General features: G+C 44.4%; 1 protein-coding gene across 2 annotated transcripts; it reads left to right on the forward strand.

Moving 5' to 3' along the window:
- Positions 1-376: 376 nt before the first annotated feature.
- Positions 377-59,035, forward strand: TSPAN2 (tetraspanin 2). Of its 2 annotated transcripts, none has more exons than XM_007066214.4 (8): positions 377-957; positions 11,161-11,263; positions 46,880-46,977; positions 47,597-47,671; positions 48,303-48,401; positions 50,507-50,578; positions 51,595-51,678; positions 53,952-59,035. In XM_007066214.4, exons 1-8 carry the CDS (start codon positions 454-456, stop codon positions 54,015-54,017), a joined length of 1,101 nt encoding a protein of 366 aa, XP_007066276.2. In that variant the 5' UTR covers positions 377-453; the 3' UTR covers positions 54,018-59,035. The 2 variants fall into 2 exon arrangements, with proteins under 2 accessions (XP_007066276.2, XP_043389304.1); XM_043533369.1 differs by having other exon boundaries at positions 733-1,335.
- Positions 59,036-60,151: the final 1,116 nt, after the last annotated feature.

The following is a 60,151-nucleotide window of genomic DNA, read 5'->3' on the forward strand; positions in this document are numbered from 1 at the left end:
AGGGGCGGTCCGGAATGTATTCTGGGAGGGCATAAGACGCTTTAGGGGTAAAAACCTTATTCTCCCTTTTTATCTACAGCAATGAGTAGCAAAGTGGATTCCTCTGGATGTATCAGGTCCTCAGAAAGCGCTGTGCATTTTCATGCAAATCCCAGAAAGCACAAATCTGAGCAGCTAGGATTAGGAAAGTATCTTTAACATTTTCCCTTTTAGAAATGTTCTGTCCTTGAGTTTCATGGAGTGAACTCCCCCAGCAACAAGGCACTACCACCATCCCTGCTCCACGTGCGGGGCACACTTCTCTGCATGCCCTCTCTGCTATAAACAGAGCAGTGTATGTATCAAAAGCAAAACACCCTCCCTCCCTAATCACAATCTGGGGCGCACACGCTGCTCCCCGGATGTCAGACGGCATTAAGGACATGAACAAACTCCGGCAACCTCCAGGAACGTATGCCAGGGAGGTGCTGGGATCCTCCAGGAGGGAGGGAGGAGCAGAAGCCTAGAGAGAACAGGAGAGAAGTAAGGGGGCTGCTCAGGAGCATTCCCCAGCTGCCCGCCAGGGCAGGCCAGTGGCTGAGAGGAGGCAGGTGGGAACCTGGAGCCTTTTCTTTGCAATCCATCCCAAGGGCTGCCGAGGAGCCCTGCCCGGGCGGCCCAGGGCGCCTGTCCGGTGCTTGGCCCCGGCTGCGGGCCAGGCTGGCTGCAGCCGCGCACCGGCAGGGGGGAGTCGCTGCAAAGCCCTCACCAGCCCCAGCGCCGCCGCCGGCTGCCCGGCACCAGGGGCGGGCTCTGCTCCTGCCCGCCCCCGCCGGGCCATGCCCCATCCTCTCCCTGCACCTGCCTCCCCCCGCGCCCCGGGAGCTGCCGGCGAGTCGGGGCGCGGAGCCGGAGCCCGCCATGGGCCGCCTGCGCTGCATCAAGTTCCTGCTCTTCGCCTTCAACTTCGTCTTCTGGGTCAGTGGGGCCGGGCCGGGCCGGGCCGGGCCGGGGCGCCCGGGAGCCGCGCTGCGGGCAAGGGGCTGCTCCGCGCGCCCCGGATGGCCACAGCAGGCTGGGACCGGGGGGAGCTGGGGGACCGGGGTCTCTGTGGGGCGGGAGCTGGGAGGAGTCTGCAGGGCTCGCTTGTCATGCTGCTGTGCCACCCTCACCCTGCGGGCAGGACTGGCACCCACATCTGCTTCTCACAATCCCCCTGAGCCGCGGAACCCCTTTCCGAGCTGCTCCCCGCCCCCCAGCACCCACTTCTCCAGGGACACCCACAAGCCATCGGCCAGGCGGGGAGGGGAGCACTGGGGGGCGCCCTCCGGAGCCTGCTGGATCGCTGACCTCCAGGTAGTTAATCAGAATGAAAAGGAAATGTACATTTGACTGTGATATTTTCTACTTGGTTTGGGGGATGCCTTTACTGCACCCTTCACATGTTTTTCTCTTTGGGCTCGTGAGGTCTTCATGCCAACAGCTGTTTCTGTCTGTGCGGCATGTCAGTGCTATGCAAATGATAAACAGCGCCCCAGTCCCCTGGGGCAGACGCCAAGCTCGGCACCCACTGAGACACATTTCAGCCTGGCCTTACCCTGGATTTTGGTTTGGTACTTGCAAAGGAGTCAGACTAGATGATCATAATGGTCCCTTCTGACCTTAATATCTATGAATCTTAATATTATCTATGAATTTTGCAGGCACAAATAATTATGGACGCTGTTTACATCACTTAGACACAACCAGGTATTTAGGCATCTACAGATCAGAAGGAAATCTTGCCCATTCTATTTAAAGCATGCAGCTGCAAAGTAATAATATTTGTAGGTATGTTCATTGGGGGTGCTAAAAATACTGTCTTTTAGAATGCAGTCTTCCTTCATAGAAACAACCCTTAATTTCAGCATCCCCTCAATCACAGTGCTGAGGGAGTAGTCACCGAGCCCTAGGTGCAGTTTTGGGTACACAAGTTGACTAATAGGCTTGCATAGTGTCTTTGGCAGTTTGGCTTAAGCTTTTCAAACTCTGCTCTTGATCTTGTAAACATTCTGTTCTGTGATGCTCATTAGCAAGAATATTTTGCTTTTGACATAAAACACACACACTCTTCTCCCCCAGTTCTAAATACCTACCAGTGTTACCAGCAGCTAGAACAAAATAGCTAGTGATCTGTAGTGAAAGAGTATATGTGGGGTTTTGCCCAACCATACAGCAATAGAAATAAAGAACTTCATCTGTACATATTGGTTTAACAAAAATCATAGCTGTTTATTCCTTGGCATTGTTCTGGAAATTGGTATTTTCCCAGTACTGTGCTGGTATCTTGGCTTGGGCAGTGCTGATAATCATGAATCAAAAGGTAAGCAAAACCATCCATTGTTGGAAACCACGGCTCTAAATATGAAAATATTACTACAATTATGTAAAATTGCTTATTTGGATGTTTTGTCCAGTGTAGTTCTCATGTGGAGCTTTATTAAGCCTCCATGTTAGAATGTGAGAGCGTAGACCTTTGGTCTTCCAGCGGACACACCTTGTCTTGGTGATGTGGTAATAGGAGATGTTCTTGTTTTACACATAACCAACACAGGAAAGAAGGATAAGTATCTCACCCAGTTGCAACGGTCACAGGATATGTTTGTTTCAGCACTGTGACTTTGCTCTAACATTGTGGGAAGCAAATTTCTGGGCAGTGCACATATACATCAAAAGAAAGCTATATTATTTATGTATTACTTCAGATTTAACTTTTAAAACATGCCTATCCAGTGCTCTGGGCTTCTTCTTTTTTGTTGTTGTTTTATTGTTTATAAACCTTAGGAAATGCCTCATCACGGAACAAAATATTCTTGATACAAAGAGAGGCAAAACTCAGCTGAGACAGCATCTTTCTTTAAAAATATAAAATGAACATAGTTAACTTTCAGAGGTGCCCAGTTCCCCACCAGTCAAACAGTAAATCTACAAGCCAAGACATCACACACATGCCAGCACCAAGCTCTTGTGACCTGAGCCTATGAATCTGTCATCTGCTGCTTTTACAAGTTCACTTTATGAGACAAATGCTTTCCATCACAGTGTGGTCAGTTCATTGAACAGCATCCTGATATGGTGATGAAACATCATTCCATTGCCGCACCATGCTGATATGGGATGATGTTGCACCAACCCTCAAAACTTGAGGGCCCCTAATGGCCACTGGAGGGAAAGTGTAGCACAGTCTCTGTTCTAAGGGGCAGCTCAAAATTAGGAGGCCCAGCTATGAGCAGGCTCCTTCAGTATACAGATATGTGTACACACCTACCATTTTTGATCACTAGGGGTGACTAGACATTCAGGGAACTATCTACATGCACACAGAAACACGTTCCGTGTATTATCAATGAGGGTAACTGGGTTTCCCACACATACATTCCATTTCATCTCGGTACTTTTTAGTGCCCTCATTACCATAGTATATGAGTGCCTTCCAGTAGTGCATTAGATGGTGAGAGTAGTATTTGTCATCTGCGCTCCATTTCATCTCCCCATCACACAGCACAAAGAATAAATAATAATAATGTGTCAGGGCAGTGCCCAGGAGCCCCCGCGTGGACCAGGACCCCATTGAGCTAGACGCTGTACAAACACAGAACAAAAAAAAGGTCCCTGCCCCAAGGAGCTTACTGTCTAAGTAAAAGACAAGAGACAACAGGTGGATATGGACAGATGTGAATAAAAGGAAACAATGAGACAGTATTGGTCAGTGTGACAGGCAGTGGTCTCAGCACATCTGCACAAGAGCAACCTGATGCTCTTCAGATGCACACCCAGTTCACACCATATGTTGCCAGTTGAGTTTTGGTCATAAGAACATAAGAACGGCCATACTGGGTCAGACCAAAGGTCCATCCAGCCCAGTATCCTGTATTCCAACAGTGGACAATGCCAGGTGCCCCAGAGGGAGTGAACCTAACAGGTAATGATCTAGTGACCTCTCTCCTGCATCCATCTCCACCCTCTGACAGGCAGAGGCTAGGGACACCATTCCTTACCTATCCTGTCTAATAGCCATTAATGGACTTAACCTCCATGAATTTATCCAGTTCTCTTTTAAACCCTGTTTTAGTCCTAGCCTTCACAACCTCCTCAGGCAAGGAGTTCCACAGGTTGACTGTGCGCTGAGTGAAGAACTTCCTTTTATTTGTTTTAAACCTGCTACCCATTAATTTCATTTGGTGGCCCCTAGTTCTTATTTTATGGGAACAAGTAAATAACTTTTCCTTATTCACTTTCTCCACACCACTCTATATACCTCTATCATATCCCCCCTTAGTCTCCTCTTTCCAAGCTGAAAAGTCCTAGCCTCTTTAATCTCTCCTCATATGGGACCCATTCCAAACCCCTAATCATTTTAGTTACCCTTCTCTGAACCTTTTCTAATGCCAGTATATCTTTTTTGAGATGAGGGGACCAATCTGTACGCAGTATTCAAGATCTGGGGGTACCATGGATTTATATAAGGGCAATAAGATATTCTCAGTCTTATTCTCTATCCCTTTTTTAATGATTCCTAACATCCCGTTTGTTCTTTTGACTGCCGCTGCACACTGCGTGGACATCTTCAGAGAACTATCCACGATGACTCCAAGATCTTTCCGATAGTAATCAAAACATCAGATGGCTCATCTAAAGTTATAGAAGATAAACATGTTTCCTTAGCACTTGTGTGTACTTTAAATGTCACTGGCTTTTTAAGTCCTTTATTCAGTGGCTTGTAAGTTTCTAGCAAAATTATCTTTTGGGCTGCATTTTCCCATTTTTCTTTTCAGTGGTGCTTTAAAAATTATTATGCAGGTATTTTGGAATGGAGTGAGGGGGATTTCTGCTCTTTAAAAATAAAATCTTACTCATGACTTTCTCTGCCTGGATAACTCAAAGCCAGTTTGGATAAAAGTTGCCATCTGTCATCCTGTGCACCCACATGGCGCAGGTGCAGATGTTCTAGAGATGCAATAGATACATAGATTAGATAGAGGTGTGGGTTTGCTATGTCTGCAAAAAAACAAAAATAGTTTCCAAGATGAAGAAGTTACAAACAGGTGAAAACTGCATCCCGCACATACCAGTGTGTGGTATGTCATTTGCCTACCAGAAAAGGCAGGGCAGTTTTCCACATTCAGTCAAACATTGCAAGACACTTAAAGTACCCCAAAGTACTGCCAAACATACTAATAAAATTCTGCTCCCCCTGTATTACTAAGACCTTCTGTTTAGGAACAGATTGTTGTCAGTCACTGGAGTGGTCTTTTCAGACTGGGTATGTGCAGGGTCCTCGAGAGACTTTGCATACACCAAACGTGGCAAGAGTCCCCCTGCCTTTGAGTTGGCAGTGTAAGGAGCACGGTTGTGTTTGGAGTCTTTCTGGATGTCATTGCTCTAGAGGTCGTGGAGTGGGACTCCGAAGCAAATGTGCCGTGTAACAATGCATGTTAGGGCTTGCTGTTAGTGCAGCTTCCAAGGCTGAGGTTTTATTTGCACAGAAGTCAGGAATACAAGGTACTTTAGCTGCAGGGGGGCTTAGTTGTTGTTGCTGTGGGAACCATCACTTTGAATCCCTGCCTTTAGTGTGTTTAATGTCTTACCCTTATTGCATCAGCCTAGCTTTTGCCTTTAATATAGTTTTCTTTGCAGGAGTTTGTGCAGGGTGCCAGTGCACAATTTAAGACACACAGTGAAGTATCTATCGTAGTTTTAACAACAGGGCCAGTTCTCATGATGTCTAGTTGAATACAAGCTAAAGGAAGCTCTGCAATAATACAGCCGTTAGGGATAGTCTTAGGCTAAAAGGCCCTTGCCCAGGGCACCCCTTCACATTTTCACTCTCTTTGACCTCTCAGCTGGAATCACACCTGTTGCTCATTGCCCCAGTGTCCAATAGTCCAGGGGCCACACCTCACTCACTCACTCCCCAGGTCCTGTCCAGCTTGGGGGCTGCACCTCTCACTGATCCCAGGCACATCCTGACCTGTAGGCTGTGCAGGGAGCCAGTAGCCCATTTTCTTTCTCTGTGCTTTCTCGTTGGAGTTGCCACTTGGGCAGAAGGAGGTTATAATGTTGGTTAGCGCTGTGATTGCTTTGATATCTACAAACACAAGATGGCTTAGATTTTCTACCGCTGGAAAGCAGGGAGAGGACTCAAAGTCTGCTAACCAACACCATGGCTTGACAACTCCTGACAGCCTCTGGAGAAGTTTGCTATACACACAGGACCTCAGCTCCCATAATTGCAGAACAATACAGCAGGGTTTAATGGTATTGTTATTAGGGATATAAATACCGTTGAAGAAGTTAATCGTTTAAATGATTAAAAATATTTTGTTTAAACGGTTAACCAATTAAAGCGCGAGCGGCTGGGGCTGATCCGGCTGGCATGGCTGGGGCAGCTCCAGGTGGTGCTGCTTCGGCTGGCGCGGGGCTGCTGGGTCCAGCCAGCCGGCTCAGGGGTTAACAATTAAGGCACGTTAACCAGTAAGACTAATGTTAACATTTTATATCCCTCGTTGTTATCAACAGTGTAGTTACAGCTCTTTGCCAGATATCCAAGCTCTCAGGGAGAGCTGCTCTGGATAAAATTGCCTGGGGTATTTCTTATCTTCCAGTTTGATTTGTGATAATATAAAAGGATTTCTTTGCCATCAGCAATTTCTGTCTGTTGTAGGCAGGTGATTTCCTAGAATTATACCATTAGCATGACCTGCATGTTGTAAAAGTGTTCAGTACTACAGCGCAGGGCTCTCACTTTTTCCACAGTATGGGCCCCATCGTAATAGGTTGTCTTTCAGACACTTCTCTTCCCATTCAGGTTCAAGTACCAGCCTCTGGCAGATACAGCCATTGGTTACCTAGAGAAGTGATTTTAGGAAGCCTTTGCATATTTGTAGCTTTTAGTGTGAGAAGGTGTTTGTCCATTTTAAAAAAAAATAGTTACTCACAGAGGCTGCTCCAGCTTTGCATTTCATCTCCCCTCACATCCACGCTGTTTCTCAGCTGGAAACAAGGAGGAAAACCAGCACCGGGTCACCAGGCAGCTCTTTGTGGACCCAAGTTTGGGAACCTCAGACACAGGACACTTCAATCGCACTTTAAATAATTTAACCAAAGTTACATTCTCAGCAGAAAGTATGTGATACTGTAACACTGACCCTATATAAAACCCATTCACAGCTCCCTGCCTCTGTACACTGGGGGAGAGGATGCTAAATAGGACAACATTCTCTGTCTTCTTTCCTACTGTTAACTCTCCAAGTCTGCAGAGCTTTCTTGTGACTGAAGTTCTATCCAGTATGAAACATGCCATTGTCCGTACAGAAAATATTTGATCTCATTCAAACAGCCTTCTGCCTGTTTAGCAGTTCAGTGGGGCTTGCCCAGAGCTACCTCCATCAGTATCTAGTAGAAAATGTATTCTGAATCCAAAGTATTGTACATACTTGTAATTTTCCCCATGAACTAATGTTGCAAATAACCTCTCCTAGGTTATTCTGACAGAAGGGCTGTAACCTGTTAGTCAGCTGATTGGTATGTATCCTTGTACCTTCTCCTCTGGTACTACTTAAAAGCCTTCTAGAAACACAGACTTGCTCTGATCGCTGCTTTGTATCCTGAGCAGGGAGATTCAGACTAAATATGGTGCAGACTATGGAACCCAAGCTTGTTAAACAACTAAAGGATAATAAAGGCATTTTCTTTCATGGTATCACTTTTGGGGGGGCAGTCTTGCTATCACTGTATTTACGTCTCTCACCTAACAGTCCCCCTTCTGTAAGGTTTCCCATAAAGGAAGGAAAGAAGAAATCTGTTGTGACTGATGGAGCCACACTGGCAACTAAATGATACAGCTTTGGGTAGCAGGCACACTTAAAGGGAATATTTGTGTTTGCCTATAGTAGCTCTCCTATTGAAATTGCTTATCAGTTAAGAGCCTTTACAGTCGCACTCAATGAAAGACATGCAACCCACTCTGACTGGATGCATGTTTCCTAGGCAAGTCTGGGGTCCCTTCAGCCAGCTGTGGATAATTTAGGAAAAGTTGATTCCATAGAGACATTTCTACCATGTATGCCATTTGCAATTTCATACTCTGCAGTTTTCCTGAAGTGTGGTTAACTACTGAAAGTCTAGCGGGCCCAATTCATGGCATAAATGACACAGAAAACACACATTTCCAGGGCAGTACATTAGCATCTTAATAGAATTATTTAAAAGGACACACATACTTTTTAAATAGCTTTTCACTCTTTCCCCTTTCTTTTCCATACTCTGTCAGAAGCTGCAAAATAGACCTTCTACCTTACAGTTTCAGCCTTTTCTTTTAGGCAAATATAGGTGGGGTATTTTCCCTTTTACCTTGTAGGTTTTGAATAAGGTTAAATTGAACACAGCTCCTTTTTTGTTTAAGTGCCACAGTTCCAATGTATACAGTGCCAGCGTGCACAGTGCACTGGGAGTTCTGTTACTCAGCTGCAGCTGTGAATCCAACGGGACCAGTACAAAGCTTTGTGTTATGTGATTTCATGAAAATAACGGCTATTGTGTCTTGTTTAATGTATTGAGAAAGAAGATAGGTTTCAGTCTCTCTGTTCTTGATTGGCTGGGAAGTTGCTTTACATGTACACAACTCTGACACTATCAGTCAGAAAACTTGGCTGAAACTGGAAGGGCACATGTAGCCCAAGTAAACCTGATTTTCCCAATAACTCCTACTGGTAACCCTAATAATCCTAAGGCTAGCCCATGAGTCTGGCTCAGGAGTCTCTAGCAGTATGATCAGGGCACTTGGGGACGCTTGGCTTGTGTACAATGATGACGTTCACTCCAGTCCATTTGCCTAGGGAAAGCTATGTCTCTGTGTAGGTAGAGTTAAGCCAGGCCTCAGAGTCAGTCCAACAGTTTGCCTTCTTGTCCTGTTGCTCATTTTCAGACCATCCTCTCAAGTGCTGCGTCCAGTCTGTGCTGAATTCACTTGCACCAGTATTGAACAGGTGCACAGTAGGGTGAGAGAGACCCAGACAGACCCATCTTTGGCATCTACTGTCAGTTAGATGCCAAAGATGTGATGAAGCAGTGGGCTCCCCCACTCTCCTCCAGGTTAGGCAGTGGCTGCAGATGTTGGCTCTGGACTCTGTCAGCAGTGTTTGTTCTGTTCTGTGTTGGCTTCATCTTTACCCAATTAGCTTTGTGAGCTGAAATCTGTTGGTATTGGCCCTGAGCTCTGGTTTGCAGGGTCATTCTGAAGCCTCCTGTCCCCACATTGGTGGAGCCCTGGCAGAATTGCCCTTAACAGCCAGGCTGATGTCTGTTGTTCTCATGGTCCTCTTTGAAGCATCTGGATTTGATCCATGCTGATGTGATCTGGATTTGATCCATGCTCAGCCGGATAACAGAGAAGGTATTTTTGCTGTTATCTACCATAGGAGTGTCCTCTGCGGAGCACCAGGAAATCGGCCATTTCTCCATTGACAGTGCACTTGAATGCTCTGCACTCGATTCCTCTTGGGGAGCGTTGGGTCTGATCCTGCAAAGTGCTGAACACTTCAACCCAATAACATTAGTGGGAGCTGGGGACTCCTCAGCTCCCAGAAGAGGCTTAGCACTTTGCAGAACTGGGCCCATCATCTAAACATTTCTCCGGAGCTGACATCCCATTGCACTGGGTTTGTATTTGTATCAAATGGGATTCTTCTTGATGTTTGAAAAAACTGATACCTTCTTTGCTAGACACGCGTATGGTCAGAGTGTCCCTCATTGGGACAGTGCCCCTAACTCCCTGCTGGGGCTCTGGGTTCAGTAGGGAAGACTGTCCTGTACTAAAATGCCATTGTTACTCCCTGTAGCACTAGGGTTGTCATAGAATCATAGAATCATAGAATATCAGGGTTGGAAGGGACCCCAGAAGGTCATCTAGTCCAACCCCCTGCTCGAAGCAGGACCAATTCCCAGTTAAATCATCCCAGCCAGGGCTTTGTCAAGCCTGACCTTAAAAACCTCTAAGGAAGGAGATTGGTGGCCTCCCCTCCAAGGGCTGATCAGACCTAGCCCTGCTTAACTTCAGCACATTCCCCCCAGTGAAGTAGGATCCTTTTTCGGAATCTTTTCTTCCTGGTTTGAACGTGCCCCTAATCAGAATCTGGCTTGTCTCGTGTGGACAGTGCCATTTGGCACTTGGAGCTCCTGAAACAGAGAGACGGTCGTTTATAACCGGGGGGGGGGAGGAGTGTGTGCCCTGCCTTCATCTTCCTCAGAGTTTCAAAGCAGCCACAGGCTGGGCCCATTGCATCTGCGCTCCTCCTGACCATGCAGCAGGGCTAGTGACCCACTGGCAGGGGACTCGCCCGGCTCTAATGTCTGTTTATTCAGCTTCACAACAGCCACAAGATTTTGGCTGAAAAACAGTCAGGGAAGTTACTCCTCTCCCAGTAGCTCTGTCTGTGCCAAGCAAGCGTGGGCCGGCAGCACCATCTCAGCTCCTGGGGATGCACCAATTCCATAGACCTCAGACTTATGTTCTGGGCTTAGAGTAGGCTTGGTTGACCTGCCTTCAAATTACTCCAGTTGGGTATCTGTGGTGGTAAGGAGCGGAATGGGGAGTGGTTGTGGGGCTAGGAGGGAATGAAGAGAGAAGAGGAAAATGAGCTTTTCTCATCAGGGAACTTTCCATTCGGTGTTTTTACACCACCAGGATACACCCAAGTAAGTAACAGCACATTGAGCGAATTCTCCAAATTCTGCCTGTTTGGACTTGCGGGAACTAGCTGTGGCAGCCTGAGCACTGGCTCTCTTCCCCTACGCCTCTGTTTGGGCCCTATCATTTTCTGTGGCACTCAGAACCTACAAGGCTGTTTGGGGCCATTTTGATGAAGGTCTGAGGTTGGTTCTTTGTAATGTTTGAAAGTCATTAATGGGTTAAAAAGCACCGTGGTGTTAAAGAGCCAGAGGAGAGGATAAGGCAAGTTGTTCTGTAACAGAAATTCATTGGTATCCAATATTGGGAGGGGCCTGCTGAGTTCTGTGACTTTGTAATCCTGCAGTTTTGGAGTTTCCGGGAAGCACAAGGAGTCACCCGTTGTAGCTCTTTGGCATGCTCCAGCTCTTTCTGGCCCTTTGCAGTTGTTATTAACTGGTCTGTTTGCTTTCCAGCTGGCAGGGTTGGCTGTCATTGCCTTTGGACTATGGCTGCGATTTGGTGGGGTCCTGAGAGACTTAACTTCAGAGGAAAAATCCCCAGAGTACTTCTACATGGGTAAGTTAAGGCACTTAGACTTTGGCTGTATCTCCAACCTCAGTTTCACCAGCAGGTATGATCCCAAACACTACTCTACACTACACATACAAAAATGGTGTTTAAAAGCTCTGACAGGTGAATGGCACTAACCTTGTCTCCTGCCCTTCTCATGGCACATTCAGTGACAGCCTCTCTCAATTCTCTCCTTGGCAACAACTTTTGCAGACTTGAATTAATTCCTAAATATGATTTCATAGTTGAATTTTTCTGTAATGCTGATGCTTATGAAACAGAAACTGGGAAGGATTGTGCACTTATTCAGGTCTGCCTACCACAGCACCCTTTGAGGCCTTTCCTTTCCCATGCTAGCCAGCAGCATGGTGAAATTGGAGTGATCCATATCCTGCCGCATTAGAAGCAGTGGCAAGAACATGTTTCCATGAGATTGCAACAGGATCATTTCTGCATATTTCAGGTACAGCTCCAAACACAATGGGAGGACTTACTGCTCATCGCTTCTTCTTGCCCCTGCACACACAGGCCCTCAGTGTTGCCTCCGTGGAATTGGAACAAATCCTCTCATGGTTGAAAAGTAGAAGTGCACTGTCATCACCTCCAGAATTGTTCCCACAACCTGAGCAGTGACTAGCCCAGCTCCTCAGCCCTAGGGCGCTTTACTTCGTCTTATGTAAATTTAAAGATGTAATTTTTCCAAAGCTCCAGATGTGCTTTTCAAGCACTGTTGGGGTGTTCTGGGGGCTCCAGATGTTACATGTATATTATGTGCCTAACTGGTTATTGTGCATTGGTTGCCTGTGGTTTCATACTTCCCATTTCTTCATCCATCCATTTCCAATTGTGAGACACCTCCCATGCCCTTGATTTGTTTCCCCTTTCCTCTCTGATCACGTTAGGAGAAGTCAGATTCAGTCTATTTTAAGCTTTAAGCAGGTTCACTCAATGCAATCTGATTATCACACTCATTTCATCCTTCTCCAATGCCAAGTGCAGAGCAGCAGCTGGGGATCTCCAGAGAGAGAGAGAAAATCCTGGCTGCTCGTGTAAGAGTATTAAATATGAATCACTGGAGGAGCTGAATGCCTGCCAGAAGTGAAAGCTGATCCAGCGGCAGTGCACGGCACCAGTCATTTCTACCCTGGAGTCTTAGTCCAAGTTTAACCTTCTCTCCAGTTACCTTTAAATGACCATTGTACAGTTAAGAATTGACCCAAACCCCAGTCTCTTGGTGGGTCAAACCCACTTCTTCAGATGCATGGAGTGAAAATTACAGACACAGGCATAAATATATATTGACACATGAAGAGAAGGGAGTTACCTTACAAGTGCAGAACCAATGCTGAAGGGCAATTTAGTCAGGGTGGATGTGGTCCACTCCCAATAATTGATGAGGAGGTGTCAATACTAAGAGAGGGAAAATTGCTTTTGTAGTGAGACAGCCACACCCAGTCCCTATTCAAGCCCAAATTGATGGTGTTAAGTTTGCAAATGAATTGTAGCTCTGCAGTTTCTCTTTGAAGTCTGGCCATCATGTACAGCCCCTAGCTAAAACCTCTCCAGGCAAACTGGACAGTTTCTATGTAAAAGGATACATGGACACAAATCAAACATCAGGAATGGTAACATACAAAAGCCAGTAGGAGAACACTTCAATCTCCCTGGACACTCAATAACAGATCTAAAAGTAGCCATTCTTCAACAAAAAAACTTCAAAAACAGACTTCAAAGAGAAACCGTAGAGCTACAATTCATTTGCGAACTTAACACCATCAATTTTCCCTCTCTGGGTATTGACACTTCCTCATCAATTACTGGGAGTGGACCACATCCACCCTGACTGAATTGGCCTTCAGCATTGGTTCTCCACTTGTAAGGTAACTCCCTTCTCTTCATGTGCCAAAATAAACCTCTTAATGTAGATTCCATCATCCTTGCTATGCAAAAAGTAGTTTCCTCTGGTGAATGCATAGTGGCATTTCTGAAAAGTTTAAGCTGCTGCTGTAGCCTTAAATGGAAATTCCAAGTGTTATTTAGATTTTGGTCATTTGAGCAGAGGCTTTGAGAATGTCCTTGTAAAAGTTCAGCTGTATCTCCTGATCCAAAACTGGATTTAATTTCTGCCACGCTAATTTTCTTTGGCTGGATATTTGTAGAACCCCTACACTGCAGTACCTATCTGCTAAGAGGGAAAGTTGAGGAACAGGACAGAAATGTACTGGGAAGTCCTTTGAACTTACACTGTTGCCTGCCCCGTGTCCAGTCAAATCCCAGCTGAATAGTACTGTGGCCTTTGGGCAATCTGGCAGGGCTGTGCTATTAGCAAAGATTTTAGCACCCTCTACATCATGAAGAGCTAGGAAGAAAGTCAGTGTTTCTCTGTGCAGCAGGTTGTTCTGTTTAGGTGCTTGAACCTCACCCATTGCTGAGGTGCCCCAAGCACTTGACTCTCATTGTAACTTTCAGTTATGAATCACCCCTCCCATTTTGTCCACTGGGGCCTATTCAGAGAGATTCCAGGAGTCTCATTTTTCCAGGGGGTGCACAGGAGCTGTGTATGTATCTTCTGTTCCAGACAAACTGGCCCCTTCATGCTGACAGCCAGGATTTTGCAGCACTGAGTCCTAGTGCAGAGCGTGTTTGTGCTATGGAAGGGGCTGCTGCTCAAGGGCACTGCTGTCATCAGTGTGACAGGGAGATATAAATATGTTTGGTTATATTAAAAATCTTTCCTCCAGCCTATTTATAATAGCAGCTCTGCAGCCACTTTCTCCAAGCCTGAGGATCCAGATCTTCACCTGTAATCATATCAGCTCAGAGGCAGTACTGGGGCCTGCATTAGAGCTGCTTTCAGAGTCTGCTTTGTAGCTATGTTAGAGGTAGCTTTTGCACCATTCTGTCCTTTTGGCATGCGCCACGTGGCAGGGAAAGGTGAGCAGTAAGGAACGGCTTAGCAATATGCACACTTGACATAGGGGAGACTCTAGAGAACCAGGAAGAGAAAAAATCTACTCTACTGAAAATGATAAGAAGACCGAGAGGAAAGCATTAGAGCAGTGAGTATAACATCTGCTGTGGGACATCCTGGGAGAGCTCCTGGGGACCCCAGTCTGATCAGCATAGGACTGTTCTACACTCCATTTTTGTACCACTAGAACTATATCAGTTTAGAAAGAGAGATGGCTAAAGCGGTGCAACTCTCTAATGTGGACAGTCCTACTGGCATAAAGGTGCTTCAACATGAACTATACTGATATAAGGACCTTTACACTTGTATAACTGCATCCACACTAGGTAGCTACACCGCTTTAAACCATTTCCAAACCAGTTTATAGAAGTACAAAAATGGGGTGTAGACCAGCTCATAAACTCGGTCATGGGATTCATGCTGAACTTGGCTGCGTGAGGCTTGTTCTCTGAGGAGATAACTGCTGCAGAAGAGAAGAGTTGTGCAGGGGGAGTGTTACGCTTAGTTTTAGGGCACTGGCTGTAATCTCCTTCTGAAAGACTGTGGATTGAAGGACGTAGTTAAAACTAGGCAGATGGAATGTAGTTAACAGGCCAAATGGACTATGCCTGTGGTGGGTTCTAAGGCTGTTCAGACTAGCTCCCGGGGAAGACACATTCTGTTCATATGGTACCTGGTTTGAACTGGTTTCCCTCTCACACTTATTTATGGTGGGGGATTTTCCTGCATCTGAAATACTTTAACATGATTGATAATTATACCCCTGTATTTTCCATTTGGCTGGCATGAACCACCCCAATAACCTTGTCCCTCACCAGCAATCCGGCATCTTCTTTGCCCCCTGGATTTAGTTCTGGCCACACTTGCCAAGCAATCCAGCCAACTTTTCAAGCCACTGAAATACTCCTCTTGGTTGGAGACCGACTGGCAATTTTGACATAGGTAGATTTCTGTGTCAGAGGCTCAGGGCCATCTCTGGTTTGGCTTTTTGTCGGTGCTTCAGGTTCCTCATCACAGTTCACAAGAGCAGGATTGGCAGGAAGGGTATATTTTAGCACTATAGTAATCAAATCTTTTGACTCCTGCAGTCTCTCACCCCATATCAGTGGGCACGACACGTCTGTTTATGAATGAATACAGCAGAGCAAGAGGAGGCAGCCGTCCTAGGCCTTAGCGAACTGCACGCACTGCCTAGACTGCTTGAGGGTTTTCACACCTGATAGCAGACATGCCAGTGCCTCTATGTTTTACACCATTTCACAGCATGTGTTTTATGTCTCTGCTGTAAGCAGTGAGATATAATGGCAGCATTTTGCTCCAGCTGTGATTATGCTCCCAAACAGTGATTTTTTTCCATTAGATTTCATGATGAATCTTCAAAGTCTCTTTCCTTTAATTATCTTCTTTCTGGGATATGGTTACAGTGCCGGGCTGCTACTATGCAGACACATCTCGTTTGTGTTGTCTGCACTGGTTGGAAGAACAAAGATCTGCAGGAAGAGGGAACTCCTTTTGATTATTTCCTGAGACCATCAGGCCAAGAAATCTGAAATTAAGGGGCTTGCTTTCTTTGGGAAGAAAAATGAGCCAGGTTCACGTGACGCCCTCTAAAGGGGATAATGGCCGCGGGCTGAACCCAAGATTTTAGTTGAGTGCATTTCAAAGTGTCTCTGTTCGGTAATTTCCCATTCCTAAGTGAACTTCTCATGCTGGTAGGGATGTTACCTGTGGGGCTGCTGCTTTTAAATTTAAAATGTTAAAACCCAAAATGAAGACAATATGATCCCGTCAAACAGGATGTTAAGTTTGTGACGTGAGAGCTTCTATAGCAGGGAGTTAAAGCAACAATACGGGACACTCCAGCACAAGGGCTCCCAGACCAGCCCTCTCAGCCGCCCACAGAGTCAAGTTAGAATTCCCTGTGTGACGCTCTGAGGAATCTCTCTTCCCTGTGGCAGTTGGGATGTTCAGCCTCATGGGTCCTAGACTTCCCCAGGTAGGGGCTGGGAACAGAGCCTTCTCCTAGGCTCTGGAGGTCACTTCTCCACTTGTCTGTTAGAACATGAGTCTGTTGATGTTTATGGGACAGTTCGAGACCCAGCCCTTTCCTCCAGATTGGCTGGGCAGAAGGGGAAGGTCTGTGTTCTGGCCCCCCAGAGCAGGCTGACGGACACTCACTGTATATCTCCTAGCAAGTAAAATATTAAACCATAGCATTGTCAGTTACAGTAAGGTATAAACTGAATATAGCCAGTCCATATAGCCTTGAAATGTACTAGGAAAACTGATCTGTGTGAATGAATCAGGCTGGATGATAGCTCCCTGCAGCACATTCGGCTCAGAAGCGCAGCACTCCCTTCACATTACACGTTCTTCACCACTTTATTACATTGTACTTTCTCCACCCCAGTTATATAATCTGATCATTTGTGGGGGCTAGAGTGGCTGTGGTTGGAAATACAATGAAGGCTGGGGCTCTCCTTTCAGATCACTGAGGAGACTGAATGATCCTGCTAGCTTTGAGTGGCTGTAATGAGACAGTGCATGCTTTAGGATATGAAGTCATGTCTGCAGCAGACGGATATTAGCAGCTTTTCTCCATAGTGGTGGGTGCCCACGCAAACAGGAGCAGCCCAGCAGCATGACACCGTATGAACTGCAGCTGTCTACTCCTTTGCTCAGACCGTTTTCAGTGCCACCTAGATGTATCTTTTGGGTCACGCACTATATCCTGAGTCAGCACTTTAAAAAGTCCTGTTCAGTCTTTTCCGAATCCACAAGCCCATCAAATTCCAGCAGGCCTTTAAAATTAGAACTGGAGGCAAAAGCAGCATCTGCACAGAAAGGCACAATTCCACACCTGACACCTTCTGCCCAGGGACTGGGAATTGCTGCTGGCAATCCATGCCATTGCACATCAACCCTTAGCTTGCAGATACTTTTAACCTCCACCTTAGATTCAGGTGGTAAACTCGACTATCTCTTCTCCTGCACTCCCAGTGTGCAGGTACCTCATGCTGCAGTCAGAGGAAGGTTTGTACAGAAAGGGCCCTGAGTGGAAAATGAAAGCTACTGTGCTGAAAGCCACTAAAGGAAAAACTGATTGATTCAAAACTGAAACTGTTAGAAGCTCCTCACCTTGCACTGGCTTTTATCACCTGCTGAGAGCTCCTGAGAGCCAGGACCTTTCCTGTGTTGGCATGGGGAGGTCAGGTAATCAGTGTATTTAAATGGCTTTTTGTTGTCTGAACCCTTATTTCATTATCATAGACGGAAATGTAGCGCTGGAAGATCATCAAGCCCATCCCCCTGTGATGGGACAGGACCAAGTAAACCGAGACCGTCGCTGACCAATGTTTGTCTAATGTATTCTTAAAAACCTCCTGTGATGGAAGCCTGTTCTAGAGTTTAATACCTTTGTAGTTAGAAAGTTCTTCCTAATCTCTAATTTAAATCTCCCTTGCTGCAGATTAAGCCCCATCACTTCTCATCCTACCTTCAGTAGACAAGGAGAACAGTTGATCCCCATCCTTTGTATAACAGCCCTGAACATAGTTGAAGACTGTTATCAGGTCCCCCCTCAGTCTTCTGTTCTCAAGGCTAAACATGCCCAATCTTTTAAAGCTTTCTTCAGAGGTCAGGTTTTCTATACCTTTTATCATTTTTGTTGCTCTCCTCTGGACTGTATCAATTTATCCACCTTTTTGCCAAGACTTGTATGCACTACTCCAGCTGAGGCTTCCCCAGTGCCTAGAGGAGTGGGACAATTACCTCCTTTGTCTTACATATGATATTCCAGTTAATAAACCCCAGAATATTAGCCCTTTTTTTGCAACTGAATCACCTTCTTGACTCATTCTATTTGTGATCCACTCTAACCCCCAGGTCCTTTTCACCAGTACTAGGCAGTTATTCCCTATTTTGTAGTTGTGCATTTGATTTTTCCTTCTAAGTGTCGTACTTTCAACTTACTTTATTGAATTTTGTCTTGTTGATTTCAGACCAATTCTCCAATTTGTCAAGGTCATTTTGAATTCTAATCCTGTTCTCCAAAGTGCTTGCAACCACTTCCAGCTCGGTATCATCTGCCAATTTTATAAGCATATTCTCCACTCCATTATCCAAGTCATTAAGGAAAATATTGAAAAGTACCAGACCCAGGACTGACCATGTGTGACCCCACATAGATATACCCCCAAGCTTGACAGTGCTGTTTCTTCTTAGGTTTTACATTTTCTGTATACTTAAAATCAGGAGGCATTTAATGAGTATAATGAGCCCTTTAACCAAGAAAATACATTTTAAAACTGATTTCTTTGTCTCTTGAAGAGATGCTGGGTGATGAATCTGCCTTCACTTTTCTTCTTCTCTTTCCTTGTGTGGAGCTGCCATTTCTTGTAGATCTCCACCCTACACCAGCAGCAGCTGTTTAACTTAGTTTCATTAATGCACTTGCTCTTTAGCTGTGTAACTATGAATGACACATTCCCCTCCCCAGGCCTATGATTCTCTTATATAAAGCACTTACAGATCACCTTGGCACCTGACATTGTGTGTGTTGCTCTCCCCTATGACAACACCATTTAGCAACAGGCTGTCTGGGTCTGGGTCCCCACTGTCCTACCCCCTTGTGATTCACTGGGATGATGAAAACTGATTCTGGGGTCAGAGTCTAGTCCAGGGGTAGGTAACCTGTGGCACACGAGCTGATTTCCAGTGGCATTTACGCTGCCCGAGTCCTGGCCGCTGGTCCGGGGGGCTCTGCATTTTAATTTAATTTTAAATGAAGCTTCTTAAACATATTAAAACCCTTATTTACTTTACATACAACAATAGTTTAGTTATATATTATAGATTTATAGAAAGAGACCTTCTAAAAATGTTAAAATGTATTTCTGGCACGCGAAACCTTAAATTAGAGTGAATAAATGGAGACTCGGCACACCACTTCTGAAAGGTTGCTGACCCCTGATCTAGTCAGACTACCAGTAGTTAGACTCCTAGCTGTACAGTTGTTCCTAGTCCAGACCCGGTCATCAAGACAACACTTGCCTTAATTCAAGAAGCAGACACCCTAAAGCAGGTGATTCAGGAGACTGGGGATAAATTCCTGGTTGTCTATTAACAAATGAAGAACGTTTTGCTGTGACAGTGCATGATGATACCTAAAGCCCAGGCACATACAGGGTTCTTAAATTAGATCCCTTATACATCACACACCCAGTTTTAGAATCAAATCTTTAAAAAGGGATAGAAAATGGCTTGTAGAAAAAGGAACAGCACAAAAAACCTGATTGTATCATGCGGAAAGCGTCCTACCCTGTGTTACACTCTAACGGAGCTGGAAACACTCACAATGGGAATATCCACTGGGAGTATCAAGAGCAGATTTTCATGGATGCTATAAAGAAGTCAGGATCCTCTCAAGCTTCTGCCCCATCTCAAATGACTCTGAGCACAGATGATAAGGCAGATTTGGAGCAGAGACATGTTAGGGATGGTCCTCATTATTTTCCTGCACTTTCACCCAGAAATTCTCCATGCTTACATTTAAACATCACAAGGGCAGTACATTTCGTCATGTTGACATAACCACAGGTGCTGGGAGATAACAATTCAGCCTGCAACACCTTTGCAGAGATTTACACAGCGCTAGGGAATATAACTTTTCTGTCACTAATCAAGCTGCATGTAATCTTAAAGTCCACTGGGACTGTTGAAGTTCCATTAAAAATTGTCTATCAGGTTTAATGGACTAGCATACACTGGTACCTTATTCAGATATTAGCTCAGTGTTTTATAGCACATGCTGAACTAAGCATGGAGTGGAGTCAGCTCCCTGCATACTACCTCCATGTTCTGGCATAGACAATGGCTGCACTATGTTAGTTTGTATATTCTTGCAACATAATTATTTAGGGTGGTGAATGTGATTTAAGATGGGGGTAAAAGCAACAGTAGTAGGCTGATTCTACTCTGAGAGTGTGTTGTACAGTGTCTACCCAATGGGCCTCTAGACTCTAATGCAAATAAAAGAAACAAAGATTCTGTTTTCATGGAAATATCCTAACTAAGGGGGCGGAAATGCAGGATGGGCAGTTACATTGTAGTGGTGCTTATTTTAGGATTAAATTCAGAAATTATAATGTATCAACAGAAGTATATGTACTGGTTGCTATTTGGAACACTCAAGTGATTCTGAAATCAGCAGCACTACAATGCAATTTGTAAATTGGAGTATGATAATCTCTTGTCAATTACTCTCAACAATATCACATAAAAGCTTCATTTGCTTGAAATAGCTGTCTAAATATAGCATGTTTGACAGTTACATCTGAAAAAGTTGCGGGAAGGAAAAAAGGTAAATTAGGCAAATATTACAGAGAAGTGGTCAAACCTGTTTTATCACTTTGTCAGTTAAAAGCAAACCTCCTAACCACAAAATAACTATTAAATTCACAGTAGTTACAGGGTGTGCTTGTGTTTATGTGCTATGCTCATAGGAAGCTGAGAGTTCCATCTCACTCTCTTTGTAAATCCATGTAATTCATTTCTCTCCAGTTGCAAACAGCAGTTGGTTGCTCTCCTGTTTTGTAAACCTGTTGGATAGGAATATTTATAGTAAAAATCTGTGCACACAGAATAATGGGGCCAGATCCTCAGCTGTTGTAAACCGGTGAAGCTCTTTTGGAGACAATGGCACTTTGCCAGTTTACACCTGCTGAGGATATGGCCCATGATTTCCAACAACTCAAGTTTGTTTCTAATTTTTCCGCCACAAATCATGTGCATCTTTGGTTTCTCGATGTCACCAAATGCAGCCTTGGGATATGATAGCCCCTGTCACAGTTGTGTCAGCCCTTGCCAGGGAGAATAGGCAATTGCCGATGGGACTGTAGTTACTTTCAGTCGCACAGTAAGCCAGTAGCCATTCCCTGGAGTTTACTGAGAAGTTCAGTGGAAATCTCTTCTGGTCAAGTCTGGATGCTGGGATCTTCTGCCATCGCTGCCTCTGGCTCCCTCATGCCAAGAATGGGGCTACTTGTTTTCTCAGTTAGTGGAGGCTGAACACTTGGCTGTGTGTGCAGTGTTGGCTTCTCAGCCCAGGAGAGAGAGGAGACCTATTTAAAATGGAAAAAATACCCATGAAAATACAGAGAGCCAGGTAAATAAGAAACCCATGTGAAATAAGGCCACACGGAGACACTGTGCCTTTATCTCCCACTGCTCCACAGTGATGGACCTCAGACATGGGTCCATGTCTCAAAGTTGTGAGCAGGATTTTGGAGAAAACAGACCCTATGAATGAGTTTAACTTCTCCTGGCAGGAGATGCTGCACAGAACTCGTGTGTACTCAAATCCTCAGTAAAACTGTGTCATGGGAAGGTAAGTAGCTGAGGAAGGCCATTGGTTTGCATTGTCTGGGAAGAGGCTTTGCTTTATCACACAGACTAATAAGTTCCTGGGTCACTGGCTTGTGTTTTCATGTTTCTCCTCTACTTAGAACAGAATTTTAATTCCTATCCCTATCCATTGTGTGATCCTTCACAATGCAAGCAAAGATTGAGACTGGTTCTGAGGATACATTTGTTATTTCGTCAACAGCTGGGATGTTTCTGGTGCTGTGGGATTTCTGACAGATTACGAACTGGTCACCCAAACAAGCAATCTTCCATTGAGGTTAATTAATGTGAAGTTGTGTTGTTTGTAGATTCGCATGTGTGTATAAGGGCTCGGAGGCAGCAAAGGAGCAGATCTCTCACAGAGCCTTTCATTCTGTCTCGGAAATGGGGCCGTCTCTTGCCCCCAACACATGCACAAACATGCCCCAGTTTGCAGCTGTAAAGTTCTATCCTTTCCTTTTCCTAAACAATTCAGAGTGATGGAATTCCACAGTCAGTGCTTAGGTCAAACGTTCCATTCAGCTGTGCGTGGTGCACAAAATGCCCTTTATCCTTGTTACTAGATGCTGTTTCAGGCTGGGTAGCTGTTGCCTTGTACCCATTCCAAAATAGAGTATGTGTCCTTATAGCCAAGGGAAAGAAAAAGAAATAGCATCCTGTACCCAGAGCTTTATATCAGTAGCCAGGGAAGACTGATTTGCCCATTCCCATGCCGAGCAGGACACAGGCACTAGCAAGGAAGGCTAGAAAGTGCAAATTAAAGTGTCTGAGTCTGTCGTGTGTGGGGTTTTTCCTCAGGCCATACAATAGTGTGGAGCTCCATACTGTGAACATGTGGGGATCTCAACCTTACATATGCATTTGCCCTCCTTCCCTGCGGGTGGCCATAGGCCTCTCTGTCTGAGATTGCCATTGGCTCATTGTCGGTTGCCATCATTATCACAAGCAGAGCTGGCTGGAAATTGGAAACCTTTCCCGTGGGAATTGTCATTGGAAAAATCCCCAAATGAAATCTTCCTATTGGGAAATAATGGTTTTCCTATAGGAATATTTGAAAAATTAAGGAAGTGTGATCCAAACTACTTCTCCCCACTTCCTTTCACCTTTGCAGCTTTTGCCAGTCGGAAAAGTCTAAAAGGTGGCTTCTTTTCCATTTTCTCCCACTTCCTCCTTTCTGACTGACAAAGAAGTTGAAGTGTTATGTGTTGTTTTCTCACTTAAAGAGGAAGAATGTTATTGCTAAAAATGAAAGTGTTACTTCCTGTTTTTAACTTTAACATTTTTACCCATTTTTTTTTTAAGGGAGAGAACACAAAACAGTGAGGTGAGCATTTCCACACAATTTCAAAATGAAAAATCTCCAAAAATACTGAAAAACTTGAAGGGTTACCCACCAAAAAAATTTGTTTAAGAAAACAAAAAATGTAGTCAAAAATTAGATTTTTTCACAAAAATAATAGTCTTAGCTGAGACCCCTTTTTTTACCAGCTCTATTGCAAAGTGACACTTCTTCCCAGACCCTTCACAGTCAGCTCTCTGCCTTAGAGTGATAGACTCAAGGAGCTCACTCTTTCTGGCTTAACAAAGAGAAGATTAAGGGCAGGGTGGATTTGATTTAAATCAAATTGATTTAAATCATGATTTAAATCACTAGTCAGGAAGACTCAATTTAATCATGGATTTTTACATAAAAGTGCATTCTTGTTGGTTGTTATAACCTTAATACATATTCTTCACAACTCAGAGACAGACGTAGGTTTCATTTTTAGAAGGTATACACTATACATTTTTAAAGTGATTTATTTTGAAAACTTTTCAGATTAGTTTTACAGCTATATCAGAAAATGAATGATTGGTTATTTCATTTACCAAAGTAATTAAAGCAGATATTTATGAAGTTATTGGGAGGTGAACTATCTCCAATTCAACAGGTTAGTCATTAATATTTGGAGGATTTTCTTGCCGTGCTCTATTAGGAGGAGAACTTAGCAGACAGTCATTTAAATTGCTTTATTTAAGTAAAACAACAACATTATGTATTCTGGATTTTTTTCTTCAACAGCAAACATATAATATTTTAACAAAACAAGCATATGAATATAGTTAAGCATATAGTTAAACATTCAGGTTTTTTAAATCAGGTTTGTTTTTGTTAAAAAAAATTTTTTTAACTAAAATAGTTAAATATTTTTTAAAAAAAAACAAAAATAAAAAATAAATCAACTATGTCAGCCAGGTCAACATGAGAAACTTAAAATATTGGCTTTTGCAACTAACTCAGTCGTCTTCACCTTCATTTTCCTGTTTGTTCATAATCTGGAAAAGAAAAACAAGCTTTCCTGCTTTTTCAGGTCCCAAACAATTTCTCAATTTGGAAAGAATTAGTCCAAAGGAAGAAAATATTCTTTCTACACTGGTAGAAGAACCTACTGCTGTTAAAAGTGAGATTATCACCTCAACAGTCTCTGAATCCAGGTGCTTAAGTGACTTCCACCAGTTCACTGGTGTGACTTTCTTTAAAACATCATCAGCAAACATCTATTTCTTGAATGGTTCACCCTTAGCTCTGAAGTTTATTATAGGTGGCATTATGGAGGGATGGTTGCTGGATGTCCATTTCACAGCCAACTCCTCTTCTTCAGCAGTTAAGGTTTGACCCTGGTATCGAGTATTGAGAATATTTGCAAGAAAATGAGCTGGAGATAGTGCTTGTCTCAATCATTTTTTAATGCTTGTAATTTAACTCTGTCATTGCATATTTCTCTCTTTTAAGATCTCACTCAGTTCCTTCCAAATTTCAACAGCATCAGCAATAAAACAGCTATTTCCCTGCATTTTGTTGAAGGCTACAGAAATACTCAGCAGGTGTTCGACATTTCTCTTAAGCCCAATGTTGAGAACTTTGGCTGCGACAGTGCCATCTATTTTTTCACTATTTTGTTCACAAACTGTCATCAGATTAGGCCAGTTCCTGATACAGTGCTCCGAACAGTCTACTGCTGAGTTCCATCACACGTCTTGTGGGAGAGTTAGCTTGGTTCCTCCCACTTTTTTCAGAGCAGCTGCTACAGAGTGGTTGTTACGGAAGTATTTTGCAATTTCAACAACATTAGCATTTATTTCTGGAACACTGAAGTCTTTGGCTAGGAGGTGCATCAAATGAGCACTGCAACCGTATGTTATTAGCTTGGGACTCTCTTCACTCTCTTCTAAATAATTTCTTGTCATCTTGGACATATTTTTAGCATTGTCTGTGACCAAGCTGCATACTAGACATTTCAATTTTTTTTTCCCAGTTTGTTATAGTTTTTACTGCTACTTCTTGTAAGTATTCCGCTGTGTGTGCATTTCCTGATGTATCAATTGTTTCTGTAAGAAAGACATTCCCTTCTTCTGTTGTCACACAAGCACATACAACAGGATCATTGTGGATATTGCTCCACCCATCAAGACTCAGGTTAACAATTTTACCTCTAGACCTTTTGCACACTGCTCAATTTCTCTTTCATACACTTTATCCAGCAATTTGCCTGTGAAATCTGTTGGGTGCGACATCTGTTTGCCTGCGGCTCTGTTGGGTGGACTGTATCCTTGTCTTAATGACTGAACCATGTTAATGAAGTCTGGGTTCTCAATCATACGGAAAGTAGTGTTTATTGCATAAACAAACCAGGCAATTTTTTCATCAGTTACCTCTTTTTGTAATCTGCTGGTTCTTATCACAAACTTATCTATGGTTGTTTCTGGATGATGGAGATTTTTTTCTTCCGTTTTGCTCCGGGTGATATACTGTGGCTGTGTGACATACATGATGTGACTGAAACACTATCATTGGCAGATAACTCTGAAACTATAGAAAAGTATGGTGATCTTAGAATCATAGAATATCAGGGTTGGAAGGGACCTCAGGAAGTCATCTAGTCCAACCCCCTGCTCAAAGCAGGACCAATTCCCAACTAAATCATCCCAGCCAGGGCTTTGTCAAGCCTGACCTTAAAAACTTCTAAGGAAGGAGATTCCACCACCTACCTTGGTAACGCATTTCAGTGCTTCACCACCCTCCTAGTGAAAAAGGTTTTCCTAATATCCAACCTAAGCCTCTCCCACTGCAACTTGAGACCATTACTCCTCCTCCTGTCAGCTGCTACCACTGAGAACAGTCTAGATCCATCCTCTTTGGAACCCCCTTTCAGGTAGTTGAAAGCAGCTATCAAATCCCCCCTCATTCTTCTCTTCCGCAGACTAAACAATCCCAATTCCCTCAGCATCTCCTCATGAGTCATGTGTTCCAGTCCCCTAATCATTTTTGTTGCCCTCCGCTGGACGTTTTCCAATTTTTCCAAATCCTTCTTGTAGTGTGGGGCCCAAAACTGGACACAGTACTCCAGATGAGGCCTCACCAATGTCGAATAGATGGGAATGTTCCCGTCCCTTGATCTGCTGGCAATGCCCCTACGTATACATCCCCAAATGCCATTGGCTTTCTTGGCAACAAGGGCACACTGTTGACTCATATCCAGCTTCTCATCCACTGTAACCCCTAGGTCCTCTTCTGCAGAACTGCTGCCAAGCCATTCGGTCCCTAGTCTGTAGCATGGGATTCTTGCGTCCGAAGTGCAGGACTCTGCACTTGTCCTTGTTGAACCTCATCAGATTTCTTTTGGCCCAATCCTCCAATTTGTCTAGGTCCCTCTGTATCCTATCCCTACCCTTCAGCGTATCTACCTCTCCTCCCAGTTTAGTGTCATCTGCAAACTTGCTGAGGGTGCAATCCACGCCATCCTCCAGATCATTAATTAAGATATTGAACAAAACCGGCCCCAGGACCAACCCCTGGGGCACTCCACTTGATACCGGCTGCTAACTAGACATGGAGCCATTGATCACTAGCCGTTGAGCCCAATGATCTAGCTAGCTTTCTATCCACCTTATAGTCCATTCATCGAGCCCATACTTCTTTAACTTGCTGGCAAGAATACTGTGGGAAACGGTGTCAAAAGCTTTGCTAAAGTCAAGGAACAACATGTCTACTGCTTTCTCCTCATCCACAGAGCCAGTTATCTCATCCTGGAAGGCAATTAGATTAGTCAGGCATGACTTGCCCTTTGGTGTATCCACGCTGACTGTTCCTGATCACTTTCCTCTCCTCTAAGTGCTTCAGAATAGATTCCTTGAGCACCTGCTCTATGATTTTTCCAGGGACTGAGGTGAGGCTGACTAGCCTGTAGTTCCCTGGATCCTCCTCCTTCCCTTTTTTACAGATGGGCACTACATTAGCCTTTTTCCAGTCGTCCGGAACCTCCCCCGATGGCCATGAGTTTTCAAAGATAATGTCCAATGGCTCTGCAATCACATCCGCCAACTCCTTTAGCACTCTCAGATGCAGCACATCGAGCCCCATGGACTTGTGCTCGTCCAGCTTTTCTAAATAGTCTCAACCACTTCTTTCTCCACAGAGGGCTGGTCACCTCCTCCCCATGCTGTGCTGCCCAATGCAGCAGTCTGGGAGCTGACCTTGTTCATGAAGACAGAGGCAAAAAAAGCATTGAGTACATTAGCTTTTTCCACATCCTCTGTCACTAGGTTGCCTCCCTCATTCAGTAAGGGGCCCTCACTTTCCTTGACTTTCTTCTTGTTGCTAACATACCTGAAGAAACCCTTTTTGTTACTCTTAACATCTCTTACTAGCTGCAACTCTGAGTGTGATTTGGCCTTCCTGATTTCACTCCTGCATGCCTGAGCAATATCTTTATACTCTTCCCTGGTCATTTGTCCAATCTTGAAGGTGGATAGTCTTCAGAATCTTGTAGGTTGAGGATGGATTCTCCTAAACAAAATAAGTCAATGCCGTTATTAGTTATTATTACCATACTGCTCATTTAGTATTACTCATTGCATTCACTGACACTCAGTACTACTTTAAAGGTGAAATTGTGAAAGGAAGATCTGCCTATTTCAGTTATTTATTTTTTATCACAACTGCATCTAAAATGATAGTACCATAGAGTAAAAACTATATTTTTTTGCTCCAACATGAGAATTCAAGTATAGTCCAGAAGGAAGACAGGTGGAGATGGATGGCAGGAGAGAGATCACTTGATCATTACCTGTTAGGTTCACTCCCTCTGGGGCACCTGGCATTGGCCACTGTCATCAGACAGGATACTGGGCTAGATGGACCTTTGGTCTGACCCAGTATGGCCATTCTTATGTTCTTATGTTCATTTTGCACACATGCCCTGTCTTACCCACAGGTAGAAGAACTCCATTAAAATATTCCCAAACTGGGTCTCTTTTACAGCCTGCTGCCATTATAGGTTTTCTCCTCTAGTGAGAGAATGGTATGGTAGATCTCAAATCAATGAAGGCAACACTCAGAAAGACCTCCAAGACTTCTGGAATATGCTGATCAAACAGTTTCACTTTTGTTTCTACTGCCTGTCCTTTTCTTCTCACATTTATCTCCAGACTTATTCTCCTTGTCCAGATCTATTCCACCCCCAACAATCTTCTATTCATTGAACTTTTTTGAAACTTTGCACTTTTAGAGAGAGGTAAGGGATGGACTCTGTGTACACGAATTTGCAGAGGGACAATAGGGCTGAGGTCTGTCATTTCGTACCTCTCTACATTATTTATCTATTTAAAAACATTTTTGCTGTTAACAAGCGTGTTATCTCTGGAGACAAATCCACAACTGCAAAACTAAGCATCTCTGATGGTATCTTCTAGACTGATCACTGAGTCCCATTGGGTAAATAGAAAGATTAACCTAAATAATCTATACAGAAGCCCATGGAACCCCATAAGATTGGGTCCCTCATCCAAACATTACATGAATATATTGTCTCATACTATAGAATTAGAATTTATAATCCCTATTTCATGAGGAGATATCTTCGAGCTATATTGTATCTTAATTAAAACTATCTTTTAATAGGTTTTTTCCTCAGAAAGCATTTTATCAAAAAAATCCAATTTTTTAGGATTTGTGGTTTTTTGTTGTTGTTTTTTTTAAATCATTGATTTTATCCACCCTGGTTATGGGTGACTTGATCACAATCTATAAGTACTCAGACGGGTAACAAATGTTTAATAATGGGCTCTTCAATCCAAAAGCTGAAGCTAGACAAATTCAGAGTGGAAATAAGGTGCATATTTTTAATGGTGAGAGTAACTAACCATTGGACCAATTTACCAAGTGTTATGGTGATTCTCCATCACTGACAATGTTTAAATCAAGATTAGATGTTTTTCTAAAAGGAAAATTTTCTAGGAATTATTTTGGGGAAGTTCTGTGGCCTGTGTTATACAAGAGGTCAAACTAGAAGATCACAGTGGTCCCTTCTGGCCTTAGAATCTATAAATCCATGAATGTCCTTTTTTCCATAAAATCACACCAAGTAGTTTGTCTGTTAGGATTGTCCATATTGGGTTCAGTTACTTGGGAGGTGCCTCATCATCCTGTATACAATGTATGGGCCGAATGTACATGGTGGGTTGTTTTGCTAAATCGGAATGCATGAGTTGTTTGATGTGGTGAACTCCTAAGCTGTGAGGAGCCACAGGCTGGGCCATTCAAATGGCAGTCTTCTCCAGGTCTGTAATAAGGTCCCACATTCGGCCTTCACAGTCAATGTCACATTAATGTGGCCATATTCAGTACTTTCTCTTCATAGAATAATAGCATATCAGGGTTGGAAGGGACCTCAGGAGGTCATCTAGTCCAACCCCCTGCTCAAAGCAGGATCAATCCCCAACTAAATCATCCCTGCCAGGCTTTGTCAAGCCTGACCTTAAAAACCTCTAGGGAAGGAGATTCCACCACCTCCCTATGTTACCCATTCCAGTGCTTCACCACCCTCCTAGTGAAAAAGTTTTTCCTAATATCCAACCTAATCCTCCCCTACTGCAACTTGAGACCATTACTCCTTGTTCTGTCATGCAGGCATTTGCCCCCAGCATCCAAGGTAAAGCACTGAAGTGTACCATGGCACCGAACAAAGAGCAAGGGACTCAAACCAGCACATGGGCAGATCTGACCTTGCTGTCCCCAAAGCACTGAGAGAGACCAGGGAACCAGGATATGTGCAGTTGCAAGAGGAGGTGGTGTGACCAACCTGTCCTTGGAGTCCAAACAAAAAAATGTGCTTACAGAACCCAAACAATGCTGGCTTCCTTTCACCTGTAGTAGGGTGACCATATTTGCCAAAGGAAAAACGGGATACCATGTGGGGTTAGTCCGAGCCCATCCCCCATGGAAGGCTGCCCACTGGACAGGGCTTAAAAAAGGGACTGTCCAGGCCAAAACGGGATGTATGGTCACTCTAACCTGTAGAGATCTTACTCAGCTGCAAGCAAAAGGTATTTGTGGTAAGAGAAGTGGCTAAAACTTGTCAGGCTGAAACTGGCCCCTTTTGCCTTGATCTGACACTCACTCTGTTTTCACTTGCACCAGATTATTATTAAGAGGCTCTTTGCCTCAGTCTCTGTGGTAATCAAACACCCACCCCATGCACAAACGCTCGTAGTTTTTGCTCTTCCTCCTCCTGCTCTGATGTGGGTGCAGGATTAGTGACCTCCAGGGCTTTGTGGTTCACAAGGGAAGCAGCTCAGAGGCAGAAAGCAGAGCCAGATTAACCCATAGGCTAAAAAGGGTATAGCCTTAGGCCCTCCTATTTTTAGGCGCTACTGTAGGCCCTCCATTCCATATTGAAGTAACAGTTGAGCGACGGTAGCGGGGCATTCAGATTTTTTTTGTCTCATTAGATATTGCTTTGTACAAATGAATCCATCAAGATTGTGAATTCAATTGATGGTGATTGTGATTTTGTCTTTGTGGGCTAAATAAGTGTTTGTGGGGCCAAACAATATTGAACTTTGTACAGAGTAGGCCTACACTGGACAATAGAAACCATCTCAAAGAAAGGAGGATGGAAGAAATTGGAGGAGGCCAGAGAAAGATGGCAAAGACAAGATGTAGTGCTGAAAGGTACTCCTTCTCTCCTCATGTTTTTTCCTCCTGCTAAGTCTGGTGGTGAGGAAGTCCAGACGAATAGTGAATTTGCTGTGCCTGCACCTGATGAAAAGGAGCAGCCTCCTGTGACTTCTCTAGCTGCAGCCGCACCCCACTCCCCTGAACACTTTCCCAGTGATATACAAAAACATCCTTCACCAAAGATCCAGGTGAGTGGGACACGACTTCTCAAGATCTCATGGCATATTGGACCGAGAATGGCCCACAGAAATGCCAGAATCTAGATACTGATTTTTCACTGACAAAGCGAGAGTATACCAATCAGAATCGTTATCTGACCAAATCAATGTTTGAATATGTGAAGCCTAACAAACAGATTGGCAAGCGAGAATGGCTCATCTATTCGCCTTCTCAGAAGAAAGCTTACTGTTTTTATTGCTGCCTGTTTTCTGATACCAAAAAGTGAGGAATGTTCTGCGAAGGCTTCAGTGATTGGAAGAATACTGCATACATTACCAATCATGCAATGAGTGAGCAGCATACATTGTCAGTTAGCAGCTACCATGCCCGAAAGAAAGTTAGTGGCAGAAGAAGTGGCAGAATTGATACCCAAATGGAAAATCAGTTTTTGGAAGCTCATGCTTATTGGATGAACGATCTCAGACGTGTAGTTGAAACCATAGTTTTTCTTGCTGAGCGTGGTCTGTCATTCCATTGGCTCAGATGAGACTGTTCGATTGAAACACAATGGCAATTACCTTGGCATTCTAGAGCTAATCACCAAGTTCGACCCTCTGTTAGCTCAGCACATCAGTGAACACACAAATCGTGGAAAAGGCCATACATCATATCTATCAAAGACTATTTGTGATGAATTCATTGCACTGCTGGCAAAGACGATGCTATCAGCCATTGTAGAGGAGATCAAAGATGTGGGATATTTTTCAGTGTCTGTTGATTCAACACCGGATGTGTCACGTAGATCAGTTGACTGTCATCTTGCGTTATGTGCTACCCAGTGGACCAGTTGAGCATGTCATGACCTTCATAAACTTCACCAGCCACACAGGGGAGAAACTTGCCTTGTTCCTACTCAATTTCCTCACCAAAAATGGGATTGACATCAGCCTTTGTCGTGACCAAAGATCTGACAACGCAAGGAATATGAGTGGCAAATATTCAGGGGTGCAGGCAAAGATAAAAGCGCGCAATGCGTTGGTTGATTACATACCATACCATGTGCTGCACACTCACTCAGCCTTGCTGGCCAGTCTGCCGTGGATTGTTGTCTTGAAACCGTTTCTTTTTTTGGATTTGTCCAAGAATTGTAGAGTTTTTTCTCTGCCCAGTGCCCAGATTGCTTTCAGGGACACAGTGGAGTGCCAGCACTGAAGCTGTGAATGCCGTTGTTCTGGGATATCCCAACATCCTCGAAGCACTACAGAGCATCAACGATGATGATCCTCAAAGATGAAAAGATGCGAAGATCCTGAGTGATGCACTGCACACTTTGGAAACTGACATTTTGTGGTTTCAGAGAAGCAGCCGTGTTAGTCTGTATCTGCAAAAAGAAAAGGAGGACTTGTGGCACCTTAGAGACTAACAAATTTATTTTGTGTGAGCTCTGGAATGATATACTTCAGCCATTCAGCAGGTGCAGTCTAAGCTTGCAAAGTGTTCAAATTGACCTTTCCACTGCTGTAAACCTAATGAGGCGTCTTGGAACTGTTCTTCAACAAATGCGGGATAGTTTTGATGAGTATGAAATTCAGGGGACTGATAGGACTGCTTACCATGAGTATAAGTCAGCCAAACACCACAAAAGACAAGACATGTGACAATGCAACTGCCCACTCATTCAGTGACAAGGAGGCCTTCAGAGTTAATATCTTCATCACAATCATCAACTAACCGAAAAGTTCATTAGAACATCAGATCGAGGCTTAGAAAAATATTGACAAAACCTTTAGTGTACTGACAAATTTTTTGCCTAACATTTCAAGTTCCGAAGTCAGTGGAGGAATCAAATGTCTGTATCAGAAGTACCCAGATGATCTCCCAGTAGATTTTACTAAAGAATTTCTTCACTTTGTTGAATTCACATCACGCTCAGAAATAGAGAGAAAAGATGGTGAAAGCAAATCTATTTGGATGTACCAAGTTATCACTGAATCCAATGTGATAGAATGTTTCCCAAATGTTGAAACTGCTTTACCGCTGTATTTGTCACTAATGATTTCTAACTGTAGTGGAGAATGTTCCTTCTCTCTTCTAACAAGGGTCAAAAATGACCTCTGATCCACCATGACTCAAGAGCATCTCAGTGCTTTGTCCCTCTTGAGCATTGAGAATGCAATCATCAGGTCTTTGAATTACGATGACATCATTCATTACTTTGCCACAGCTAAAGCTAGAAAAAAAAATTTGTTTGTTTGAAGAAATGAGCGTAGTGAGAATAGAATAAACTTGTTAATTTTACATAAATAAATAATGTGTGAATATGAATGTAGATAAATGTTTGATGACTTTATCATTTTGTTTGCAATCATAGAATCATAGAATATCAGGGTTGGAAGGGACCTCAGAAGGTCATCTAGTCCAACCCCCTGCTCGAAGCAGGACCAAGTCCCAGTTAAATCATCCCAGCGAGGGCTTTGTCAAGCCTGACCTTAAAAACCTCTAAGGAAGGAGATTCTACCACCTCCCTAGGTAACGCATTCCAGTGTTTCACCACCCTCTTAGTGAAAAAGTTTTTCCTAATATCCAATCTAAACCTCCCCCACTGCAACTTGAGACCATTACTCCCCGTTCTGTCATCTGCTACCATTGAGAACAGTCTAGAGCCATCCTCTTTGGAACCCCCTTTCAGGTAGTTGAAAGCAGCTATCAAATCCCCCCTCATTCTTCTCTTCTGTAGACTAAACAATCCCAGCTCCCTCAGCCTCTCCTCATAAGTCATGTGTTCTAGACCCCTAATCATTTTTGTTGCCCTTCGCTGGGCTCTCTCCAATTTATCCACATCCTTCTTGTAGTGTGGGGCCCAAAACTGGACACAGTACTCCAGATGAGGCCTCACCAATGTCGAATAGAGGGGAACGATCACGTCCCTCGATCTGCTCGCTATGACCCTACTTATACATCCCAAAATGCCATTGGCCTTTTTGGCAACAAGGGCACACTGCTGACTCATATCCAGCTTGTCGTCCACTGTCACCCCTAGGTCCTTTTCCGCAGAACTGCTGCCTAGCCATTCGGTCCCTAGTCTGTAGCGGTGCATTGGATTCTTCCGTCCTAAGTGCAGGACCCTGCACTTATCCTTATTGAACCTCATCAGATTTCTTTTGGCCCAATCCTCCAATTTGTCTAGGTCCTTCTGTATCCTATCCCTCCCCTCCAGTGTATCTACCACTCCTCCCAGTTTAGTATCATCCGCAAATTTGCTGAGAGTGCAATCCACACCATCCTCCAGATCATTTATGAAGATATTGAACAAAACCGGCCCCAGGACCGACCCCTGGGGCACTCCACTTGACACCGGCTGCCAACTAGACATGGAGCCATTGATCACTACCCGTTGAGCCCGACAATCTAGCCAACTTTCTACCCACCTTATAGTGCATTCATCCAGCCCATACTTCCTTAACTTGCTGACAAGAATATTGTGGGAGACCGTGTCAAAAGCTTTGCTAAAGTCAAGAAACAATACATCCACTGCTTTCCCTTCATCCACAGAACCAGTAATCTCATCATAAAAGGCGATTAGATTAGTCAGGCATGACCTTCCCTTGGTGAATCCATGCTGGCTGTTCCTGATCACTTTCCTCTCATGCAAGTGCTTCAGGATTGATTCTTTGAGGACCTGCTCCATGATTTTTCCAGGGACTGAGGTGAGGCTGACTGGCCTGTAGTTCCCAGGATCCTCCTTCTTCCCTTTTTTAAAGATTGGCACTACATTAGCCTTTTTCCAGTCATCTGGGACTTCCCCCGTTCGCCACGAGTTTTCAAAGATAATGGCCAATGGCTCTGCAATCACAGCCGCCAATTCCTTCAGCACTCTCGGATGCAACTCGTCCGGCCCCATGGACTTGTGCACGTCCAGCTTTTCTAAATAGTCCCTAACCACCTCTATCTCCACAGAGGGCTGGCCATCTCTTCCCCATTTTGTGATGCCCAGCGCAGCAGTCTGGGAGCTGACCTTGTTAGTGAAGACAGAGGCAAAAAAAGCATTGAGTACATTAGCTTTTTCCACATCCTCTGTCACTAGGTTGCCTCTCTCATTCAGTAAGGGGCCCACACTTTCCTTGGCTTTCTTCTTGTTGCCAACATACCTGAAGAAACCCTTCTTGTTACTCTTGACATCTCTTCCTAGCTGCAGCTCCAGGTGCGATTTGGCCCTCCTGATATCATTCCTACATGCCCGAGCAATATTTTTATACTCTTCCCTGGTCATATGTCCAACCTTCCACTTCTTGTAAGCTTCTTTTTTATGTTTAAGATCTGCTAGGATTTCATCGTTAAGCCAAGCTGGTCGCCTGCCATATTTACTATTCTTTCGACTCATCGGGATGGTTTGTCCCTGTAACCTCAACAGGGATTCCTTGAATATGTAATTCATACTTAGGCCCTTCCCTCCCTTTAGGCTTAGGCCCCTCATAATCTTAATCCGGCCCTGGCAGTAAGAGCTGAAGATGGAGGTGTTTCCCCATGCCTCCCAGTCTCATCGAAGGGAATGAGCCTAACACAGGCTTCTGACTCTGCAGCTTAGGTTACTGATGACCCAGTGCTCCATGTCAGTGATTGTATTAGGATGACTGGAACTGATCCCTCATTGATCTTGTATGGGTCTAACTCCATTGAGTTCAGAGGGGATATTCCTTGTTTTTTCAAAGAAGATCTGAGTCAGGACCTGTGTCTCTGCGCAGGGTCATGAGGGGGATGGGGTCTGTACAATGCTATTTCCCATACTGCCAGTTGATTCAGTGGCAGCAGCTATCACATTCCCACACCCTCCCACTGCCTTTCCACTTCACACAGAATTATTCTGCCTGGCTCTTTAGTGGGAATCTGTTACTATTTCTGAGCTTGAGAAGGCCTCACCCTTGTACTTCTTTGTGTTTGGTGCAGGGACATATCTCTGTCTCCACTTCCTCTGCTACCGTTTCTTGTCTCTCACGTATCTTCCCAGTAAGTCCCTTCCAGCTGAGAAAGCCCGGGCCTGGCTCTCTCCTGGAACCCTGGTACACAAGTCCCAGACTTGCACATTGGGAGGGAAACTTGCTCGCTCCGAGTTTGTTTTCAGGCAGTTTTTAGACGCATAAACTTTAAGGCCCGAAAGGACCATTGTGATCATCTAGTCTGACTGCCTGCACATTGCAGGCCACAGAACCTCGCCCACCCACTCCTCAATCCTGTGACTAAAGATTTGGTGTCTCTGCGCATGTGTGTTTGAAGAAGACATTTAAAACCTATTTCAGTTTTGGGGCTTTGTAAAAATCTCTCTTATTCATATTTTCCAGCTAGAGGCAGCAGTGTGCGTCAGGCATCGGCAGTCCCTGAAAGAGCAGGGATGCATTCTGGGATGAGATCTCGAGTGGGAGACATACAAAGGTGGCTCTTCTTGGTGGGCACAGCCCCTTGCAGCCAGCAGACCAGGCAGCCCACTCCGGGAGCTGACAGATTTATTTAGTGAATGCAGTGAGAGACACTTCCTATAACACGCCTTAAAAGGGAAGCTCCGATGAGAGGTAGAAGTTCAGCTATGAGTCATGTGAGTAAAATGCTAAAGGCTTTGCCATTGAAGTGAGAGCAAATCCAAATGCAACTAGGACTCTTCAAAGTGGTCAGAGCCCCAGGCCCCAAAGAACCTCCTCTGATCTAGCTAGAGGCAACATGAAGGGAAATAGGAAAGACCCGAGCCAAGATGTTCAATAACTGATAAAGGAGGAGGCAGAGTGTAACATACAGAGCAGGGTCCAGGAAATTTGTATCGCTATTTACACTGGTCTCATCACCATGGGAGCTGAGTGCCCCCTCAGAAAATGAGAAGACGTGACATTGGGCGACATGATGAAAGATGTTCTTGAGGCATGTCACAGATAATATGATTTACCCTCCTCATGCTACGCATGGAGATGAACTCTGATTCCGACCCATGTACATCCCCACCTTAAACCCAGTCAAAAATAGTCAAAAGCCTGTTGCAATGTGCATTTACATTGGCATGGATTATGCTAAGATTCTAGGTAAATAATAAGCTGCATGGTACTAAGATGCTGGTAAATTCAGACTCTTTGAACTCCAAGCAGGAGTTCAGGAAATCCAACTTCTCTGGTGTAACAGCTGGTGCAGCTGCTTCTCCATTAACATTTCACAAAAAGAAAAGGAGTACTTGTGGCACCTTAGAGACTAACAAATTTATTTGAGCATAAGCTTTCATGAGCTACAGCTCACTTCATCGGATGTTACCACAAAAATAATCTGGTTACTAGCTTTTAGCAGGATTTATATTGCACCAATTCTTGATAATGATATTACAGAGGGAGAGAGACAGAAAAGCCATTGGGATTTGGAACACTCAGGCGTGGCACTTTAATGACAGCAGTGGCTTGGCAGTGAGATCTTCCGTTGCTCCTGGACAAGCGGGCAAGAACTCTGACATGGTTTGAGTAAACTGAAGTTCTGAGGCTGTCAGTATTATAATAAGATTATGATGAAAGTTTTTGTTAACATTTAACTATTTTCTGTAGAATTTTTGCTGAAATATTTTCCATTTCTCGACTAGCTCTGCTATTTTGCCTAGCATCCCTGTGTGCTGAATATATTGTGCACAAATGCAGAGAGAGCCCCAAAGAACTTATCCTCCAAAAGAGAGATGCCACGATGCACTGGGGAATGCAGAGCTTTTAATTATTTCCCTCTCAATTATTCCTACACCCTTCTGTGGGGTCTCTGTGCGGGTCTGGATGTGGCAAGGCCTAGTGCATATTCAGTGCTGGCAGCTATGTGAATGATAAAGATTCAGGTCAATTTTAAAAAATAAAATGTTAAACATTAGAAAATAGTGAAAGTATGAAAATGCAGTGTGCAGTTGACTCTGAAAGCAGGGCTGACTGTGCCCTCTAGTGGTACAACCGACCTTAGCATCGCCCACATGCTGTGTGGGACGGAAAGTGCTGCAGGCTCATTTTAGCATTTGATATGCATTAAATACGTCTGGTTCCCAGCCCCCATGTAAAGATGGCAAAGGCTGAAGTAGCAGGGTGCTGTGCTGGACAGCAGGCCTGTTCGTGGTCAGTGCTGCACCCGAGGCCAAGGAATCATAGACTCCATCGAGTAACGAGCACCCTCCTGGCATTCTGACTGAAAGCCTGCAGCCAGGCAGAATTATTATCCATTCATCATTAAACAATTTACAAATCTAAATAAGATGTGATCTCTGCTCGGAAGAGGCAGCCCCGACCTGTCTCCCTCTCCCCCAGATAAAGTCTAGAACACAAAACCATGCAAGTGACCTCATGCCACTTAGAGGTGCACAGAGATCCTGGAGATGGCAAAAGCGGAATAGCTCTCAGGGTGGGGCAGAAATGATCATTACAGTATTTTCTATAGTACTGTACTTTGTCCAGTACTAGTTTTAAATGTATGAGGTGCCAAGCCTGCGTCCCTCAGTGCTAGGGGCCTTTCTGTGGTCTCCCCTCTCCTCTCCAAGCTGATCTGCACTGGCAGGCTCACCCCAGCATGCTCTTGAGACATCTAGCAGTACCCACTAATACATTCCATGTTATGATTGTCACTGTTTCTGACCAGTCTTCATGCCATGCAAATTCCATACAGGCAAATTTCCTTTGGCGAGATGGGCCCAAGCTCTTCTGGCAACAAGTCCAAGAGAGAGGTTAGCCAGAGTTTCTGAACAGGACCCACCATTCCCAAGTTATCTCTGAAGCACTTAGCCATGAACAGCCAGCCAGAATAGGAGACAGTTCACAGTGTTCCCATCAGCTATTGCAGGGTCACTGGGACCTGTCTGATGAAATTGAGGGCAATATGAAATATGGCTAGAGGCAACAGGCCCTGCAGGAGGTGCTGCCTGCAGTTCATATGAGAAGGACTGTGAGTTTTAGGCTGCTTGCCCCTTTCAAACATAACCACTTTACCAGACCATCTGACCATGGTTTGTCTCTCTTTCTTTATGGCGCTGCCTACTATAACACATGCTGCTTGTGCTGGCAGCTTCTGTGGAAGAAAGTCCCTGGCCTTAACATGCTGATAACATGAGCCCCTCTCAGCTCATGTTGTCCGTCATTTTGGCATCTGCATCAGTATGCTATAAGGGCATGTGTGTGTTAATGGATCTGAAGTGTGGCTATCATACGAAGCACTAGTGTCCCTGCCATTTGTTCTGCAGGAAAGAAGCCACACTCCAAATAGAGAAGCATCTCATGTATCCACTGACCTATTGAGAGATGCCCTACCTCTGTGAAAGTAGAGCTCAGCACTGGGATTCACAGTGGCTGACCCTCAGCAGCTTCTTAGAGAACGTTGACTTTTTATTGCCAGTCTTTGTCCACAGGAGTTGTAATGTGATCATCTCATTCCATTTCTCCTGAGACATCAGTTTTCCAATAGGCCCCACACCTTCTCGATTCCAGTAGCCAGCAGTATCCTCCAAAGCTGAAATACTGCTGCCAAGGAGAGACAGCATCTTGCAATAGATCCTGTGCCTTCCCTTCTGGAGGAGACTGAGAGTGTCGTGTTAGCCCTGTGCCCAGACATCCCAACAGCATGGTTCCATGGGGCTTCCCACACTCATCCCCTGCACAGCAGTGCAGTGTGCTTCCCAACCACGCATTGGGCCAGCTGGCAAAACCAAGCCCATACGCTTTAGAAAAGCTAGGGAGGGTTCTATGAGATGGGTCCCATTAGAGGCCAGTGTGACTTTGCACTCTATATGATTTCATGAAAATATGCTAATAGGTGTGAATATAATGTAACTGGAATATGCTTCATGCAAAAGGTCTCTAGTAAGGTATCATTACAAAGTTTATAATCTACTGAGTGTGATCATCCAGTTTATATCAATGTATCATTCTTATATATGAAACTAGAAATATGAAATATAACTCTGAGGTCCTATTGTAATTATGCAAAATGTGGGCCATTAATGGCGGCTTGGAATCTTGATGGCTCCCTTTAACCAGGACAATTGGTTGTAAATGGCTCTGTTTACTTGTAAGTCTTCCTGTGTACATGTGTGCTGGCAAGTGGGTAATGAAGTCTTACAGTGACATGTGATCATGTCACCTGAACTGGAATCCATCTTTAGCCTGGTGCTTTTCCATTTAGAAGGAAGGGTGGGAACCCAGAGAGGGTCAAAGGATTCCCACCTTGTGCAAAAGATATTGTCAAAGTTTGACTCAGACTCACAATTTATCAGACCACTCTGTTTTATTAGCAAAGCTGCTCTGCTAATACATTTAGAAGTGAGCCCCCCGAGTGGGGCTTGTGTCTCTTAATTTATACAGCTTGCTGGAGAACAAGTTACAGAGAAGTTACAGACAAAAGAAGAAAAAGATTTTTAGTCACCACCCTTCGAGATCCCTGAGACCAGTCACGTATCTTCAATTACCTGCCACCCTTAACAATCTCCTTTAACAGCTTCCAGTTAACTTAACTAATTGCCCTTCACACCTTCCATTCTGATGCCTGCTTCTTAGACGTGCTGGCTCTATCTTAATTGCTTCTCCATTCAAAAGCTAACTGTCCCTACGTGTGCTCCCTCAGATACTTTGTAACATGTTTTGGCATGCCCTCTCATATACAATGTATCCAGCATGTCCCCTTATACAACGTTATACTTATACAATGTTATACTTCCACAATCCCCCCTTTTGGTCAAGGCTATGCCCATGACCAATGACTTACTGGATTCCATACATCAATCGTTCTTTTTCATTACTTTCACTGGTGACATTTAACAACATTAGATTAGCACTCTGGTTAGGGGTAACCTGATGGATGGTGTGTCCCCCAAGTGTCATTTTCCTTCCATGTCCTTTTAAGTGGATAGGGTTCTCCAGCAAGCTCTGAGGAATTCAAAGGGATTGCCATGGTGGGGATACTAGCTTGTGAGTGAGCTGGGATGTGGCTGCAGACCCAGCAATTAGAAATATTCAGGATCTGGGCTACCTGCACCTGTTGTTGGATGAAAGAATTGTCACTGTCACTCTGGATTCCCCAGACCGTCAGGACACAGTAGCTGAGGATTAAGCTTCTCAAAGGACACATGTTGGAAGCGGGACCCTTTCTGGTTCCGACAACCCCTTTCGAGGGAACCGCAGTCACGGTTTTACGTCCACCAGGCAGCAGGCGCGAGGCTCACTACTGCTTCTTGTTTGTTGGGTCCTGCTGTCTGCTTACCCTCTGCTTCTGGCAACCCTTACGAGAGCGCAGATTGTGAGGTATTGCAGGCTGTTCCTCTTTGTCTGCTGGGGTTGAAGCTGGTTCTGCGTGGTCTTGCAGAGGTGCTTGGTCCCCTTGAGGTGGCGCTGGCTTACACTGTGAGGTGTGGGTCCATGCAGCGATGCCGGATAATTTCACTGCTGTCTGGGTGGTGAGCGGTACCTGGTATGGACCCTTCCATCGGGGTTCCAAGGCCTGCTTCCGAAGGTGGTGCCGCAGGTAGACCCAATCACCAGGCTCAAGAGTGTGACAGGCAGCAGAGGTGGGCTCCGTCGGCCAAGCGCTCGCACCTGCGAATGGAAGGAGCTCACAGCTTGCATTAACCCTTTGCAGTACTGGAGGCGTGCTGTGAGTTAGGTTTAGGTCTGGGGCTGGGGTAATAGTAGCCATTGTTCGCATAGGGCATCCCATGATGATTTCAAATGGACTCAATTTGTGTCTCTGGGATGGGGATGACCGAATTTCCATAAGGGCCAGTGGTAAAGCAGCTGGCCAGTTTAACCCTGTGGAACTACAGATTTTTGCCAGCTTATTTTTAAGCACACCATTTCGCCTTTCAGCTGCCCCTGCACTCTGTGGATGGTAAGGGCAGTGCAACAGGTGGGTGACATGTAATACCTGGTTTAGATGTTGAACAATTTTTCCAGTAAAATGTGTTCCCCAGTCACTAGACAAAGTGGCAGGAATTCCCTTGGTAGGGATAATGTGGTTTAACAGACATTTTGCAACGGACAATGAATCAGCTTTGCGACAGGGAAAGGCTTCAATCCAACCCGAAAACAGACATATTATAACTAAAATGAATTCATATTTCTGACACTTTGGCATTTGTACAAAATCAAGTTGCCAGTGTAGGAAAGGTGCTTGAGACAAACCCCAGAACCCTTGTGTTACTTTTACAGATTTGCCTACATTGTGGCTTTGACAAGTAACACAAGCGGCACAGTGGCGGGTTGCAAAGGAGCTGAAATGGGGAGCCCACCAGCCCGCCTTACTCATAGCAGAGACCATCCCCTCCTTGCCGACATGCGAAACACCATGTAGCAGGGCGGCTAGAGACGGGCAGAGTGAGAAGGGGGCTACAAAGGTACCGGTGGGCGATCGCCAAAGGGAATCAGAATGCAAAGAGCAACCCAAAGCACTCCAGGAGTCTTTCTCTGTTTCTGGGGCAGAATCCTGGAGCTGAGCGAGATGAGACAGGGATGGTGGCGTTACAGAGACAGAGAGGGGACCAAGAAACGCTTCTGGTGAAGGTTTTATAGTGGCGGCATGTTTTGCAGCAGCATCAGCAAGTGCATTACCTTTTGCCACCTCGGTGTCTGCCGCTGAGTGGCCAGTACACTTAACAATTGCCAAGGCAGACGGTAGTAAAACTGCATACAGGAGGGCGGCAATGTAGGGGCCATTCTTGATAGGGGTACCAGTAGAGGTTAGAAAACCTCGAGCCTGCCAGAGGGTGCCAAAGTCATGCACAACCCCAAAGGCATACCGAGAATCAGTAAAAATAGTGGCAGAGAGCCCCTCGGCTAGAAAGCAGGCACGGGTTAGAGCAATCAGTTCAGCCACCTGGGCAGAGGTCACAGAGGGTAAGGGCGCAGCTTCTATGGTCTCAGAGAGAGAGACCACAGCTTACCCTGCAAGAAGGTGGCCTTGGTCATTTCTATAACAGGACCCATCAGTGAATAATACCAGGTCAGAGTTAGGGAGAGGTACATCTGAAAGGTTGGGGCGCGGTACAGTGATAGCAAGTCCCGTCCCAGAAGGTTTGCAGGGGTGGAATCAGAGAGGAGGAATGCATGCTCCTCAGAGAGGGGACCGACCTGAACAGACAAAGGTTTTGAGAGGAGAAAAGAGGTAGGGATCCCTGTAATGCCAACAGCAGACACAGATTTTCCAGATCGGGGAACCTCAGGCAAGTCAGTGGTGCGGACTGTAGAAAGAGAAGCTCCAGTATCAACAAGGAAAGGGAGAGAGAGATCATTTACAGTCAGGACACATTCTCCAGTAGGGGACAGAGGTAATAAGGGAGCTAAAACTTTGTGAGGTTCCCCAGCATCCCGTCATTGTTGGGGTGAAAAATAGGGTTGGGGATCAGCTGGAGGAACCAGCGGGGGGTTCACTTGATTTCCCATACAATTATTAGGTCGTTTTGGACACTCTTTTTTCCAGTGTCCAGGCTGTTTACAGTAGTTACAAACCCCAGTTAATCCAGCCCCCCGCCCCCTTCTGCAACCCCGTCCCTGTCCCCGGTGTGGTCTGCTTAGTCCTGAATAATGCTGTATCTGCAGAGCCATTAACTTTTGGGAGGACTGTTCCTCCTTTCCTTTTAAAGTGTGGTGGCAATGCTCTGCTACTGCCAGCAATTTGTCCATGGTTTCAGTCTCCCATCCCACACTTATTCGTTTTAACATCTGCCTGTGGCAGGGAGAAGACCATCAACAAATGCATGTGCCGAGGCCCCCGCCCATTTACATCGGGCTCTTGTATTCCTGAATGTTGTAGGAAAATATCAGTTAGCCGGGACCTATAGTCGCCTGGGCTTTCTCCTTGCCCTTGCTTACAGCAACGTATTGCTGTCCAGTTTGTTTTAGGAGACCACACTTTGGGAATGGCTTGATGTAGGCGCTTCCAAAGAGCCATACACCGGTCTCTGTATACCGAATCTGGGCCAGTACTTTTTATGGTTGAGTGGCGTGCCTCAGCTGGCCAGTCTGCAGCAGCCAACCATTTTTCATAATAACTGGCAGAAGCTAACAATTTACACAGTTGGAGGAGATCTGTCTCAGAGGGTTCATAGGTTTCACAGATTAACAGAAACTCCTCAGCAAATTTGACAGAGTTTTCCTGTGGTTTGGGAAAACTTTTAACTATAGATAAAAGTTCCGTACGAGTCCAGGGCTTATAATCCCATATGGATTCACTTTCTCCCATCTTAAGGACTCGTAAGGGTGCCACAACAGTTTGATCAGAGTCTCTCATTAACCTCCCATCAGGTTCTCTTTTCCAAGAAGAGATGTCAAGAGAATCTTTGCAGTCTGCTTTGGATTTCTTCTTCATAATATTTTGCAGAGCTGCGAGGCCAATGAGGGTATCTTCTTCACTTTCATTATCTGTAGTCACTGAAGATTTTTTCCTTTTCTGATTTCTTATTTGCGCAGGAGTATGGTGGGGGTCGGGTTTGATCCGGATCATTGCACAGGACTGGGCAAAGGGGAGCGCTCGGACTAGTGGTGGGAGAGACTGCATCCAATTGAACTGTTAGGGTTTTTTTTGATAGAATTTTTAAGAGAGGTGAGTTTTGACTCAGTCCATCTACGATTTGCCTCTTCCCACCACTGCATGAAGCAGTCTACTTCTCCTCTCTCCAATTTGGTTTTTGGGAGGACGAGTTTGCTTTTTAAAGCGTCCACTCGATCCTTGTCCCAAGAACCTAACAGTGGCCACTGTAATTTGGGGTTCTCTAGAGCTAATTTGGACCATTTTTCAAGAAACCTACAAGAGTCCGGAGCCCTCCTAAAATACATAAAATAAGCTGGAGTTCCCTTAGGGAACTGTTCTACCTTAGACTTCTGATTACCCATCCAGGAGGACTTCACACAGCACTCACACAAGAAGGAAATTCGGGCTCAGCAGAGCGGTACCCGGTGCAACACACAGAAAGGAGCCCACAGGCTACTGCCTCAACTGCCCTTGCTTTCACACCAGGGGTTATACCCAAGGCGTGGTGCGGCTGCAGCTGTGCAGATTCCACTTATTCAGACCGTGGGGACGGGGACCCCTTGGTCAGCCAGTCTCCGGACAGAGATGGCTCCCAGATTCTCACACACACCACGGGGAAGACGGATAGACACAAAGACAAGACAGTCCTCAAACCGGTTAAAGCACAAAAATAATAATTACCTGAGACGTCTGATTCCAGAAGCTGGATCCAAAGACCCCTACCCGAACAGAGTGGGAACCAACAAGTTCAATGGCGTAGACTGCGCTGCTGCTGTGTACCTTTCTGTCTTGTGGAGGATCGCTTGGACTAAGCGTCCAGGCGCCGGCTGCCACGATCCTCCTGCAAGGCAGTCAGGGATCACACAGCCTCAGTGAAGCCGCTTGCCATCTCGGTGGAACCTCCAAATTGTCAAAGTTTGACTCAGACTCACAATTTATCAAACCACTCTGTTTTATTAGCAAAGCTGCTCTGCTAATACATTTAGAAGTGAGCCCCCCGAGTGGGGCTTGTGTCTCTTAATTTATACAGCTTGCTGGAGAACAAGTTACAGAGAAGTTACAGACAAAAGAAGAAAAAGATTTTTAGTCACCACCCTTCGAGATCCCTGAGACCAGTCACGTATCTTCAATTCCTGCCACCCTTAACAATCTCCTTTAACAGCTTCCAGTTAACTTAACTAATTGCCCTTCACACCTTCCATTCTGATGCCTGCTTCTTAGACGTGCTGGCTCTATCTTAATTGCTTCTCCATTCAAAAGCTAACTGTCCCTACGTGTGCTCCCTCAGATACTTTGTAACATGTTTTGGCATGCCCTCTCATATACAATGTATCCAGCATGTCCCCTTATACAACGTTATACTTATACAATGTTATACTTCCACAATATATAAGGGGGTGGAACAGAACAAAGGAGGCTGCAGTCATGAGAAATCCCCTAGCTACCACCTGAGCCGGAACAAGGTCTGTACCAGGGGAAAGGATTGTGCCCAGACTAGAAAAGAGTCTAGTCTGTGAAAGAAGCTTATTGGAACATCTCTGAGGGTGAGGTTTCATCTGTAATCAGTTTCTTACTGTATTAGGCTTAGACTTGTGTGTTTTTGTTTTATTTTGCTTGGTAGTTTCCTTTGTTCTGTCTGTTATTACTTGGAACCACTTAAATCCTACTTTTTATATTTAATAAAATCACTTTTTGCTAATTAATTAACCCAGAGCAAATATTAATACCTGGGGGAGCAAACAGCTGTGCATATCTCTCTATCAGTGTTCTAGAGGGCGAACAATTTATGCGTTTAACCTGTATAAGCTTTATACAGAGTAAAACAGATTTATTTGGGGTTTGGATCCCATTGGGAGCTGGGTGTCTGGGTGCTAGAGATAGGAGCACTCTCTAAGCCGTTTTCAGTTGAGTCTGCAGCTTTTGGGGGACGCAGTTCAGACCTGGGTCTGTGTTTGGAGCAGGCTAGCGTGTCTGGCTCAACAAGACAGGGTACTGAAATCCCAAGCTGCCAGGGAAAATGGGCTCAGAAGTAGTCTCAGCACACCAGGTGGCAGTCCCAAGGGGGTCTCTGTGACCCAACCCGTCACAGCCAGGTCAGGTGCTTCAGTGTCACAGGAATTCCGTGTGGCAAAGGCTCTCTCTTCCAGAGAAGGTACACTCCAGGGAGATGTGATCCTGAACAGTGCTGACTTCAGAGGATTGTATTTCCTGCTCCTTGTTCTGTGGTGACTAGCTATAAGATGATTCTATATGATGTGATGTATAAAACACAGTCCCTATTGGTGGGCAGTAGACTTCTTGCTGGACTGTGCAGGTTTCCATACAGGAGACCTGGCAGGTGGAACCCTTTTCATGCTGGCCTTTGTGGAGCTTAAGGAAGCTTAGGAGATCTAAGGAGGTGACTGGTTCCCTTTGGGGGACACAGCAGCCCTGCTGAGGAGCTGTAGAGATGGAGGGGACTGTCCCCTGGGGCACAAACACAGGATTGAGAATGGATGACAGGCTCCTCCCTGCCAGGAAAAGTGATGTAATGTCTGAAAGACTGTTCTGGTTTGAACTCTTCTGAGACTGACTGGTTCTGGTTTCCCCACAGGGCTGTATGTGCTGGTGGGAGCAGGGGCGTTGATGATGACAGTTGGATTTTTTGGGTGCTGTGGAGCAGTGCGGGAGTCTCAGTGCCTGCTTGGAGCGGTAAGTAACAGGCTTGATGGACCATCTCTCTGCTGGAGGTTATTCTGATAGAAATCTCCTTCAGGGGTGCACCGTTGCATCACTGGTGGGAACATCCCATGAAGTGAGCTGTAGCTCACGAAAGCTCATGCTCAAATAAACTGGTTAGTCTCTAAGGTGCCACAAGTACTCCTTTTCTTTTTACGAATACAGACTAACACGGCTGTTACTCTGAAACCTGCTCTTGGGTCAGAGATCAGTAACTTGATTTTACTCCTCATAATAAGCAGCTACTTTATTAACCCAACATCTCCAACAGGTCCCATTCAATAGCTTCCATGTGTGAATTTATCCCCTTGCTAGCTTGACTCAGCTGCTGCCTCCTGGGACTGCCTCCTCTGTCACTTCCACCATTTGTAGCGACCTCCCGGGATCCATTTCCACCTCATCTGCCCTTTATCTCATTGAAAATCTAATCTAAAAACACCACTCCTTCTCCCTTGCCTCTGCCTGCTAACACCTTCCTCCCTCCCTCAGCTGTTGTGTATTATTGAGCCTTGTGGAAGGATTTGGGATGCAAAGTTTGTATAAAGGGCCTTATGTAAAATAAACTAGTACAGACTCTGTTTCTCCTCTGCAGTTTTTTGCCTGCTTGCTGGTGATATTTGCTGCTGAAGTCACCGCTGGAGTGTTTGCATTCATAGGCAAAAAAGCGGTAAGTAGCAAGGTGATTCTGATGCTATGGGCTGGGTTTGGATTCCAGCTGCTGACTGATCTGAAGAGGTCAGGTAAAGGTCACATTTTAGGGAAGGATTCCACAGAAACAGGAGGACTCTGTGACCCTCTAGACATGGAGAGCTCGTGTTGTCATGAGCCTGAGAAGCTGGGCTTCAAAATGGGACATAGTCTCCATTCCCACATATGAACAGAAAATCCAAAAGTATAAATAATCCCTGTATGTAAGAGTAATATCAACTTCAGAACTGCCTGGAGAGCTGTAGGGGAGTGGGTGATGCTCTGGGGAACTGTACATAATCAAAACAATGAACATCTCTTGTTAGTGAACCTCTCCTGGGTTCTGAGTGCCTGGCAGAAATATAGTAAACAAGTGCTGTAGGGTTCTGCCCAAGTTCTCATAAGTCTCCAAGAGCCCTGCTCTCACAGAACACCTCTATTACTGTTTCAGTCCACCAGATCACTAGGGATAAAATAATGTAGAGGAGTCACTCATGACTCTAGGGGCTGGAGAGGAAAACCAGGGATGTATATTCGATTTGGAGTAGGATCTGATAGGTCCCCTGTTGTCTCCAGTTCAGTATCTCACTGGACTTGTCTGATTTCTGCAGGCAGTACAGGAGGTCCAGACCATCTATGAAGAAGCTTATAAAGACTATGTGTTGGACATGGGGAAGAGTAACAAAACTCTCATTCAGTTCCACACAGCTGTAAGTAACTCATGTGAGCTTAAATAGTGCTCTCAGTGGTGGCACCCTTCAAAAATCGAATGCCAGGGTTTGCAGAAGGGTGATTGCTTCCCACTCTCTGGGCCCTGAGGGAGTGGAATTGAGGAGTTTGTTTAAAGGTGACCTGGTGGCTCAAGTGTATGCAGCTTGCTTTAGGTGCCAGAAGTCCTGGGCTCAAATTGCAGGTAAGTACTAACACAAGAAGTGCAAACTGCTAGACCTTCAATTTCTGAGTGAAATTCTGTGGGCTGCTTTATACAGGAGGTCAGACTAGATGACCATAATGATCCCTTCTGGCTTTAAAATGTATTAATATGCAAATATAACTGTGAAAAAATCAGAATGGGCAGGAAATTTCTGAATCAAACAGCATTTAAAGGGCTGCATCAGCCACAAAGGGCTCTCTACAGCACCAGCTATTGAAGGGATTTTCTACATGGGGAGTTAATTGAGATAGTCATTCCCGATTAACTGTTGCTAACTGTCATGTGTGGACAAGCCTTAAGGCCAAACTGGCCCCATGCCTCATTCATGTACTTGAGGAACGAATACCCTGCAGTGACAATACTGTGGCTTCCTGCTCCCCAAAGCAAGGAATGTTCCCCATCGGTTTCTGCAGCTGGGCCAAGTTCTCCCTAGAAAAACTAATGGTGAATGGATACTGTCACCACCAGGGATCTGGACAACGACATTTGTTACCATAGAAATGAAGAAGCCACAATCAGGCGTGCAGTGCCAACGATTTCTCTTGTACTTCAGTTTACCAATGTGTTTCCTCCAGCACAACATTACACATGCCCTTCCCCATCCATCCTGTTCCTTATAGCCATAGTGCTGAGTAACTCCAGTAACTGACAACAGGGCACAGGCTTAAGAATAATCCAAGGGCAGTGGACTCTGTTCACCTGAGTCCTGGGCAGATCTGGTCTCCAGTGCACTAGAGGTATTATTTGCCCAACTAGAAAACAATCCCCAAAAGAATCTACAACAACCAGCTTTGGCTTCTCCAGCAGGGTCCACTCCAGCTCAACAAAGAGGCCTTTTTCCCATGCAATGCATCAGGACCTCTCTCTGTCAGACACATGGGACAGTTAGCCCTCATGTCCCTTGCTCAAGAACTGGATGAGTTTGTGAGCGTCCCTGAAACTTAGCTGAACAGTAGCTGTACAGACAATAACTAATTACACCCTTGTGAGAGGTCGTAAACCTTCACAGTGTTAAAGGTAGATCCTGTCATCATTCCCATTGTACAGCCAGTGAACCTGAAGCACAGAATGAGAGACTTGTCCCAGGCCACACAGCAAGTCAGCGACTAAGCCAAGATTAAAACTTAGAGCCCTACTTGTGCCCAAGTCTGTGTTCATTTCGTGAAGCAATGCTGCCTCCCATAGAGATCAAGCCCTTCCTTTTGTCACTGCTTATATCATTCCAACATTCTTCATAACTAACATTTCACAACCTCTGAACCTCTTGTCCTTTTCCCATGCCTGTTAATTATGACCCAAAGAGGAATTCCAAGCATTTTCTCAGAGATGTGTAAATGGGAAAAACAAACCCACTGAAACATTCTGTTGATTTATCACTAGCCACAAACCCAATAGCATGTTCTGCCTGTAATAAAGATTCTAGCATACTCTGCTGCAGCTTCAACATGGTGCCCACATTTCTACACATACTGCTTGAACTATTTCTGTTTTCCTGGGTAAAGGGATTTGGAAACTTCCCGTCCGTAGCAAGGATTTGTATTGCCTTGAGCAGTCAGGTCTGTCAGACTATCTGAACTGGGCCATAAATTCCCTTCCGGGAGCTTTTTTTATTTAAGTGTTTCTGGATGTTGGTATTTACTTGTCCGTTGAGAATTCAGAAATTTGAAATTAAAGGAATTTTGAGAATTTGGGCCACATTCAATGGACATGAAAATCTACTAAAGGGAGTGGAGTTACCACAGAGGGTGGAATTTGTGCCTCTGTCTCTATTCTTTCCTCTTAGTTACTGGCCCACTTGCTGCCATTGAATGCAGAGTCTCAGTAGGAAACTAGCCTGTAGTTTCTTCCTTTTTTGACTTTCTCTCTCTCTCAACTATGTAGCTTCAATGCTGTGGTAAAGAAAGTGAGGTTCAGGTGAAGCCCACCTGTCCAGAGGGCATCCAGGTGCCCAAGGTAAGTGTCTTCTGTGCTGATTGTTTTAATCACCGTTCCCCACAGATATGTCAGTTTGAAACAGAAGTTTCTCTGACACACAAGGAGCAAAAATAGCACTAATGATGACACTGGGACGGACTGAGGTTTATAGCCCAGAGGAGCTCGCTGAGGAGAGACTATGTCCACAGTCGGATCAGCCGGCTTCAGACGATTCAGATATCCTTTGTCCATATCAGAGTTACTTAAGATGAAATTGGAGAAATGTGCAAGTAGAATCATATTCGGGAAAGTCAGAGCAGCTATCTGCCCTGAATAAGCTCCAGCACCCTCTCAGCCATGGGCAGTTCTGTGCAGCTGAACAGCATAGAGGCAGAGGAGAGTGCGGGGTCAGACTCAGAAATGTGAACAGCCCCTGCTCTTGTTGTCTGCAGCCTCCCTACCACCTCCCCAGGTAGCTGTGGCAGTAACGTCACACAGTCTGAAGAGCAGGGGCACTTAGATGTTGGTGTCTAGGAGTCCGAATGAAAGGCCTGCTGAAGATTGAATTATGGCATGTGCCTGTCTTCACCATGCTCAGAGGACCCTGGCTAGGAACGTGGCCAATTAACATGAGGGAAATACTCTCATTTCTAGTTTTTGTGGCACCTGCCTGCAGTTGCACCATTATCCCGAAAGGCCATATTCCCCTGATTTAGTGTATCCGGACACATAGCTGGCTTTAACTTGTGGGGAAGCTATTAATGAAAACCACATGTGAGTGCTATTGAGATGGCACGTGGGTATACAAAGGAGTATGGTGAGGACAACAAAGGAGATTATTCCTGGCAGTTTAAAGCCTATTGATTGCTCAGATGAGGGGAGAGTAAGCTACCTAGTAGCAAGAAATGTCCAGCGGGGCACAAGGCATAGAAGGCAGGTTAGCAGACAGGTCACTGTGTTAGCCTTTCTCCATGTACATGAAGGCAGGAGTTAGGGAAATGATATAGAAATATTTATCTAGGAGTTAAGTGGAACTTTCATTCTGTTTTTAATAGAACTGCCTGGATGAAATCCAGAATTTAATTAACTCGAATCTGCATTTAGTTGGAATCGTTGGAATTGGAATTGCTGGCATCACAGTGAGTAAATACATCATATCATTGTCTTTTCTGTCTATATGAAATCCCCGCACCCTCCCCGAGTCCATATTTCCTGGGAGATGCTCTGCAGTAGCTGCTGGGGAGGTTTCCATATGATATCAACTGTCCCTGACGCTTTTCTCTGAGAGTCACTCTCACTCTCCACATAAATTTTGGCAAGTCCCAGTTTTACCAGTTTATTTTTCATCCCCATAGAGTGAATACAAGCTATTTGGGAGAAATTCCACTTTGTTACTGTTGTAAATCAATATAAATTAATAATTTCAGCCAAAAAGGCTGAGTGTACTGAAAACCAACCAGCTATCCTGAGATTTCACCCATTCCAACCCATTGTTGGCACTGGTGTTGTTTGTCCCTAAATATTTGGATCCAAGCTGTACACTCATAATGGATTTGAACATGAAAGATGATGTGTGATTTAACCAGTTGCTTGTAAGGAACTGATTTTCCCAGGTCACGCACATTAACAATCTGGTGAAGGAAAACCTATGATACTGTGATAGATGTTCATGGCTTACCTGGAAGCTAGAAATCAGCACATCCTCATTCCTATGCCCATTGCTTTAACAGAACTGAATTTAAACTAGGCAGATGGCTTCAGGATATATCCCTCTTCTAACTGTTAAGTATCCAGATTAAACAACACCATGTTGTCAGTGACTGATTCATCTAATCGTATTCCCAAAGCTTCTCACTTCACTTGTTTTAAACTTCATCTTCTCCCGCAAAAAGTGTGCTTTGCCATTTCCAAAAATCTGTGCGTTCATAACTGAGCTGTGTGGCCACTAGATGTCACACTAGTGCATGAATCCAGCAGGAAGACACATCAAACTGACAGAGGCTTGGAGATTAAAAGCATTTTCCAGCCTGCGTCTGCTGCGATCTGCTCCAGATTCAGCAGCCAATGACAGTCTGAAGACACAGGATGAAACCAGATTTCTGAGGAATTACACTCCCACCTGCTCTCTGGAGGAGGAAGTTAATGGAGTTACCTGTACTTTCCAAAGCTCACTGAGTTCAGATGTGGAAGGAGGGTTCATATATTTCAAACTAAAGAGCATAGTAATACGGTCGCTACACCTGACCTGTGGGGATGGAGAGAGGCAGGGGGTGTTAAACATTCTCAGAAATATGGGGAGGTCATAACAACCAGTTAGCCACAGGCAACCTGAAATGTGCCTTTTCTAAAATATAATGGCATGCATGGAAAATATGGCAAAGCAATCCAGATGGAACAGAGCCTCAATAAGCAGGCTGTTCAGTGCCTAAGAGTACGTGTGCACTGCATACAGGGATCCAGTCTTCATAACGTCCCATTGAAATGGGCACAGATATGGTAAAAGGAGATATCAGATGCCACGCACTTGGGGTCCTCGTGGTCCTGCATTAACTTGACAACTCTCAGGCATCTGGGCTGGAAAGAGAAGCAAGTGCTAGTCCATGGCTCCTGTGTGGTAAGGCTGGCGAGCTATTGTCCTGTGTTCCTGGGGGAGGGATTCAACGGTATAGCTTGCCTGTTTCTCATGATCATGGATGACATCTTTGCTTATTGCCTGTTAACTCTGTTCTGGAGCTAAAAACTGTGACTAGGGAGGAATTACTAGAGACTCTAGCACCCTCCATTGGATTCCATTTTAACCTTCCCCTGCAGTTTCCTGTGCTTTAAGACTATGGATTCTATTTACATACAGTGTATAAACTTGCCTCATGTACAGTAATTATTAAGAGTTTAAGTTTCTCTCTAAACCCACAGTATCCTGCAGCAATCCCATACGTTAGCCTGTCTTACACCCAGAGCTGACCTCTGCTCTTATTCAGAAGTACACATGATACTCCATGAACAGAGACCACCTATAACCACGTTTCTGTGCTAGACTGAAATTCAAGTCCTCTGTTTCAGTGCTGGATTTGATACCAGTGATAGTGCTGATCTTGTGTCAGTGCAGACAGTATCATTAATAGTATTAATGATTTCCCCAGTGATATCTGGGAAGGGCATTATGCTTGCAGAGCATTTAAAACTTCCATGGCACTGCTATGGTCATATCATCTTAGCTCTGAGTAATGGTGATGTTTCTTCCATGTTAACTATCTTCTTTCCTGAGACTTGTAGAGAGGAACAGTCATCTGTGCCCACTACCCCTCTGTGAAGATCATTAGATTGTTCTGAAATGACAGTTTTGTAACTATATCTACTTTTGTAAGAGGAGGCATTCCATGGAAATCTCTAAATCACATTCCTTCTCTTTTAGATCTTTGGCATGATATTCAGCATGGTTCTCTGCTGTGCTATCCGCAATACAAGGGACATGCTCTAAAACTCACTGCACAATTTCTATGCTCCGGGACTTCCAGACTAAACTTTACAAGATGCATTCTCAGAGTTTAATAATTGTAATACATTTTTGATTAGTGTTTTAACCAACTGAGAGGAAAAGGCCCCATTTGGTGAGTGTGAATTGCATTAATTGTGTTCAAACTTTTAAGTCAGAAAACTGAAATGAGTAAAATGAGGGTTTAAAATGTACTTTCCTAAAATGAAAAGGCAAAGGTGGTACCTAAAATTAATTTGTTTTTAAATATCTTTGCATATATATGGCTGAGTGCTTGCGCATCTATATACACTGGATAAGCACCTGCCTGTCTCCACGTACGGATCTGCAAGAGTGCACAAGTACAGATATCTGTATATATAGTACATTGTGTGGGTGAATGCATGCATATGACATATGTTGTGTGGGCACGTGTTTGCATGCACATTCCTGCAGTGTCCCCACTATGTGAGAGTGTGCATAAAGCCCTGGCATATATACAGGTTGAAACCCTTTCATAGTGAACCCCTGTTGGCTAATAATCAGTGTAGGAGCAACTGCCATTTTTAAAATAAAACCTTTAATGTAGTTTTTATCCACTAATCCCAAAATTAAAAGGAAATACAATTAATAAATAGGATTTATTCAAATGAGTTGATATCTAAGGGCCTGTTCCTGGAAGTATGTACTCTATGTGAGTAGTCCTGTTGACTTCAGTGTCACATGTAGAAGTGTTGGTAGGATTGGGCCCTACATCTGAACAAAGAAGGATTCTTGGGGAGTCCTAGGACCAGGCGAAAGGGGGAGGGTTAAGAGAGAGATGGGAGGCTGATGGGCAATGCAGAGTCAGTTATACCAGGATAAAGCGTGCCTTGGCTTCGCAACCCAGTCTGCGTGACAAAATCACGGTTATGCATTTGAAAGTCTCTAAAATCCTATTAATTTTTAAAGCGGAGATTTCAAAAGAAAGGGCGGAAGAGAGCTGAAGCTGACAGTCCCACACTGGGAGCAGCTAGCATGGATTTATACTTGTACAAAGCCCAAATGACCCCAGCAGAACCCCACACAGCACAGAGGCTCGTGCAGGATTGAAGCCTTTATCCAGAAAAGCAGCAGAGTTGTGGGAGATCTTGTGCCCAAAGACTCTGGCTAGCCGTGCTGTAGGGGACAAATAAATTGTGAAGACTGTTAGGGAGAAACAAAAGTGGCACTTTAATACCTTCATTTCTTCCTCTGCTCTGAACTACTGCGACTATCACCATTTCAGCAGGGCTTTTACCTCAAATCTCTCGCCCTCTCCTTTGGGTATAAGGGCAGGAAGTAAAGGCAACACATTTTTACAGAGTCATAAAGAGTCATTTTCTTATTGGCAATTATGCTTTGCGGGTAAGAGATGTAAGAATTACACTGTATCCTTGAAATACCTCAGGGCTTGAGTTTACACAGCTTGCTTCCATATTTTTATTTTTCTTATTTATTCACAGTAGAATGTTCCTTTTAAAACATTCGACAGCCTGGAAGTATTCTCCCCACAAAGGGAAAATAAAGTACATGAGAGACTAAGAGTCTTATATTTTTGGCTCATTTCATTTGGGAAAGCAGTCTCTTTCTCCCCCCTCCCGCCCCCTAAATGTTTCAGAAAGGGGGCTGTGCTAGAGATGTGCATGAACTCATGTAGTAACCCTGCCTCTCTGCATATCCTGTCCAGCTTTCTAATGCAATTGTGATTTGGTTTTCCTGGGTTCCAAATTAGAGAGTAAGTATAATGGAGAAGGGCTCGTCTCGACTGATGTCTTAATAAAATGATCCCTGCTCTCCAAAAATCTAGTGCAGTCACTGTAATAGAGTCTTTGCTCCATTTAAACATACTGGAAGAATATAGGACTTCAGGAAATATTTCCTATATCAGGACATTAATTCAAGCACTGTGTGAATCCAAGTGCATGGGTTTGTATGTAATACAAATACCCCAGAGTATGCAGCCCTCATATGTAATACAAATACCCGAGTGTGCAGCCCTCACGGTCCCAAGGAACCTCATATTTATACCACCTCAAGCTTATTTTGGTGCTGGAAATCATTCTACTGTTATACCTTTTCTACAATTCATTTAATAATATTTGAGTGTCAGACCTGCCTGTCCTTTACATTTGCCATTTGTAATTTCTCACGAGCAGCATTTGAATGGCCATTGATATCCTAAGGCAGCTGTGTTCTACTAAAAGTAAAGCAGCTGGGTATGCAACACACTGCCATGCCAGGAATTTCTGGGCTTAGCCTCAGGCTCCCCAAGCCAACATGGAGACAGTGTGGCTGGCTCCAAGGAAGAGAGTTAGGTTTGCATCCTTCTGCAGTGACCTCACTGGAGGAGAGTCTTGTGGACACACCTTGTGTAAAGGTAGGGGCTGAGGAGGTTACTGCACTAGCCTAAGAACTTCAGAACTTCAGGGCCTGACAAAATAGTTCACTTTTAGGAGAGAGTATGAGTCTCTCGACAAGGCATAGAGCCCTGTGGCAGTTCAGTGGAGCTGGGGAATACCCCATAAAGAGAAGGCTGGCAAAAAATACACATAGCTATACAGAAGCAGTTGTCTTAGCCTTTGCCAGTCAAATGAAAGGGTCTTTGCAGACCAGCAGGCTGTAAATAACACAACTAGACAGACATGATGGCATCAGTGATCTTTTATTAACTAAGACCTAACTTTTGTGAAAGACGAGTCTGTACATTGCTGGCCTCGCCGGTTCTCCTGGTCTGGATAGTACAGATAACTGTAATGCTCACTGCATCCCATGTGGGAGGGCATTTACTGTACACACAGATCCATCTCTCTCATGCACACTCTAGAATGAATATTTTTTTAAAACACACACAAACACCCTTGCCACTTTTTTAAAAATTACTGAATCTTGTTTGGCACTAGAACAGGAATAAATAGCCAGAGTTTGCTTCCTTTTTCACTTACAGCAACATGGAGTCAGTCTGGAGGTGCCCACTTCTGCTTTTGAGATGCACCAGTACACGAACTGGTGCTTGCAGAAAACTTTTTGCTTGTTTACCTCTAAGTGCCTTTTAGAAACAGAGAAGAGTGCCAGTAAGAAAAATATTTCAATAAATTCAGACTTGAATCACCTTGCTTTCTAATGAAATAGTTTTTTTCTATACAGTGCTTTCATATTTATATACATAACAGTTATGTGTACTCTGGGTTCTCATGCTATCCAGGAATATTGGATGCACTTTGTACTGAAGATCAGGAATATAATGGTACCAGTTATTGGTTTAATTCTCTGGATTATTATTGTGCATCAGGCCAGGAAGCAGCATATTTAAAATGTCTATCAGGGCCTTTAACAAAGTGTGGCCTTCCCATCTCGCTATTTCATGCTGTTGTTTTGTAGACAGTATATTACTGCATTAGTAACAGTTTCCTCTATCCTGTATTAGCATTTGAAGGACATTTTACTCTGATCCAGTGGTTACTAGCAATAGAAGGTGAAATTACTATCTTATTCTTGCCGGCCCTTATAATTATTATTAGGATTCTTCTGTAGTGCTTTACAAGCAATAACTAATTAGACCCTTCCTTGGCATTTCTGTGGCTAGACTGAGCAATCCTGTTTATAGTACAGTTGTGGTTGAGCTATAAATCCTACCCTGACATCTGGGAAGAAAAATACTCTCGGTTTCTGTGGAAATATGCCCCATTCGTTGTGCTGCTTCCCCTTTGGTTTAAATCTGGCACTCTCATTTTATTTCCAAACTCTGCACTTCTGCCAGATGGCACAGCACTCTTCCCAACATGCTCCATCTGGCTACAATAAGGAAACTTTCTATGGCATCTGAATCAAAACTACCCAAAAATATAGACTGTGCTAGAAAATCAGCACATCAGGATTGAATTCATTCAACCCAATTCTGTCCTCAGATACGTACGTGCACGAGAACATCCAATGCACCGATCAGCTCAGGGCTCCCTCTAGACCAGTATCTCACAGTGGCTAGTACCAGCTGCTTCCAAAGAAGTTGCCAGAAACATCTGTAGCAAGCAGCAGCCTGTAGGGGAAGTTCCTTCCTATTCCCATCAATTGGCTTATTATTCTCATTATTCATATAATTGTCTAACCTCTTTTTAATTGTACTGAGCTCCTGAAATTCTCATTGACCTCTGTAGGAGCCATATGTGCCTATTTGAGGGCAGAATTTGACTAGTTTTGGTAGCCTTCCGCGGCCAAGCAGGACCTGAGTGAAGTAGATCCCTGGAATATCCATGCAACAAAGAATTGTGTTTCATTTCCAGTTGTCCCACTGAAAACAAGTGGGATTGTTTTCATGGCAAAATATATTCCATCCCTACTGAAAAAGAAACAGAGCTGTTATCTGAACCCTTTTAAACCCACTTTTTGTGGCCTTTGGGAGACTAACTCCTTTAAATTTTTTGTTTCATGTTCTCTATGTATATAAATCTCCCCACTGTATTTTCCACTGAATGCATCCGATGAAGTGAGCTGTAGCTCACGAAAGCTTATGCTCAAATAAATTTGTGAGTCTCTAAGGTGCCACAAGTACACCTTTTCTTTTTGCGAATACAGACTAACACGGCTGCTACTCTGAAACCTATTCTTATTAAATGTACATTATAAACACAGCTCACCGTCAAATCCTTTCCCCTTCTGTGTTGGCGAATTACGATGCTCGTGTCTTTACCTCCCTGCGAGACCAGGATTGTCTCTTTTACATTGCCTGAGACATGCATTTCCAATACTGAATGCTTGTTCCTGTATTCCAAGTACTAACATTAGGCAGGACTGGGACATCATGTTATTATTATAGGGCCTGTGAGAGCAAGAGCATTTGTCTATATGAAAGTTTCCCTGAGTTGTAAATGTTGGTCAGGTGATTGTGCTGTTGCTGAAACTAGTTTTCATTTGGCATGTTCTGAACTGGCTTTTATCGACTTTGCTGTACTGAATTTAAAGATTCTAATAAAAAATAACCTGAAATAAAAGAGAAGTGCAGGAAACAAGTCTATGAAGTCCAAGTTTTTGTGGCCTCACAGGAGTGCTAACTGGCCCTGTCATTCACATACATACACACACTATATACTTCACCCTGCTTGGGAAACTTCCAGCTGTGGGAGCCCCACAGTTCTTGTATGAAGAACAAAATTCCAAACACTGCTGCCAGTGATGCACTGGAAATAGTCCTTGTCACCAAGCTGAACCCCTTTGCCCTCACTCTATGCACTTTGCAAGTCAGAACATCCTATGCCTTGTTTCTCAGTAACAAATCAGACAGTAGTACACCAGCCCAGAACCCAAGACACTAAGCGCCAGCTCTGTATTTAACAGTGGCGGGGTGTCCGTCTAACTACAAAAGCACATTTTTCTGCTGTAACCCAGCATCCCAGTAACTGTGAAGGGCGCAAAGATCTCTGGGGGAAAAAACTGCTGTGATAAACTCTCTCTTTGTCCTTATACACTTTTTCCTAGTTCCTTCCCTTCCCTTTCATATCCTGGCCCCATTCTCCAGGTCTTTCCACACTCACGTTGGTTGCTGAACATTCCCATTTACTCTGTGATCCCCATCCTGTCTCAATCAAACCACAGCCCCCACAGCCCAATAAAGCTCTCATAGTTTGAACCATGCTCAATGACTTTTCAGTACAGTAGGTGAACACAAGGAATAAAGTTGTATAGGAAAGGGATATGTATTAATAAATCCTGGAATTGAGGTCCATCTGAATTCAGCTCATGCTTTTCACACACTATTATTTGTATTATTACCATGCCTTAGTGATGTAGCAGGAGCCCCATTATGCTAGGTGCTGTACAAACAGAACTAAAAGATAGGCCTTGGCCCAGAGAGCTTACAATCTAAGTATAAAACAGAAGACAACAGAAGGATACAGACAGATGTAGGAGTACAAGGAAACAGTGAGACAATATTGGTTAGCATGCTAGCCAGGCGTATTCATTGTCAAGTGTTTTTGTAGCCAGCATGGCAAAGGCAAGTTTTAAGGAGGGATTTGGAGGGGGATAATGCGGTAGCTTTGCAGTGTTTACAGGTAGCTCCTCCCAAGTGTGAGGGGCAGAAAGGAGAAAGCATGAAGATGCTTGTTTGAAAATATAAGAAATGGACA

Source organism: Chelonia mydas, chromosome 21, assembly GCF_015237465.2.
Source record: "Chelonia mydas isolate rCheMyd1 chromosome 21, rCheMyd1.pri.v2, whole genome shotgun sequence".
NCBI classification, from domain to species: Eukaryota; Metazoa; Chordata; order Testudines; family Cheloniidae; genus Chelonia; species Chelonia mydas.

Bases quoted from the DNA above. Each gene is read 5' to 3' on its own strand.
- TSPAN2 (XM_007066214.4), top strand. From the start codon at position 454: ATGCCAGGGAGGTGCTGGGATCCTCCAGGAGGGAGGGAGGAGCAGAAG. The intron at 958-11,160 runs GTCAGTGGGGCC...TTTGCTTTCCAG, and splicing joins CCTTCAACTTCGTCTTCTGG to CTGGCAGGGTTGGCTGTCAT. The intron at 50,579-51,594 runs GTAAGTGTCTTC...TGTTTTTAATAG, and splicing joins AGGGCATCCAGGTGCCCAAG to AACTGCCTGGATGAAATCCA.